A 72,089-nucleotide genomic window follows, 5' to 3' on the forward strand; every position below is an offset into this window, starting at 1 on the left:
GTAAAACCGTGGAGGTATGTGGTCGGGCTTCCGTGGCAAAGTTGTCTCAAATCAGCCCTAAAACCTCCGTATATATAGGTGGGAGAGGGGGGACCTTGCCTTGAGGCTCAAGGAGCCCCAAGGGGGTCGGCCGAGCCAAGGGGGGGAGTCCTCCCCTTCCAAACCGAATCCAAGAAGGTTTGGAAGGTGGAGTCCTTCCCCCTTTTTCCCACCTCCTCTTTTTTTTTTCTCTTTGATTTTCTTCCTATGGCGCATAGGGCCTTCTTGGGAAGTCCCACCAGCCCACCAAGGGCTGGTGCGCCACCCCCAAGTCCTATGGGCTTCCCCAGGGTGGGTTGCCCCCCCGGTGAACACCCGGAACCCATTCGTCATTCCCGGTAACTCCGAAAAATTTCCGGTAATCAAATGAGGTCATCCTATATATCAATCTTCATTTCCGTACCATTCCGGAAACCCTCGTGACGTCCGTGAGCTCATCCGGGACTCCGAACAACATTCGGTAACCAACCTTATAACTCAAATACGCATAAAACAACGTCGAACCTAAAGTGTCCAGACCCTGCGGGTTCGAGAACTATCTAGACATGACCCGAGGGACTCCTCGGTCAATATCCAATAGCGGGACGTGGATGCCCATATTGGATCCTACATATTCTACGAAGATCTTATCGTTTGAACCTCAGTGCCAAGGATTCATATAATACCGTATGTCATTCCCTTTGTCCTTCGGTTTGTTACTTGCCCGAGATTCGATCGTCAGTATCCGTATACCTATTTCAATATCGTTTACCGGCAAGTCTCTTTACTCGTTCCGTAATACAAGATCCCGCAACTTACACTAAGTCACTTTGCTTGCAAGGCTTGTGTGTGATGTTGTATTACCGAGTGGGCCCCAAGATACCTCTCCGTCACACGGAGTGACAAATCCCAGTCTTGATCCATACTAACTCAATGGACACCTTCGGAGATACCTGTAGAGCATCTTTATAGCCACCCAATTACGTTGTGACGTTTGATACACACAAGGTATTCCTCCGGTGCCAGTGAGTTGTATGATTTCATGGTCATAGGAACAAATACTTGACACGCAGAAAAACAGTAGCAACAAAATGACACGATCAACATGCTACGTTCATTAGTTTGGGTCTAGTCCATCACATGATTCTTCTAATGATGTGATCCCGTTATCAAGTGACAACACTTGCCTATGGTCAGGAAACCTTGACCATCTTTGATCAACGAGCTAGTCAACTAGAGGCTTACTAGGGACAGTGTTTTGTCTATGTATCCACACAAGTATTGTGTTTCCAATCAATAGAATTATAGCATGGATAATAAACGATTATCATGAACAAAGAAATATAATAATAACTAATCTATTATTGCCTCTAGGGCATATTTCAAACAGTCTCCCACTTGCACTAGAGTCAATAATCTAGTTCACATCACCTTGTGATTCTAACGAATCCAACACCCATATAGTTCTAGGGTCTGATCACGTCTTGCTCGTGAGAGAGGTTTTAGTCTGCGGTTTTGAAAACTTTCAGATCCGTGTGTTCTTTACAAATCTTTATGTCATCTTATAGATGCTGCTACTACGTGCTATTCGTAAATACTCCAAATATCTACTCTACTATACGAATCCGTTTCACTATTCATAGTTATTCGGATTAGTGTCAAAGCTTGCATCGACATAACCCTTTACGACGAACTCTTTTAACCACCTCCATAATCGAGAAAAATTCCTTAGTCCATTAGTTACTAAGTATAACTTTGACCGCTGTTTAGTGATTCAATCAAGGATCACTCTTTGTACCTCTTAACAGACTTGAGGCAAGGCACACATCAGGTGCGGTACTCAGCATGGCATACTTTAGAGTCTACGGCTAAGGCATAGAAGACGACCTTCGTCTATTCTCTTTATTCTGCCGTGGTCGGGTTTTGAGTCTTACTCAAATTCACACCTTACAACACAGTCAAGAACTCCTTCTTTGCTAATCTATTTTGAACTCCTTCAAATACTTGTCAAGGCATGCATCTTGTTGAAACTTCTATTAAGCGTTTCGATCTATCTCCATAGATCTTTATGCTCAACGTTCAAGTAGCGCAATCCAGGTATTCCTTTGAAAAACTCCTTTCAAACAACTTTTTATGCTTTACAGAAATTCTAAATTACTTCTGATCCACAATCTGTCAACCACATATACTTATCAGAAATTCTATAGTGCTCCCACTCACTTCTTTGGAAATACAAGTTTCTCATAAACCTTGTACACACCCAAAATCTTTGATCATCTCATCAAAGTATATATTCCAACTCCGAGATGCTTGCACCAGTCCATTGAAGGATCGCTGGAGCTTGCATACTTGCTAGTATCCTTAGGATCGCCAAAACCTTCTGATTGTATCACATACAATCTTTCCTCAAGGAAACCGTCGAGGAAACAATGTTTTGTCTTCCTATGTGCAATATTTCACAAATAATGCAGCAACTACTAACATAATTCCAACAGACTTTTAGCATCGCTACGAGTGAGAAAGTCTCATCATAGTGAACTTATTTGATCTTGTCGGAAACATCTTTGCGACAAGTCGAGCTTTTCTTAATAGTGACTTATCGCCATCATTGTCTGTCTTCCTTATAAAGATCCATCTTTACTTAATTGTCTTACAACCATCAAGTATGTTAGAGCATATATCTCCATATGTGGTTTTGGTAATTAATGACAATTCCTATGGACTAATGGTTGCCTTAAGTTACATTTATAGGATTTGTCCATAGGCACTTCTTGAAGTCCATCTGTTGGGTTCAAGGAGTTTATATGATGACCAAGATGGTATTCAAGGTATTATCCAAAGAATGGTCATAGAGACACATGGTTGATCAAGATCTCAGACAAAGAGTAAATCAAGATGATCAACACACAAAGCGTACAAGATGTACCGAGAGGGATCAAGTGATCCCATGGTATGGATTTGTCCATAGGCACTTCTTGAAGTCCATCTGTTGGGTTCAAGGAGTTTATATGATGACCAAGATGGTATTCAAGGTATTATCCAAAGAATGGTCATAGAGACACATGGTTGAGCAAGATCCCAGACAAAGAGTAAATCAAGATGATCAACACACAAAGCGTACAAGATGTACCGAGTGGGATCAAGTGATCCCATGGTTAAGCATTGTCCATTACGTGTTTGTGTACTAACCCATAGTCTTCGTGAGAGTGCTATGTGGGGGTTAGGTGTGTTTCCATGGGCTTGCGTCAAAGGGAATATCTCATACAACCCATGAAGTATGACGTCAAGTTGTGATCGTCATCAAGATTGCAATGTGCAAGTTCAAGTGGATCAGCACGAAGATATCATGCTTGAAACTTGCCGTCCATTGTGGTGGCAATGGACTTGTGAAGATATGCTGAAGAGTGGCTCACCCATAGTGAGTATGGGGGAGCAATCAACTAGTCTTCATCAAGCCAACGCAATCAATAAAGGTGGTCCATCTTGAGGAAGCCAAGATCATCATCATCTAGCTCAAGAGGACGAGGTGCAAGGTATAGGTTTGCCCTTGATAGGTTTTCTGTTTAGGATAGATTGTTGTACTATCAAGGGGGCTCTCAAGTGAATAGCTTGATCGTATCGTTCGTTGAGAGCTCAAACCATTTGCATCCTTGCATCATACTTCTTGGTTCTTGTTTGGTGTTTCTCTTTGTGAGTTTTAGAGCTTATGGTCATCTTCGTGACAAGCTCGAGTTCATCGAAAACGGAGTCCATATGCATCTACTATGATGTTTTCGATGTTCGAGTTATTGCCGGTTCTTCATTCATAGAGGACTCACATCTCTATATCATTGGCATTTTCATATCTGCATGGTCTTAAGTTTTCCAACAAGCTGTTTGGATAGCTCTTGTCGTCCTGAATCCAACAAGCTTGGGTTTGCTCGATTCGGAGCTCGTATGCGAAAGTTATGGCTGTTTCAGTGGCGAGCGTTAGTACCGTTGGACCTAGCGGTAGTACCGCTGGACCTAGCGGTAGTACCGCTAGAGTTGGCGGTAGTACTGCTGGCCCTAGCGGTAGTACCGCTGGCTGGCGGTAGTACCGCCCCTGGTCAGCGGTAGTACCGCTTGCCTAGAGGTTGTTCGTGGACGGACCTTTTTGCGAAGACTTTCTTGGCGGTGGTAATGCCTTTCCACTACCAGGGGCCCATCGGTAGTACCACTGGAGTGCCAGCGGTAGTACCGCTAGCTGGCGGTAGTACCGCTGCTGTCAGCGGTAGTACCGTTGGAGTACCAGCGGTAGTACCGCTGGAGCTCGGGCAGAGAGTGGGGGTAACGGTCTGATTCCTTCCCCCACTATATAAAGAGGGTCTTCTTCCCCCTTGGCTTTATCCATTCATTGAGCTCTTGTTCTACCTCCATTGTTGACATTCTTAGAGCTTGCTTACTCTCAATCCCTCCAATGATTCTTGCTTGTTCTTGAGGGAAAAGAGAGAGGAGATCTAGATCGACATCTCCACCAATCACTTTCTCCTCTATGTGAGGGGAACCCCTTGGATCTTGATCTTGGAGTTCTTTGTGAGCTCCTTGTTCTTCCTCTCATATTTCTCCGTAGCTTTCGTTTTTGTGGAGGGATTTGAGTGTGAGGGACTTGACCACTTCGTGTGTTCTTGCCATTGCATTGGTTGCATCGGTTTGAGTTCTCCACGGTGATACGTGGAAGTGAAGGTTGAGAAGCTTATTACCTTTGGTACTTAGTACCCTAGATATTGTTCTTCGTGGATGCTTTGGCGTCCTGGAAGCTTGGTGGTGTCTCGGAGCTCAATCATTGTGGTGTGAAGCTCCGGGAAAGCGTCGGGGTCTCCAATTAGGTTGTGGAGATTGCCCCGAGCAATTTGTACGGGTACCGGTAACCGCCCCCAAGGGTTGCCACGTGTATGGGTTCGGTAACCGCCCCCAAGGTTTGCCATTTGTACGGGTTCGGTGACCGCCCTCAAGGGTCCCTTAGTGGAATCACGGCATCTTGCATTGTGCGAGGGCGTGAGGAGATTACGGTGGCCTTAGTGGCATCTTGGGGAGCATTGTGCCTCCACACCGCTCCAACGGAGATTAGCATCCGCAAGGGTGTGAACTTCGGGATACATCATCGTCTCCGCGTACCTCGGTTATCTCTTACCCGAACCCTTTACTTATGCACTTTACTTTGTGATAGCCATATTGTCTCTTGTCATATATCTTGCTATCACTTAGTTGTTTATCTTTCTTAGCATAAGTTGTTGGTGCACATAGGTGAGCCTAGTTGTTTGAGGTTTTGTGCTTGACATATTAAACGTTAGTTTTATTCCGCATTTGTTCAAGCCTAAACCTTAATTATTTTAAAGCGCCTATTCACCCCCCCTCTAGGCGACATCCACGTCCTTTCAAAGTAGTTCCTCCAAAGTCTACACTTTGTTTTATACATGGATCCTCTCTCGGATTTCATGGCCTCAAGCCATTTGTTGGAATCCGGGCCCACCATTGCTTCTCCATAACTCGTAGGTTCATCGTTGTTCAACAACATGACCTCCAAGACAGGGTCACCGTACCACTCTGTAGTAGCACGCGACCTTTGTCGACCTACGAGGTTTGTAGTAACTTGATCCGAAGCTCTAATGATCACTATCATCAGCTTCCACTTCAATTGGTGTAGGCGCCACAGGAACAACTTCCTCCGCCCTGCTACACACTGGTTTAAGTGACGGTTCAATAACCTCATCAAGTTCCACCACTCTCCCACTCAATTCTTTCGAGAGAAACCTTTCCTCGAGAAAGGATCAGTTTCTAGAAACAAACACTTTGCTTCCGGATCTGAGATAGAAGATGTATCCAACTATTTTGGATATCCTCTGAAGATACTTTCATCCGCTTTGGGTTCGAGCTTATTAGACTGAAACCTTTTTCACATAAGCATCGCTGCCCCAAACTTTCAAGAAACGACGGCTTAGATTTCTCTAAACCTCAATCTATACTGTGTCATCTCAACGGAAATACGCGGTGCCCTATTTAAAGTGAATGTGGTTGTCTCTAATGCATAACCCATTAACGATAGTGTTAATTCGATAAGAGACATCATAGTATGCACCATATCAAATAGGGTGTGGCTATGACGTTTAGACACATCATGACACTACGGTGTTCCAGGTGGCATGAATGGCAAAACAATTTCCACATTGTCTTAACTGCGTACCAAAACTCGCAACTCAGATATTCATCTCTATGATCATATCATAGACAGTTTATCCTCTTGTCACGATGATCTTCACTCTGAAATTGCTTTGAACTTTTCAATATTTCAGACTTGTGATTATCAAGTAAATACTCCTGTATCTACTCCAATCGTGAGTGAAGTAAGAACATATTGATATTCACTGCGTGCCTTAGCACTCATTGGACTGCACACATAAAAAATGCATTACTCCCAACAAGTTACTCTTCTTGTTTCATGTGGCATGTTTTACATGTCTCAAGTGATTCAAAATCAAGCGAGTCCAAACGATCCATCTCTCATGGAGTTTCTTCATGCATTTACACCAACAGGTATGGTTTGCATGTCTCAAACGTTTCAAAAATGAGTGAGTACAAAGATCCATCAGCATGGAGCTTCTTCATGCATTTCACACCAACATGACTCAAGTGGCAGTGCCACAACTAAGTGGTACTATCATTATTACTTTGTATCTTTCGGCACTAATATTATGAACATGTGTAACACTACGACCGAGATTCAATAAACCATTGAGGGTAATTATTCAAGCAAATAGAACAACTATTATTCTCTTTAAATGAATAATCGTACTGCAATAAACACGATCCAATCATGTTCATGCTCAATGCAAACACCAAATAACAATTATTTAGGTTATACCACCAATCCCGATGATAGAGGGAGCGTGCGACGTTTGATGACATCGACCTTGGAAACACTTCCAACACTAATCGTCACCTCGTCTTTAGCTAGTCTCTGTTTATACCGTAGCTTTCATTTCGTGGTACTAATCACTTAGCAACCGAACCGGTATCCAATACCTTTGCGCTACTAGGAGTACTAGTAAAGTACACATCAACATCATTTATATCAAATATACTTCTTTCGACTTTGCCAGCCTTCTTATCTACCAAGCATCCAGGGCAGCTCCGCCTCAGTGACCGTTTCCCCTCATAACAGAAGCACTTAGTCTCGAGTTTGGGTTTAATCTTGGGTCTCTTCATTAGTGCAGCAACTGATTTGCCGTTTCACGAAGTATCCCTTTTAGCCCTTGCCTCTCTTGAAACTTAGTGGTTTTACCAACCATCAACTATTGATGCTCCTTCTTGATTTCTACTTTCGCAGTGTCAAACATTGCGAATCACTCAAGGATCATCATATCTATCCTTGATATGTTATAGTTCATCACGGAGCTCTCTCAGCTTGGTGGCAGTGACTTTGGAGAACCATCACTATCTCATCTCGAAGATCAACTCCCACTTCATTCAAGCGATTGTCGTACTCAGACAATCTGAGCACATGCTCAACTATTGAGCTTTTCTCCTTTACTTTGTGGACAATGAATCTTGTCGGAGGTCTCATACCTCTTAACAAGGGCACAAGCATGAAATCACAATTTCATCTCTTTAGAACATCTCTTATGTCCCGTGACGTTTCAAAAACGTCTTCGGCGCCTTGCTTCTAAGCCATCAAGTATTTTGCACTGAACTATTGCGTAGTTATCAGAAACGTGTATGTCGGATGTTCATAGCATCCACAGACGATGCTCGAGGTGCAACACACCGAGTGGTGCATTAAGGACATAAGCCTTCTGCGTAGCAACTAGGACAATCCTCAGTTTTACGGACTTAGTCCACAAAGTTTGCTACTATCATTTTTCAACTATATTTTCTCTAGGAACATATAAAAAACAGTAGAGCTATAGCGCAAGCTACATCGTAATTTGCAAAGACCATTAGACTATGTTCATGACAATTAGATCAATTAATAATATTACTTAACAACTCCCACTCAAAAGTACATCTCTCTAGTCATTTGAGTGGTACATGATCAAAATCCACTATCTCAAGTCCGATCATCACGTGAGTCGAGAATAGTTTCAGTGATAAGCATCTCTATGCTAATCATATCTCCTATATGACTCATGCTCGACCTTTCGGTCTCATGTGTTCCGAGGCCATGTCTGCACATGCTAGGCTCGTCAAGCTTAACCCGAGTGTTCCGCGTGTGCAACTGTCCGTTGTATGTGAACGTTGAGTCTATCACACCCGATCATCACGTGGTGTCTCGAAACGACGAACTGTCGCAACGGTGCACAGTCGGGGAGAACACAATTTCGTCTTGAAATTTTAGTGAGAGATCACCTCATAATGCTACCGTCGTTCTAAGCAAGATAAGGTGCATAAAGTATTAACATCACATGCAATTCATAAGTGACATGATATGGCCATCATCATGTGCTTCTTGATCTCCATCACCAAAGCACCGGCACGATCTTCTTGTCACTGGCGCCACACCATGATCTCCATCAACGTGTCTCCATCGGGGTTGTCGGGCTACTCATGCTATTACTACTAAAGCTACGTCCTAGCAATATAGTAAACGCATCTGCAAGCACAAACGTTAGTTTAAAGACAACCCTATGGCTCCTGCCGGTTGCCTTACCATCGACGTGCAAGTCGATATTAACTATTACAACATGATCATCTCATACATCCAATATATCTCATCACGTCGTTGGCCATATCATATCACAAGCATACCCTGCCATTACAAGTTAGACGTCCTCTAGTTGTTGTTGCATGTTTTACGTGGTGACCATGGGTATCTAGTAGGATCGCATCATACTTACGCAAACACCACAACAGAGATATATGAATTGCTATTTAACCTCATCCAAGGACCTCCTCGATCAAATCCGATTCAACTAAAGTTGGAGAAACCGACACTCGCCAGTCATCTTTGAGCAACGGGGTTGCTCATAGCGATGAAACCAGTCTCTCGTAAGCGTACGAGTAATGTCGGTCCGAGCCGCTTTGATCCAACAATACCGCGGAGTCAAGAAAATACTAAGGAGGGCAGAAAATCGCACATCACCGCCCACAAAAACTTTTGTGTTCTACTCGAGATAACATCTACGCATGAAGCTAGCTCATGATGCCACTGTTGGGGATCGTCGCATGGGAAACAAAAATTTTCCTACACGCACGAAGACCTATCATGGTGATGGGGGATTTCAGATCTACGTACCCATGTAGATTGCACAGTAGAAGCGTTAATAAACGTGGTTGATGTAGTGGAACGTCCTCACGTCCCTCGATCCGCCCCGCGAACCGTCCCACGAACCGTCTCGCGATCCATCCCACGATCTGCTCCGATCTAGTGCCAAACGGACGGCACCTCCGCGTTCAGCACACGTACAGCTCGACGATGATCTCGGCCTTCTTGATCCAGCAAGAGAGACCGAGAGGCAGATGAGTTCTCCGGCAGCGTGACGGCGCTCCGGAGGTTGGTGGTGATCTAATCTCAGCAGGGCTCCGCTCGAGCTCCGCAGAAACGCGATCTAGAGGAAAAACCGTGGAGGTATGTGGTCGGGCTGCCGTGGCAAAGTTGTCTCAAATCAGCCCTAAAACCTCCGTATATATAGGTGGGAGGGGAGGGGCCTTTCCTTGGGGCTCAAGGAGCCCCAAGGGGTTCGGCCGAAGCAAGGGGGAAGTCCTCCCCTTCCAATCCTAGTCCAACTAGGATAATAAGAACGTCAGTGATCCTTCCCATGGGTTTCTTGACAGTAGAATCAGCAAGATGCAAATTAAGAGAACACTCTTTAATCTCATTAAAACCCAGAACATCACATAAAGACTTTTGAATCGCAGAAACACTAGCACCCAAATCACACAAAGCATTGCATTCATAGTTTTTGATTTTGATTTTGATGGTAGGTTCCCACTCATCATGAAGCTTTCTAGGGATAGAGACTTCCAATTCAAGTTTCTCTTTAAGATATTTTATCACAGCTTCGACGATATGATCGGTAAAGGCCTTGTTTTGGCTATAAGCGTGTGGAGAGTTTAACATGGATTGCATCAAAGAACTGCATTCAATCAAGGAGCAACTATCATAATTGAATTCCTTGAAATCCACGGTAGTAATTTCATTACTACTCAAAGTTTTAACATCTTCAACTCCATTTTCAATGCTTTTAGCATCAAGATAGATGGACTCCGAATCATTGGGGCACTTTTCAACCAAAGTGGATTCATATCCAGCCCCATAATCATTAGGTTTGACACAAGAAAACGAAGATTCAATGGGAGTCACACCAAGCACTTTAAGATCTTCCTGATTCTCATCACGAGAACACGCCTTTTTAAGCCAGTCATGTCTAGCACGAATTTCGGCGGTTCTTTCTTGGCTCTCAATCATGGAAACATGCATAGCTTTCAAAGTTTCATCCATGTTGATCTTGGGAGGAGCACATCTAACTTTCAAAGCATCAACATCACTAGACATTCTATCAACGCTCTTAGCCAAATCGTCAATTTTGAGTAGTTTTTCCTCTATGGACGCATTGAAATTTTTTTGTGAGTTGATAAACTCTTTGATATTACTCTCTAGATCAGAGGGTAATCTCCATGAGTACTGTCGTAGGAGTTGCCAAAGTTATTAGAGGAGTTACTAGGAAAAGGCCTAGGAACATAGTTTCCTCTAAAAGCATTGTTGTTGCCAAAGTTATTCCTACCAACAAAATTAATGTCCAAGCTAGCATTGCTACTCTCAATCAAAGAAGACAAGGGCATATCATTAGGATCTAAAGGAGCACTACTACTAGCAACCAAATTCATTAACTCGTCCATCTTAGCACTCAACGAGTTAATTTCTTCTATAGCGTGTACCTTCTTACTAGTAGGTGACCTTTCAGTGTGCCACTGAGAGTAGTTCATCATGATACTGTCTAGGAGATTTGTGGCCTCCCCTAACGTGATTTCCATGAATGTTCCACCTGAGGCGGAGTCCAAGATATTTCTAGAAGTGAAATTCAAGCCGGCGTAAAAGATTTGTATAATCATCCAAAGACTCAAGCCATGAGCGGGACAATTTCTAATCATTAATTTCATTCTCTCCCAAGATTGTGCAACATGTTCATGATCAAGTTGCTTGAAATTCATGATATCATTACGGAGAGATATAATCTTAGCCGGCGGAAAATACTTGGATATATAAGCATCTTTGCACTTATCCCAAGAATCGATACTATTTTTGGGCAAAGAAGAAAACCAAGTTTTTGCGCGATCTCGCAATGAGAAAGGAAAAAAGCTTCAATTTAATCACGTCATTATCCACATCTTTCTTCTTTTGCATATCGCAAAGCTCAATGAAGGTATTGAGATGGGATGCGACATCTTCACTAGGAAGGCCGGAGAATTGCTCTTTCATAACAAGATTCAGCAAAGCGGCATTGATTTCTTATGACTCCGCACTAGTGGCGGGAGCAATCGGAGTACTAATAAAATCATTATTATTAGTATTCGAGAAGTCACAAAGTTTGGTGTTTTCATTCATGGTGACTTCGGCAAGCAAGCAAGCACACAAGCGAACAAAGAGCAAGCGAGAAAAAGGCGAACGAAAAGGCAAACGAAAAAGGCAAATTGGTGAAGTGGTGGAGAGGAAAATGAGAGGCAACTGGCAAACAAAGTAAATGCAAGAGATGAGTTTGCCACACTTACTTGGATGAGTTCTTGACTTTATCCTCCCCAGAAACGGCGCCAGAAATCCTTCCGCTACGTCAACAAAAGTCTTTCCCCGGCAGTGGTGCCAGAGATCCTTCTGTCGTCTCTTGAGCTTCCGTTGGTTTTTTGAAGAGGAAAGGGTGATGCAGCACAGGAGCAGTAAGTATTTCCCCCAGTTTGAGAACCAAGGTATCAATCCAGTAGGAGAATCTCGTCAAGTCCAGAGTACCTGCGCAAACACAAAAGAGCTTGCAGCCAACGCTACAAAGTGGTTGTTAATCCCTTCAAGATTGTTTGCAAAGTGAGATATGAAGGCGGAAAGTGCAACGAAGTATAAAGTGTAAGGCTGAAAATATGGTGTGGAGTAGACCCTGGGGGCTGATGACCCACAAGTATAGGGGATCAATCGTAGTCCTTTCAATGAGTAAGAGTGTCGAACCCAACGAGGGGCAGAAGGCTATGATAAACAGTTTTCAGCAAGGTAATAACTGCAAGTACTGAAAGTAGCGGTAACAAGTGATGGTGTAGTGAGGTGAAACTTAGCAGGTGAAAAGTAACAAGTAATAGCAACGGTGCAGAAAACTGGCCCAATCCCTTTTGTAGCAAGGGACAAGCCTGAACAAAGTCTTATAGGAAGTAAAGCGCTCCCGAGGACACACGGGAATTTCTGTCATGCTAGTTTTCATCATGTTCATATGATTCACGTTCGTTACTTTGATAATTTGATATGTGGGTGGACTGGCGCTTGGGTACTGCCCTTACTTGTACAAGCATCCCACTTATGATTAACCCCTCTCGCAAGCATCCAGAACTACGAAAGAAGAATTAAGACAAAGTCTAATCATAGCATTAAACTAGTGGATCCAAATCAGCCCCTTACGAAGCAACGCATAAACTAGGGTTTAAGCTTCTGTCACTCTAGCAACCCATCATCTACTTACTACTTCCCAATGCCTTATTCTAGGCCCAAATAATGGTGAAGTTTTATGTAGTCGACGTTCACATAACACCACTAGAGGAAAAACAACATACAACATATCAAAATACCGAACGAATACCAAATTCACATGACTATTATTAGCATGACATATCCCATGTCGTTAGGAACAAAAGTAACTACTCACAAAGCATAATCATAATCATGATCAGAGGTGTAATGAGTACCATCAAGGATCTGAACATAAACTCTTCCACCAAGTAATCCAACTAGCATCAACTACAAAGAGTAATCAACACAACTAGCAACCTTACAAGTACCAATCGGAGTCGCGAGACGGAGATTGGTTACAAGAGATGAACTAGGGTTTGGAGATGAGATGGTGCTAATGAAGATGTTGATGGTGACGAGTCCCCTCCGATGAGAGGAGTGTTGGTGATGACGATGGCGACGATTTCCCCCTCTGGGAGGGAAGTTTCCCCGGCAGGATCGTCGTGCTGGAGCTCTAAAGATTGGTTCTGCTCAAGTTCCGCCTCGTGGCGGCGGCGCCTCCTCGAAAAAGCTCCGCCTTGATTTATTTTTTCCGGACGAAACCTTTCATATAGCAGAAGAGGGGGGCCAGTGGGCCACCAGGGTGCCCACAAGCCCTGTAGCTGCGGCCAGGGGGCAGGCCGCGGCTACAAGGCTTGTGGGCCCGTGGCAGCTCCCCTCTGGCACTTCTTTCGCCCAGTATTTTTTATATATTCCCAAAAAATTCCACGTTGATTTTCAGGGCATTTGGAGTTGCGCAGAATATAGGACTCAGACTTGCTCCTTTTCTAGTGCAGAATCCCAGCTGCCGGTATTCTCCCTCTTCAAATAAACCTTGCAAAATAAGAGAGAAAAGGCCTAAGTATGGTACCACAAAGTATAATAACAGTCCATAAAGCGATAAATATCAACATGAAAGCATGATGCAAAATGGACGTATCAACTCCCCCAAGCTTAGACCTCGCTTGTCCTCAAGCGAAAACCAAGATCCATAAACATGTCCACATGTTTAGGGATGGAGGTGTCGATAAAACATAATACAGACATGAGGGCATCATGATCACACATAGAACAGCAATACATCATAAAGATTCTTATGGGAAAGTAACAATTCCTTCACAAAGCAAAGTATGAATCAAAAAACATTACCGAGAAGTAGCCAACAACAATCCATAGTCATTGAAGCAACTGCAATTTATCATAACATCAGAAAGAGTCAAATAAGAGCTTGTACATCAAATCCACATACTTAATCATCTCTTTTGTTTTCCACAATTGTTACGACTCACGTGGTACTCATGGTATCGAAGTTTCAGTTGGACACAGAGAAAGATAGGGGCTTATAATTTTTCCTCCCAACAATTTACCTCAAGGGTAAAGTAAACAATAATAAAGCATAAGTACTCATCTCCAAGTTGAAATATGAATATAGATCTTTCCCTAGCATATGACGTTCACCAAGATGAAGACGAAATAGGGAATTGGTGTTGATCACCATGACTTTCACAAGGACAAAAGTAAAGGTACAAGATAGGCCCTTCGCAGAGGGAAGCAGAGGTTGTCATGCGCTTTTAAGGTTTGGATATACGACCTCTTAGTATAAAGGAACGTCACTTTATATTGCCACCTGTGATAAAGAACTTTATTATGCAGTCTATCGCTTTTATGTCTTCCTCATCACAGGTTCGTACAAAGCTTATTTTCTACACTCTAATAAATCATACATACTTTATGTAGCAACTTTTTATTGCTTGCACCGATGACAACTTACTTGAAGGATCTTACTCAATCCATAGGTAGGTATGGTGGACTCTCATGGAAAACTGGGTTGAAGGTTTATGGATGCACAAGTAGTATTTCTACTTAGTACAGAAGTTTTGGCTAATATGAGGTGGAAGTAATCGTCACATGCTAAGGGATCTCTAGACATATAACATTGTTTGGAATCAAGCAAACACAATTCATTATGTTGTCTTCCTTGTCCAACATCTACTTCTAAGCATGTAATAGTTTGTTGAGTGCTCACAATTATAGAAAGTGTCTAAGATGATATATTTATATGTGAACCTCTCTTTCCTTATTAATTCTTAATAATTGCAACAATGACTGGGGTCTATGTTGGTCTATTCTCAACAAGTTTCAATCATCATACTTGTTATATGTAAAGCTATCACTTTCCATAAGATCATCTCATGATCTTTCATGCTATCGTTCTTTTCATACTTTTGATCACGGCACAAAACAAAGCCCTTGACTAAGATACTCTTTATTATATAGCTCGCAAGCTCGAATACATCGGGGAAGAAACAAGGCAAAAGACTCAAACTAAACACTAAAGACCTATCCCACTAAGAGAAGAAATAAAAACTGAAAAGGAAAGAACTAAAACAAAGGTAAAAGCAAAAGATATAAAGGTGATACGATACCAGGGCAACTCCCCCAAGCTTGGCACAAGCCAAGGGAGTTGCCCATACCAATGCTCAGTTGTATTCCTTTGGAGGAGATGGTGGAGGAGTTGCAACATGAGTTTGATCCTCCGTCTTCCAAGGCATAGGTGCTCCATCATGGCAGGATGAACGAGTCGTCGGAATCCTCAAATCTGCAGCCAACCATATTGATTTAAATCTATACTCATACTCACAGTTTTGGTTCTGCAGGTCATAGATCTGGCACTGGAGTTGATCAATCCTGTCATAGAGCCTGGAGAGGTGCTTCCCAATGTCATTGGCATCCATCTTGTTCTTGTTGGTGAACTCCGTGATCATCATGTGGTTGGCGTTGAGTCCGCGCTCCACCATCCCTTGGCACTTGAAGACTTGTTGCTCCATTGCTTCGAGCCTCGTCTCCACGCTTCCGGTCTTCTTAGGCCCCTCAACATCCTAGATGTGCAACATCCCCTCACGCATCTCAATAGATTGAGGGTGTTGCAGCACTTCCGTGAGGTAGGGATTGATGACCTTCTTGAAGATCTTGTCCTTAGGAGCTTTTGGGGAAGTCATGACGATCTAGATCTGCAACAGAAACAGGCTCGAAATGAAAAAGAGAGGAAAACTATGTGATATGGAGATCAAAACCCTCGGGAGTATATATAATGATTTTTTCTGGACCAGAAGGAGTGATCCGCAAGAAAACGGGGTCCGGGACGGAAAGCAATCTCCTTTTTACTATTGATCTAATGACAGTTGATTGAGACTTGCTCGTGTGCCCACAAAACTGTAGTCGCGGCCAGGGGGGAGGCCGCGGCTACCAAGCTTGTGGCCGCCTCGTGCGCTCTCCGGACTGCTTTTTATTTTTCTATTTTTCCATAAATTCCAAAACAGAGAAAATTTCCTACTCGAAAACTTTTGGAGTCCAATTACTTACCGAAACACATACCTCTTCATTTTCAGAGTTTGAAACAGGATGATAAACATCCCTTATGTACTCCTCTGGAGTTATGATATTGATGAAATTGGTCTCAACATTTATGGGAGTACCAGAGATATAATGCTTGATTCTTTGCCCATTTACCACTCTCGGTAAATTACCTTCCGTGTTGTTGATTTTGATGGCACCGGAACGATATACTTCCTCGACAATGTAGGGACCTTCCCATTTAGAGAGAAGCTTGCCTGCGAAGAATCTTAAGCGAGAATTGTATAGCAGGACATAATCACCTACATTGAACTCACGTTTTTGTATTCTTTTATCGTGCCATCTCTTAACCTTTTCCTTGAACAACTTGGCATTCTCATATGCCTGGGCCCTCCATTCATCTAATGAGCTGATATCAAACAAACGCTTCTCACCGGCAAGTTTGAAATCGAAGTTGAGCTCTTTGATTGCCCAATAAGCTTTGTGTTCTAGCTCAAGAGGTAAATGACAGGCCTTACCGTAAATCATTTTATACGGCGACATGCCCATGGGATTCTTATAAGCAGTCCTATAAGCCCATAGTGCATCATCAAGTTTGCTAGACCAATTCTTTCGAGATCTATTGACAGTCTTTTGTAGGATCAATTTGATCTCCCTATTACTCAACTCCACTTGACCACTAGACTGAGGATGATAAGGCAATGCAACTCTATGGTTGACATCATACTTAGTGAGCATCTTGCGGAAAACACCATGAATGAAGTGTGAACCGCCATCAGTCATCAGATATCTAGGCTCTCCAAATCTTGGGAAAATGACTTCTTTAAGCATCTTAATAGAGGTGTGGTGATCAGCATTTCTGGTGGGGATAGCTTCTACCCAATTAGTGACGTAATCAACAGCAACTAAGATGTGAGTATACCCATTGGAACTCGGGAAGGGTCCCATATAATCAAAGCCCCAGACATCAAATGGTTCAATGACAAGTGAATAGTTCACATGCATTTCCTGACGTTTACTGATGTTCCCTATTCTTTGGCATTCGTCACAAGACAAGACAAACTTACGGGCATCCTTGAAGAGAGTGGGCCAATAGAAACCTGATTGCAATACCTTATGAGCAGTTTTATCTCTAGCATGGTGTCCCCCGTAGGCTTCGGAATGACACTTCTGCAGGATCTGTCCCTATTCATGTTCAGGCACACAACGTCTAATAACACCATATACTCCTTCCTTATAAAGGTGAGGATCATCCCAAAAGTAGTGTCTCAAATCAAAGAAGAATTTCTTATTTTGCTGGTAGGTGAAACTGGGTGGTATGTATTTGGCTACGATATAGTTTGCGTAATCAGCATACCACGGTGCACTATGTGAAGTGCGGATGACATTCAATTGCTCATCCAGAAAGCTGTCATCAATAGGTCGTGGGTCATCAAGGACATTCTCTAGCCTGGACAAGTTATCTGCTATAGGGTTATCAACACCCTTTCGGTCAACAACGTGCAGATCAAATTCCTGTAGCAGGAGAACCCATCTGATTAGCCTAGGCTTAGCGTCCTTCTTCTCCATAAGGTACTTAATATCCGCATGATCAGAATGAATAATGACTTTTGAGTCAACTATATAAGATCTAAACTTTTCACATGCAAACACGACTGCTAAAAATTCCTTCTCCGTAGTGGCATAATTTCTTTGGGCACTGTCTAGAGTTTTACTAGCGTAGTGAATAACATTCAACTTCTTGTCAACTCTTTGTCCTAGAACAACACCAACAACATAATCACTAGCATTGCACATGATTTCAAAGGGCAAGTTCCAATACGGTGGTTGAACAATAGGTGCGGTTATCAAGGCCCTCTTAAGTATTTCGAAAGCTTCCTCACAATCCTCATCAAAAACAAAAGGAACATCCTTCTACAAGAGGTTGGTAAGAGGCCTAGAAATCTTAGAGAAGTCTTTAATGAACCTTCTATAGAAACCAGCATGACCTAGGAAACTTCGTATACCTGTGATATCTATGGGGCAAGGCATTTTCTCAATTGCATCAACCTTAGCCTTATCAACTTCAATGCCTTTCTCAGAGATTTTTTTTCCTTAGACGATGCCTTCATGAACCATGAAGTGGCACTTCTCCCAGTCAAGACGAGGTTGGTATCTTTGCATCTCTGTAAGACTCAATCAAGGTTGCTGAGGCAATTGTCAAAGGAAGAACCGTAAATGGAGAAATCATGCATGAAAACCTCAACAATCTTTTCACAAAAGTCAGAGAATATTGCCATCATACATCTTTGAAAGGTGGCTGGTGCATTGCATAAGCCAAAAGGCATACGTCTATAAGCAAAGGTATCGAAGGGGCAGGTGAAAGTGGTTTTCTCCTGATCAGATTGTGCAACAGGTATTTGCGAGAAACCTGAATAACCATCTAGAAAGCAGAAGTGTGTGTGTTTAGATAGCCTTTCTAGCATTTGGTCGATAAACGTCAAAGGATAATGGTCTTTCCTGGTTGCCTTGTTTAGTTTCCGGCAGTCTATCACCATCCTATAGCCAGTAATAATCCTCTGTGGGATTAGTTCATTCTTATCATTAGGAACGACATTGATACCTCCCTTCTTAGGTACGCAATGTACTGGACTTATCCAATCACTATGAGCAACATGATAAATGATTCCTGCTTCCAGAAGCTTTAATATTTATTTTCTCACGACCTCTTTCATCCTAGGATTTAACCTCCATTGATGATTAGCGACTCGCTTAGAATCAGGATCGGTTTCAATCTTGTGCTGACATAGAGTGGGACTAATACCCTTAAGATCATCAAGAGTATATCCAATAGCAGCACGATGCTTCCTCAAAGTTTTTAATAACTTCTTCTCTTCGTGATTCGAGAGGTGAACACTAATAATAACAGGATATATCTCCTTCTCATCAAGATAGGCATACTTAAGTGTATCTGGTAACTGTTTTAGCTCGAACACAGGATCACCCTTTGGTGGGGGAGGGTCCCCAAGCAGTTCAACGGGCAGATTATTCTTAAGAATAGGATATTGTTCTAAAACAATTTTATCTATCTCATCTCTTTCATCCATATGCATATCATTTTCATGCTCAAGCAGATATTGCTCTAAAGGATCCGTAAGAGGCACGGCAATAGAGGCAATAGCAATGATTTCATCCCTACCCGACGACTCTTTTTCATGGGGTTGTCTTCCAAACTTGGAAAAGTTAAATTCATGAGACACACCCTCGAAAATAACAGTGATAGTCTGTTTAATGCAATCAATAGTAGCAAGGACGAGGAAATCAGTAGGATACTTCGTCTTACCACACAGGACTTCTACGTCTCTCACAATTCCCATAGGGCAGATAATGTCTCTATTAGCTAGCGTAATAGTGACATCAATGGGTTCTAACTCAGCAGGTGCAATCTCATCTTTGATTTCATCATATAGGGACCGGGGTATTGCACTAACACTAGCACCCATATCACATAAACCATGATAATAGTGATCTCCTATCTTGACAGAAACAACGGTCAAGCCAACTACAGGTCCGTATTTGTCTTTCGCGTGAGGTTTAGCAATTCTAGCGGAGTCCTAATAGAATTTGATAACATGCCCGTCTATGTCTTCGGCTAAGAGATCTTTGATAATAGCAACACTAGGTTCAACTCTAATTTCCTCACGGGGTGCAAGTGGTTCAATGTAACCCCTACGTATCACAGTTGGAGCTTTAGAATAATCCTTTTTCCTAGCAGGGTAAGGTGGTTTCTCAGTGTAGGCACAAGGAACAATAGGATCATTATAGGCAATGATTTTCTCTTCAACTAGATTGGGTTTAACTATGTTGACTTCTACAGGAGGATGATACTTAAACCACTTCTCTTTGGGAAGATCAATATGAGCAGCAAAAGATTCACATAGAGAAGCTACTATCTCACAGTCAAGTCCATACTTAGCGCTAAAATCTCTAGAAGTGTTTGTTTCAACAAAAGATTTAACGCAATCAAACTGGAAATTCATACCTGACTCCTTACCTTCTTCAAGCTCCCAATCTTCAGAGTTACGTTTGATTCTTTCCAATAAATTCCACTTGTGGTCAATATCCTTCTTCATAAAAGAACCGGTACAAGAAGTGTCAAGCATGGTACGATCTTCATGAGAAAGCCGAGCACAAAAGTTTTGAGTGATAATTTCTCTCGAGAGCTCATGATTGGGGCATGAATATACCATTGATTTAAGCCTCCCCCAAGCTTGAGCTATGCTTTCCCTGTCACGAGGCCAAAAGTTATAAATATAATTCTGATCACGATGTACTAAATGCATAGGATAAAACTTTTGATGAAATTCCAATTTCAACCGATTGTAGTCCCATGATCCAGTATCATCACATAGCCTATACCATGTCAATGCCTTATCCTTCAAAGATAAAGGAAATACTTTCTTATTTACCTCATCCTCAGGCAAACCTGCAAGCTTAAATAAACCACAAACTTCATCTACATAGATTAGATGCAAGTTTGGATGTGATGATCCATCTCCTGTAAAAGGATTAGCCAGCAGTTTCTCAAGCATACCCGAAGGAATTTCATAAAACATATTTTCAGTAGGTACCTTAGGTTGAGGAGAAACTCCTCGTGCTTCCGTTCATGGTGAAGATACCCCAAAACATTCCTCAAAGGAACAGTTTCCATAGTGACAAGTGACAATAAATTTCAGCACAGTATATAAATGTTTCCTTACCAAATTCCACTTACCAAAGGCACTTCCCTCCCGGCAACGGCGCCAGAAAAGAGTCTTGATGACCCACAAGTATTGGGGATCAATCGTAGTCCTTTCGATAAGTAAGAGTGTCGAACCCAACGAGGAGCAGAAGGCTCTGATAAACGGTTTTCAGCAAGGTAATAACTGCAAGTACTCAAAGTAGCGGTAACAAGTGATGGTGTAGTGAGGTCAAACGTAGCAGGTGAAAAGTAACAAGTAACAAGTAACAAGTAATAGCAACGGTGGAGCAAACTGGCCCAATCCCTTTTGTAGCAAGGGACAAGCCTGAACAAAGTCTTATAGGTGGTAAAGCGTTCCCGAGGACACACGGGAATTTCTGTCATGCTAGTTTTCATCATGTTCATATGATTCGCGTTCGTTACTTTGATAGTTTGATATGTGGGTGGACCGGCGCTTGGGTACTGCCCTTACTTGGACAAGCATCCCACTTATGATTAACCCCTCTCGCAAGCATCCGCAACTACGAAAGAAGAATCAAGACAAAGTCTAACCGTAGCATTAAATTAGTGGATCCAAATCAGCCCCTTACGAAGCAACGCATAAACTAGGGTTTAAGCTTCTGTCACTCTAGCAACCCATCATCTACTTACTACTTCCCAATGCCTTCTTCTAGGCCCAAATAATGGTGAAGTGTTATGTAGTTGACGTTCACATAACACCACTAGAGGAAAAACAACATACAACATATCAAAATACCGAACGAATACCAAATTCACATGACTATTATTAGCATGACTTATCCCATGTCCTCAGGAACAAAAGTAACTACTCACAAAGCATAATCATAATCATGATCAGAGGTGTAATGAGTAGCATCAAGGATCTGAACATAAACTCTTCCACAAAGTAATCCAACTAGCATCAACTACAAAGAGTAATCAACACTACTAGCAACCTTACAAGTACCAATCGGAGTCGCGAGACAGAGATTGGTTACAAGAGATGAACTAGGGTTTGGAGAGGAGATGGTGCTGATGAAGATGTTGATGGTGACGAGTCCCCTCCGATGAGAGGAGTGTTGGTGATGACGATGGCGATGATTTCCCACTCCGGGAGGGAAGTTTCCCCGGCAGGATCGTCCTGCCAGAGCTCTAGATTGGTTCTGCTCAAGTTCCACCTTGTGGCGGCGGCGCCTCCTCGAAAAAGCTCCGCCTTGATTTTTTTCCGAACGAAACACTTCATATAGCAGAAGAGGGAGCCAGTGGGCCACCAGGGTGCCCACAAGCCCTGTAGCCGCGACCAGGGGGGCAGGCCGCGGCTACCAGGCTTGTGGGCCCCTGGCAGCTTCCCTCTGGCACTTCTTTCGCCCAATATTTTTTATGTATTCCCAAAAAAAATCCACGTTGATTTTCACGACATTTGGAGTTGCGCAGAATAGATGACTTAGACTTGCTCCTTTTCAAGTCCAGAATTCCAGCTGCCGGTATTCTCCCTCTTCAAATAAACCTTGCAAAATAAGAGAGAAAAGGGATAAGTATGGTACCACAAAGTATAATAATAGTCCATAAAGCGATAAATATCAACATGAAAGCATGATGCAAAATGGACGTATCAGGGGCCATAGTGTTCACTAGAGGCTTCTCTCAAAATAGCAAGTATTATGGTGGGTGAACAAATTACTGTCGAGCAATTGATAGAACCGCGCAAAGTCATGACGATATCTAAGGCAATGATCATACATATAGGCATCACGTCCGAGACAAGTAGACCGATACTTTCTGCATCTACTACTATTACTCCACACATCGACCGCTATCCAGCATGCATCTAGTGTATTGAGTTCATGACGAACAGAGTAACGCCTTAAGCAATATGACATGATGTAGAGGGATAATCTCAAACCAATGATGAAAACCCCATCTTTTCACCCTTGATGGCAACAACAAGATACGTGCCTCGCTACCACTTCTGTCACTGGGTGGGGTCACCGCACGGTATGAACCCAAAACCAAGCACTTCTCCCATTCCAAGAATCATAGATCTAGTTGGCGAGACAAAACCCACAACTCGAAGAGAATTACAAGGATATGAAATCATGCATAAGAGAGACCAGGAGAAACTCAAATAAGCTTCATAGATAATCTGATCATAAATCCACAATTCATCGGATCTCGACAAACACACCGCAAAAGAAGATTACATCGGATAGATCTCCATGAAGATCATGGAGAACTTTGTATTGAAGATCTAAGAGAGAGAAGAAGCCATCTAGCTACTAGCTATGGACCCGTAGGTCTATGGTGAACTACTCACGCATCATCGGACAGGTCATGGTGTTGATGAAGAAGCCCTCCGTGTCTGAATTCCCCCTCCGGCAGGGCACCAGAACGTGCCCCAGATGGGATCTTGCGGAGACAGAAGCTTGCGGCTGCGAAAAAGTACTTTCGATGATCTCTTGATTTTTTGTGGAATTTTTGGGGATATATAGGCGCAAAACCTAGGGCAAAAGAGGTCCAGGGGGCCCACAAGCCTGAGGTCCGCGGCCTCCCCCTGGCCGCGGGATGGGGGTTGTGGCGCCCCTGGGGACCCCCTGCCTTGGCTCTCAAGTCTCCTGATCTTCTTCCGTGACGGAAAAAATCTTTTCGGGGATTTTATTCCGTTGGACTCCGTTTCAAATTCTCTTGTGAAAGGGGTCAAAAACATGGATAAAACAGGAACTAGCACTTGGCACTAAGTTAATAAGTTAGTCCCAAAAAATATATAAAAGGCATGCAAAACATCCAAAGTTTGACAAGATAATAGAATGAAACCATCAAAAATTATAGATACATTGGAGACGTATCAGTCTCCATTGATCTCCTAAACATGTTGTGAATGACCCTGAACCTCTGGTCATGGGCAACAACATGGAGGAACATTGCCACTTGCTCTTCCACATAGGTGTTGATGTTATCTTGTAGAAGCCCCTGATCATGAAGGTCTCGACAAGCCTGGCAAATGGTGCTCTTTTCATTCGAAACATCTACAAAGCCTCGACGTCATTGCAGTTGTAGATGTAGTTCAGATTTTGGATCCTCTCCAAATCCCGGATAAACATTGGACCATAGCGGATCAAAGGTCTCCCAACACGACGAACAGCTCTCTGGTGCATGAACATGACCCATGCCTGAATCACACTTGTCAGTGTTGCTGCCTGAAATATCAGACTCATCCGTGTGTCCATAACCTAGTCGACATCGAATGTTCATTCAGTGAGAAATTGATCCTACACCTTGCCTAGCGGCCTTACCACTGACCTAACAAAGGGGGGAGGGGTGCTGCTTACCGGCATCGGAGACGAGGACGGCGGAGGGGGAGCCATGACCAACAGCAAGGGGAGCACCAGATCCGCCGCAAACGCCGCCGCCTTTTCCGCTGCCGCCACCTCTAGCACAGATCTGAAATCGCAGTTGCCGCCGGTGGTGAGGCTAATGAGGCGGAATGGAAGAAAGTTGCTATGGGTGAGCGAGTGGAAAGGGGGGTGAGGCTAATTTGGCGCCGGGACGTCGCGCAAGATTTCCCATCTCCCGACATCCCCCCTCGCCCTCGCGTCGCACCCGCCCATGCGACCTCACGCCGCACTCAGCCTTGCTCGCGAGAAACTGTCGATCTCAGCGTTTCCAGCGAGCCACGCTCTGGACTGCTTTGAGAAGCGTGTGATGCAGGCCCAACAGTGAAACTAGGCAACCAAACACGCCTCTTCCTTCCCGCGCAGGCCTGATTGGGCTCGATGCGGGTAACCAAACGCGCCCTATGTGCGCGGTGTCACATTTTAGAAAAACAAGCCACGTACACACAACTGTCAGTGAGACTTTTTTTAGCACCAGCCATACAATGTATGAGATTTAGCATCGATGCCAGCTCGAGCCCACACACATATAAACTAGTAATAAATGAGCCTAAATTAACCAATGACCAATATCTTCGACTGATTTGCATGAGAAAGGATGGTGATGTCTTTACTTTATCAGTTACTTTATTGGCTCAACAATTTTGGTACCAAAGCAAGTAGAAGCATTGGTTCGAGAAGTTTTTGTTTGACACCGGTTGGGGAATATAGGGCATCGGTGCCCAAATATCAAAAAGAAAATTTGGCACCCGTTTGGCCTATATAGTGGAGGGCCTGCGTGGCGTGCGTGGATTAGCTTGACGAGAGAGGCAATAGGGGGCACCGTGCGACCACTTGATGTAAGCAGACTAAGAGCATCTACCCCCATTCACTTAGTTCCCGGTCATTAAAAAGTGACCCAGACGGACGCCTTAAACGGGTCACAAACGTCCGGGCTACCGACACCCCTCATATCCAGCCCAAATATGAGACGGATATGCGGGAGCCCGGGCACGCCTTCCTCACATGCATGGTCCATCCACGATCCCATGACAGTCCCACAAAAAGTCACATTGGCTCATCTCTCTGAAAGCCTAGCTCACTCACTCTCCACTCTCGTTCCGTCCCCTCCTTTCCCCACATCGAATCTGATGAAATGCCGAGCTTCGGCAGCCACTCCGACGATGACTTGGATCCGGAGTATGAGCTTGCCCTCCACATCACCTTGGAGCGATCGAAGGTGGAGACCGGGGGCAGCTCCGAATCGGCAACCTCGCCGCTTCACCTCATGCGCAGCTCGAAAACCGACGCTAGGCTCTTCCCGCCCATGTGTATTTCTGACACGCGACTTGCACAATCCGCACCTCCCCTGCGTCGTCCTGTGGCCCCGTCGGCTGCTGCTCCCCCACATGGGTAGTGGTGGGTGCTTGTGCCCGCCGCGCCCACCCGGACATGCACGCCAGAATTAGAGGCACGCGCCACCCGCCGTAGGAGGCAGCAACAAAGGGAGAGGTCAGAGGCGGAGCAATCTGTGCGCCGCCACCATGGGATGGAGACGGAGCCCGACGAGGACTTGCGGCTCCTCGAATGGTCTACCGTTGGTCGCTTACAACCGCACAGACAGACGTGCGGCGGCTCCGGTGGAAGGACGCGAAGGTGCTATGGATTTCCATTGAGTAGTTCAAGCGCAAGGCGGTGGAGGCGGCTCCGCTCGCCAAGCTCAAGGAGGAGAAGGATAGGGAGGTCCGACGGCTAAAATGGCTCGTCATCCTCTCCGACGACGATGATGGCGACCATGGTTCCTCGTCCGACGACTCGGCCGATTCCCCACCAGTCGCCGATTCCTACAACTGCGCTCGCGACCGGAAGGGCAAAGCGCTAGCGAGGAAGTGGTGAATGTCCATGCCTCCCTTTATATTTTACTTATGTTTAGCCAGTTCGTAGTTAAGATTTGCCGATGAACTCCGATGAACTATGCTCCTTTTGTTCGGCCTTGCAATCCGATCCGATGAACTATGTGTTGATCTACTTTTACGTAGCGTTGCATGGGTTGTATGATTTTGAGGGTTCAGATATGACAGACGTGGATGTGGAAGGAAGCAAATAAGGCGCGCTCGGTTTGTGTTCACGGACGCGCCGGGACGCGTCGCCGGGCGTTTGAGGGGCCGGATTTGCAAGGTCCGGTTGTAGATGCTCTAATGGGCCAAAGCACGTAGTAGGACACGTCGACTAGGGGCGGCGCTCCGATAGAGTTTGTAGTGGATTAAGGGCCTCGAGCGACGACCATGTCGGCAGAGTTGCATGGCGGACGAACCTGCTCTAGATGTCATTGTTAGAAATAATTTGTGGTCTACTCCCTATCTCTATGTGCTTATTCGTTGTATCGCCCATAATTCATATATCTGAGTCTAGTGGGTAGGGACTTTTTTATATTGTCTTTTCAAAGAGTCCATTTTTATAGAGATATAAGATTCCTAGTATTTTCCACTTGTTTCCGGTATAGAGTCAGATCAAATTACCAGCCACGGTCATATTTTTTTGTTAACGGATTCTACCTTTTATGCCCCTAAGCACACGCTTGTGGGCAACATGCCATAATAGACTATAAATTCCTCTAGTTATGTAGATCAACATTAAGGCTCTAATTTAATTATATGATCTAGCTCCTTTCTATTATCATTGTACTCGCATAGTCTTTCCAATATAAATAGTATATTGTATTCCAGTGATAATCGATCAACTTCCTTAAGCATATAAATTAAGTACCTTCCAACAAGTGATACTTTCATGATAATCATGTAAAATAAATCCATACTTATATACATGTGTAATTCTATAATGAGGTATTCTGAAAATTAGTAATTCCTAGTAATTTGAATATAGTTGTAGGACACATAATTTCAACACTAACATCCCACCCACCCACCCCATCTCCACCCGCACTACCACCGTCGCAACGCCATGGATGTCGTCGTCACTGCCCACCAGCCAGATGCAGCTGCATGCCGGCCATAGAAGCCTCGCCACTTCCCACTGATGACCCACAAGTGTAGGGGATCTACCATAGTCCTTTCGATATGTATGAGTGTTGTACCCAACGAGGAGCAAAAGGAAATGACAAGCGGTTTTCAGTAAGGTATTGTTTGCAAGCACTGGAATTATCGGTGATAAATAGTTTTGTGATAAGGTAATTCATAACGGGTAGCAAGTAACAAATGTAAAAAAGGTGCAGAAAGGTGGCCCAATCCTTTTTATAGCAAAGAACAAGCTTGGACAAACTCTTATATAAAGCAAAGTGCTCCCGGGGACACATGGGAATTTCCGTCAAGCTAGTTTTCAGCATGCTCATATGATTCGTGTTCGTTACTTTGATAATTTGGTATGTGGGTGGACCGGTGCTAGGGTGATCCCTTACTTGGACAAACATCCCACTTATGATTAACCTCTCTCGCAAGCATCCACAACTACGATAGAAGAAGTAAGATAAATCTAACCATGGCATGAAACGTATGGATCCAAATCAGCCCCTTACTAAGCAAGACATAAACTAGACTTATGCTTCTGTCACTCTAGCAACCCATCATCTACTTATTACTTCCCAATGCCTTCCCCTAGGCCCAAATAATGGTGAAGTGTCATGTAGTCGACGTTCACATGAAACCACTAGAGGAGAGATAACATACATCTCCTCAAAATATCGAACGAATACCAAATTCACATGATTACTTATAACAAGACTTATCCCATGTCCTCAGGAACAAACATAATTACTAACAAAGCATATTCATGTTCATAATCATAGGAGTATTAATAACAATTAAGTGTGTGAACATATGATCTTTCACCAAGTAAACCAACTAGCATCAACTACAAGGAGTAATCAACACTACTAGCAACCCACAGGTACCAATCTGAGGTTTTGAGACAAAGATCGGATACAAGAGATGAACTAGGGTTTGGAGAGGAGATGGTGCTAATGAAGATGTTGATGGATATTGACCCCCTCTCGATGAGAGGATCGTGGGTGATGACGATGGCTTTGATTTCCCCCTCCGGGAGGGAAGTTTCCCCGGCAGAATAGCTCCGCCGGAGCTCTAGATTGGTTCTGTCGAAGTTCCGCCTCGAGACGACGGCGCTTCATCACGAAAGCTCTCTTATGATTTTTTTCAGGTCAAAACTCTTCATATAGCAGAAGATGGGAACCGAAGGCCTGCCAGGGGGCCACAAGCCTGCAGGGCGCGCCCGGGGGGTGGTAGGTCGCGCCCCCTGGCTTGTGGCTACCTCGTGGGTCCCCTGCTATATTTCTTTCGCCCATTAATTTTTATATATTCCAAAATAATTCTCCGTAAGTTTACAGGACTTTTGGAGCTGTGCATAATAGGTCTCTCATATTTGCTCGTTTTCTAGTCCAGAATTCCAGCTGTCGGCATTCTCCCTCTTCATGTAAACCTTGTAAAATAAGAGAGAAAAGGCATAAGTATTGTACCATAATGTGTATTAACAGCCCATAATGCAATAAATATCGATATAAAAGCATGATGCAAAATGGATGTATCACCCACCAACGGCCGTCGTGCCTCGTCGTTGTGCTCACTTGCAACACCAACAATAGGATATCACGCTCGATCTCGCAACAACAAGAACAACGACTAGTTGTAGCAGCTACACGCGAAAGAGCAATGAGGCGGGTGCGGCCGTGGCTGGGTGAGCGCGAGCGCTGGCGAGGACAGGCGAGAATGGGCAAGCCTGAGTGCGGGCGTGGCACGGGAAGGCACAAGCGCAAATGATACGAGCATGGGCGGCAGGGCGAGCGCGAGGCAGGCGGAGAGCATGCTCATCGATGACATAAGCCACGGCATCACGCTTGCCAGGTGTTCGATGAAATGACGGCGTGGACAACTCACGAGATGGGGAGTGTCGTTAGGTGCAGAGATCATGTTCGCCTATCTGTGTGTGTCCGTTTTTTTGAGCTCAACGGACAAAATCAGGGCAAAATGGACGTTCATTTGGGGTTACCCATTGGAGTTGGACTTATACTAGTCCACGGACAAGGATGCGAAAGGCCACCATCCAATGTTGCCCGCATATATTTCAAACACATTATGAACAAACTGGACGAAATTTGTGCAAATACGAGCGATTTCACATAAATCGGGCGACATTCATGCAAACACGGAGTATTTTCATCAGATTTCAAACATTTAGAACAAAAATCTATTCCGACACAACCCTAAACCTATCCTACGGTGACATCCGACAGCCAAGCCCTTGTTGTCCTCCATCCGTCATTTCTATGAGCATCGGCAATAAGACCGATGAAGTGAAGTTGCGGTGTGTGAGAAGGAAGAGTAGAACACGAAAGACGGACTCGCCCACATGGGACACAATGTCGTGCTGCCTCTTGTGTCCTACTCATCCTCAGAGGAGTCTACGCTTTATTTGTCGCAGGTGGACGCGAGGTCCACGATAAAGATAATGGTGTCAATGTTATCATCATCGAATCATCCCACCCGATTGTTCGTCAGCGGGGCGTAGGAGGTGCACGTGGCATTGTTCTCGTCCGCAGTCGCCCACAGCCGCGCCTCCATGGCGGCCGCTTCATGTAGAGCAATAGCTTAAGCGCAGAGGGTGTTGTAGAGCGCACACTGCTCCATGACCACGATGATGTTGGGGAACGTTGCATCTCCATACCTTATATGTTTCTTGCCCGAGATTCGATCGTCGGCATCTCCATACCTATTTCAATCTCGTTACCGACAAGTCTCTTTACTCGTTCCGGAACACAAGATCCCGTGACTAACTCTTTAGTCACATTGCTTGCAAGGCTTGTTTGTGATGTTGTATTAACGAGTGGGCCCCGAGATACCTCTCCGTCACACGGAGTGACAAATCCCAGCGTTGATCCATGCTAACTCAACGGACACCTTCGGAGATGCCCGTAGTGTACCTTTATAGTCATCCAGTAACGTTGCAACGTTTGATACACACAAGGCATTCCTCCGGTGTCAGTGAGTTACATGATCTCATGGTCATAGGAATAAATACTTGACATGCAGAAAACAATAGCAACAAAATAACACAATCATATGCTACATTTATAGTTTGGGTCTTGTCCATCACATCATTCTCCTAATGATGTGATCCCTTCATCAAGTGACAACACTTGTCTATGGCTAGGAAACCTTAACCATCCTTGACCAACAGGCTTGTCAACTAGAGACTCACTAGGGACATTGTTTTGTCTATATATCCACACATGCATTTATGTTTCCATTCAATACAATTATAGCATGGATAATAAATGATTATCTTGAAACAAGAAATATAATAATAACTATTTTATTATTGCCTCTAGGGCATATTTCCAACAGTCTCCCACTTGCACTAGAGTCAATAATCTAGCCTCACATATCTATGTGATTTACAATGTAATGAATCTAACACCCATACAGTTCTGGTGTTGTTTTGTTTGCTCGTGGAAGAGGTTTAGACAACGAATCTGCAACATTCGGATCCGTGTGCACTTTGCAAATATTTATGTCCTCCTCCTTGATGTAATCGTGGATGGCGTTGAAGCGTCGCTTTACGTGTCTAGTCCTTTTGTGAAACCTTGGTTCCTTGGCTAGAGCAATGGCACCAGTGTTCTAACAGAACAGATTAATTGGATCCAGTGCACTTGGTACTACTTCAAGATATGACATGAACTGCTTCATCCAGACACCCTCCTTAGCCGCCTCCGAGGCAGCTATGTACTCCGCTTCGCATGTAGAATCAGCTACGACGCTTTGCTTGGAACTGCACTAGATTACCGCACCCTCATTAAGAATAAATATGTATTCGGTTTGCGACTTAGAGTCATCCGGATCAGTTTCAAAGCTTGTATCAACGTAACCCTTTACGACGAGCTCTTGGTCACCTCCATAAACGAGAAACATTTCCTTAGTCCTTTTTAGGTACTTCAGAATATTCATGAACACCGCCCAGTGTTCCACTCCTGGCTCACTTTGAAACCTGCCTGCCATACTTATGGCCAGGCTCACATCTGGTCTTGTGCGCAGCAATGCATACATGATAGACCCTATGGCTGAAGCATAGGGGATGACACTCATCTTTTCTCTATCTTCTGCAGTTACTAGACATTGAGTCTTACTCAACTTTATACCTTGTAACACAGGGAAGAACCCCTTCTTGGATTGTTCCATTTTGAACTTCTTCAAAACTTTATCAAGGTATGTGCTTTGTGAAAGAGCTATTAGGCGTATCGACCTATCTCTATAGATCTTTATGCCCAATATGTAAGGAGCTTCTCCTAGGTTTTCACTGAAAAACTTTTATTCAAGTAATCCTTTATGCTTTCCAAAAACTCCACATTGTTTCCAATCAGAAATATGTCATCCACATATAATTTTAGAAACGCTATAGAGCTCCCACTCACTTTCTTGTAAATACAAGCTTCTCCAAAAACTTGTATAAACCCAAACAACTTGATCACCTCATCAAAGCGATGATTCCAACTCCGAGATGCTTGCACCAGTCCATAAATGGATCGCTGGAGCTTGCAGACTTTGTCAGCATTCTCTAGATCGACAAAACCTTCGAGTTGCATTATATACAACTCTTCCTTAAGAAACCCATTAAGGAACGCCATTTTGACATCCAACTGCCAGATTTGATAATAAAAAATGCAGCTATTGCTATCATGATTCGGACGGACTTAAGCATCGCTACGGGTGAGAATATCTCATCATAGTCAACCCCTTGAACTTGTGAAAAACCCTTTGACACAAGTCGAGCTTTATAAATGGTCACTTTATCGTTTGTGTCTGTCTTCTTCTTAAAGATCCATTTGTTCTGAATAGCCTTGCGACCTTCAGGTAATACTTCCAAAGTCCATACTTTGTTTTCATACATAGATCCTATCTAGGATTTCATGGCTTCTAACCATCTGTTGGAATCTGGGCCCACCATTGCTTCTCCATAATTCGCAGGCTCATTGTTTTCCAACAACATGATTGACAAGACAGGATTCCCATACCACTTAGGAGCAGTACGTGCTCTTGTCGACCTGTGAGGCCCGACAGTAACTTGATCTGAAGCTTCATGATCATCATCATTAACTTCATCTTCAACTCATGTTGCCTCGACAGAAATTTCTTTCTACCCTGCGCCACCATCTTGTTGAAGCAGAGGTTCCGCAACCTCATCAAGTTCTATCTTCCTCCCAGTCAATTCTTTCGAGAGAAACTGTTTCTCAAGAAAAGCTCTGTTCTTAGTGACAAACACTTTTCCCTCAGATGTGAGATAGAAGGTAAACCCAACTATCTCTTTTGGGTAACCTATGAAGACGCACTTTTCCGCTTGGGGTTTCAGCTTTTCAGGCTGAAGCTTTTTGACATAAGCATCACATCCCCAAACTTTAAGAGACGACAACTTTGGCTTCCTGCCATACCATATCTCATATGGTGTCGTCTCAATGGATTTTGATAGTGCCCTATTTAAAGTGAATGCAGCTGTCTCCAATGCATAGCCCCAAAATGATAATGGAAAATCGGCAAGAGACATCATAGATCGCACCATATCTAATAAAGTACGATTACGACGTTCGGACACACCATTACACTGAGGTGTTCCATGCGGTGTAAACTGTGAAACAATTTCACATTGTCTTAAGTGAGCACCAAACTCGTAACTCAGATATTCACCTCCTCGATCAGATCGTAGGAACTTGATCTTCTTGCTACGATGATTTTCAAGTTCACTCTGAAATTGTTTGAACTTTTCAAACGTTTCAGACTTGTGCTTCATCAAGTAGATATAGCCATACCTACTCAAATCGTGAGTGAAGGTGAGAAAATAACGATATCCGCTGCGCGCCTCTATGCTCATTTGTCCGCACACATCAGTATGTATGATCTCCAATAAGTCACTTGCACGCTCCATTGTTCTAGAGAATAGAGTCTTAGTCATCTTGCCCATGAGGCATGGTTCACATGTTTCATGTGATTCAAAATCAGGTGACTCCAAAAGTCCATCAGCATGGAGTTTTTTCATGTGCTTAACACCAATATGACCTAAGCGACAGTGCCACAAGAAAGTGGCGCTATCATTGTTAACTCTACATCTTTTGGTCTCAATGTTATGGATATGATTTTCATCACAATCGAGATTCAATATGAACAAACCCCTCACACTGGGTGCATGACCATAAAAGATATTACTCATGTAAATAGAACAACCATTATCCTCTCACTTAAATGAGTAATTGTCTCACAATAAACAAGATCTAGATATAATGTTCATGCTCAACACAGGCACTAAATAACAATTATTTAAGTTCATAACTAATCATGATGGGTAACTGAAATGAGACCATGCCGACGGCGATCACATCGACCTTGGAACCATTTCCCACGCGCATCGTCACTTCATCCTTTGCCAGCCTTCGTTTATTTCGCAGTTCCTATTTCGAGTTGCAAATGTGAGCAACAGAACCGGTATCAAATACCCAGGCACTACTACGAGAGCTGGCGAGGTACAGATCAATAACATGTATATATATATATATATATATATATATACCTTGTTTAGCATTGGCCGCCTTCTTATCGGCCAGATACTTGGGGAAGTTGCGCTTCAAGTGACCAGTCCCCTTGCAATAATAGCACTCAATTTTTGGCTTAGGGCCAGCCTTGGGTTTATTCGTCGGAGGGGCAATAGCTTTTCCACTCTTCTTGGAGTTACCCTTCTTGCCTTTGCCGTATTTATTGAAACTAGTTTTCTTATTGACCATCAACACTTGATGTTCTTTCTGGATTTCTGACTCAGCGTCAGCATCACAAATAACTCGCCGGCTGACTTATTCATCCCTTGCATGTTATAGTTCAACATGAAGCCCTTATAGCTAGGTGGCAATGACTGAAGAATTATGTCAGTGATAGATTCTTGTGGGAGTTCAATCCCCAGCTGAGCTAGACAGTTAGAGTACACAGACATTCTGAGCACGTGTTCACTGACAGACGAATTCTCCTCCATTTTGCAAGCATAGAACTTATCGGAGGTCTCATACCTCTCGATCCGGTCATTCTTCTCAAAGATAAACTTCAATTCCTGGAACATCTCATATGCTCCACGACGTTCAAAACATCTTTGAAGTCCCGGTTCTAAGCCATACAAAACTGCACATTGAACTAGTGAGTAGTCATCCTTACGTGTCTGCCAAGCGTTCAAAACATCGTGGTATGCCGTAGTGAGTGGTGCATCACCTAGAGCAGCATCAAGCACATATTGCTTTTGGCTATCTTGGAGGATAAGCCTCAGATTTCGAGCCCAGTCAACAAAGTTGCTACCATCATCTTTCAACTTAGCTTTCTCTAGGAACGTATTAAAATTCAGGGTGACACTTGCGTGAGCCATTGATCTACAACACAAATATTGCAAAGTGTACTTAGACTATGTTTAAGATAATTAGAGTTTAATTAGTCAAATTACTAATATACTCCCACTCAAAAAGTACATCTCTCTAGTCATTTGAGTGGTACATGATCCAAATTCACTAACTCAAGTCCGATCATCACGTGAGTTGAGAATAGTTTCAGTGGTAAGCATCTCTATGCTAATCATATCAACTATACGATTCATGCTCGACCTTTCGGTCTCATCTGTTCCGAGGCCATGTCTGCACATGCTAGGAACTTATTGAAATTCAGGGTTGCTACTGCGTGAGCCATTGATCTACAACATAAAAATTTGCAAAGATTACTTAGACTATGTTCAAGACAATTGAGTTTATCTAATCATATTACTAAAAAACTCCCACTCAAATAGACATCCCTCTAGTCATTTGAGTGTCGCATGATCCAAATTCACTAACTCAAGTCTGATCATCACGTGAGTTGACTACAGTTTCAGTGGTGAACATCTCCATGTTGATCATATCAACTATATGATTCATGCTCGACCTCTTGTGTTCCGAGGCCATGTATGTACATGCTAGGCTCGTCAAGTTTAACCCGAGTGTTCCGCGTGTGCAACTGTTTTGCACCCGTTGTATGTGAACATTGAGTCTATCACACCCAATCATCACGTGGTGTCTCGAAACGACGAACTGTCGCAACGGTGCACAGTCGGGGAGAACACAATGTTATCTTGAAATTTTAGTGAGGGGTCACTTTATAATGCTACAGTCTTTCTAAGAAAAATAAGGTGCACAAAAGGATTAACATCACATGCAAATCATAAGTGACAGGATGAGGCCTTGATCTTGTGCTTCTTGATCTCCATCACCAAAGCACTGGCATGATATTCATCGTCACCGGCGCCACACCATAATCTCCATCATTGTGCCGCCATCGAGGTTGTCGTGCTACATATGCTATTACTACTAAAGCTACTACCTAGCAATATAGTAAACGCATCTGCAAGCACAAATGTTAGTTTAAAGACAACCCTATGGCTCCTGCCGGTTGCCGTAGCATCGACATGCAAGTCGATATTTAACAATTGCAACATGATCATGCCATACATCCAATATATCATATCATGTCTTTGGCCATATCACATCACATGCATACCCTGCAAAAACAAGTTAGACGTCCTATAATTTGTTGTTGCACGTTTTATGTGGCTGTTATGGGTATCTAGTATGATCGCATCTTACTTACGCAAAGCCACGACGGTGATATGCAAATTGCTATTTAACCTTCTCCAAGGACCACCTCGGTCAAATCCGGTTCAACTAAAGTTGAAGAAACAAACACCCGCCAGTCATCTTTATGCAACAAGTTGCATGTATGTCGATGAAACCGGTCTCTCGTAAGCGTACGAGTAAGGTTGGTCCGGGCCGCTTCAATCCAACAATATCGCTGAATCAAGAAAAGACTAAGAAGGGCAACAAATTGAACATCAACGCCCATAAACGCTTTTGTGCTCTACTCGCGATATCATAATCTAGCTCTGATACCAGTGTTGGGGAATGTTGCATGGGAAACAAAAATTTCCTACGCACATGAAGACCTATCATGGTGATGATCATCTATGAGAGGGAGATGGATCTACATACCCTTGTAGATCGCTAAGCGGGAAGCGTTAAGAAACGCAGTTGATGTAGTGGAATGTCTTCGCGATTCAAATCGCCGCCGTCCCACGATCCGTCCCGATCTAGCACCGAACGGACAGCACCTCCGCGTTCAGCACATGTACAGCTCGATTACGATCTCCGCCTTCTTAATCGAGCAAGAGAGACGAAGAGGTAGTTGAATTCTTCAGCAGCACGACGGCGTGGCGGTGATGATGGTGGAGCTACACCGGCAGGGCTTCGCCGTGCCGTACCGATCTAGCTAGGATGTGTCACGAAGTAGTGGAGGGAGAGAGGTTTGCACAAGGGCTTGAGGTGCAAAACCCTCTCAAACCTCCACTATATATAGGAGGAACCTAGGAGTGGCTGCCTTGCCTCCTACTCCAAGTAGGAGGGATCGGTCGAGCCAAGGAGGAAGGTCTCCTCCTCCAATTCGGTTTGCTGGAGCAGTCCTCTTTTTTTCCTTTCCTTTATTTTTGCTTCAACCGAAATAGCCCTATTGGGCTGGCCTCACCATCCCACTAAGGGTTGGTGCGCCACCCATGGGCCTATTAGGTTCTCTCCCGGGTGGGTGGCCCCTCCCGGTAAAACCCTGGAACCCATTCATCACTCCCGGTAATTTGCCGGTAATGCCCGAAATCTTTCTAGAAGCCAAATGCAACAATCCTATATTCAATCTTAGTTTCCGGACCATTCCGGAGACACTCGTGACGTCCGGGATCTCATCCGGGACTCCAAACAACATTCGTTTACCAACATCAATAATTCAACTATACCGAAAACGTCACAGAACCTTAAGTATGCAGACCCTGCGGGTTCAGAACTATGTAGACATGACACAGACACTCTCTGGCCAATATCCAATAGCGGGACCTGGACCTCCATATTGGATCCTACATATTCTACAAAGATCTTATCGGTTGAACCTCTATGTCAAGGATTCACACTATCCCGTATATCATTCCTTTGTCCTTCGGTATGTTACTTGCCAGAGAATCGATCGTCGGCATCTGCATACCTATTTCAATCTCGTTACCAGCAAGTCTCTTTACTCGTTCCGTAACACAAGATCCCGTGACTAACTCTTTAGTCACATTCCTTGGAAGGCTTGTTTGTGATGTTGTATTACCGAGTGGGTCCCGAGATACCTCTCCGTAACACTGAGTGACAAATCCCAGTCTTGATCCATGCTAACTCAATGGACACCTTCGGAGATGCCTGTAGAGCACCTTTATAGTCATCCAGTAACATTGCAACGTTTGATACACACAAGGCATTCCTCCGGTGTCAGTGAGTTACATGATCTCATGGTCATAGGAATGAATACTTGACATGCACAAAACAATAGCAACAAAATGACACGATCATATGCTACGTGTATAGTTTGGGTGTAGTGGCCCAGATGTAAACCTTGCCATATTTGGAACCTATTGCATGTGGGTCCACCTTGTCAGTGATTTGATGTATCCAATTGTGCCATGGCTTCATGTGATGTCCTTTGTATTCTTATTATTTCCTTGCATGCATGCATGCATGTCATATCATCTCTTCCATGCATCTTTATGTCTTAGTGATTGCATGATGGTAGTGGTGATGTGGGTTCTTGTGAGTTCTTGTGATGTGCTTGCATTTGTGTTGTGGCGAGAGTGGAAGTGGTATTGTGGTGTTGGAACTTGGCAAAACCCTTTGACTACAAACCCCTCTCTTTATTTATTTCCCTAGTAAAATATTTACTTGTCCCAACCTTGATCCAAAAATGCCCATGATTTAGTGTATTTTGTGGAGGATGCCAAGATGTGTTTTTGCTGATTGTATCTTAGTTTTTAAGGGTGCAAATAAATCCAAAACAGTAAATAAATTGCTGTTTTGCATTTATTGAAATTGCTCCAAATATTTCTTTTCTATTTTATTCAAATAGGTCATAATTCCTTATGATCAGGGGCATTTTTGTTTTGTTTTTAACCCCAACATATTTGTGTGTGAAATACTTCATTTTCCCTGGTTGTTCAAATTAGAAAAACCCTCTGGTTTTTCTCCTCTCCTTTCTCGCGCCAACTAGTGGGCCTCCTCCCACTAGCAGGCCCAGCAACCCCCTCTCGTGCCGCCTCCTTCCTGACGTCGTTCTCCCAGCGCGCTGCTTTCCGTTAGGCTCCACAGAGAGCACGCGCGCCGCCGTGAGCTCGGACGTCGTGGTCCCCCCTTATAACTTTGGCGTCCGTCCCCTCCTCCTCTCGCTAGGGTTCCCTCTCTCCCTCTCCTGCCGCCGCCACCTCTCTTCTCCCCCATCTCCATCTCTCTTCTTCTTCTTTATCTGGTAAGAATCTGTAGAGTAGCAGAGAGAACAGAGAGGTCCTCGCCGCGTCTACCCCGCCATCGCCGACGATCCACGCCATCCGCCATGTCCAGGAGCTCGCTCCTCGACCCCGCGCTCCATTCCCATCATCGATAGGGTCGGGAAGCGACCACACCGACGAGCTCGTCCTCGTCAACGGCGCCCCCGCGGTGCTCCTTCCCCTACCTCGGTTCTGCAGATCAAGGTGTCCTCGTCGCCTCCGGCCGGGCCCTCTTCTCCGATCGGCTCTCCCTCCTTCCTCAAGGTGAGGTTCAACCTCCCCTTCCTCCTAGATCGGCCGGATCTGCCGGGTGTTTGCCGTGTCTTCCGTCTGGTGCAGTTCCGTCAGGACCAATAGGTTGTCGCCGGCTAGCTAGGCTTAGCGCGCTAGATGCAGTAGCAGCAGGGCTTCTCCCCCTCGTAGTAGCAGCGCCGAGGCTGTGTGGTTCCCCCTCGCCGTCGGTGAGCCGTGGTAGAGCAGCACCACGTAATTCTCTGTCGCTGTGATCCTCTCCCGTAACGTAGCGGCAGCTCGCTGTAGCTTTGGGTGTTCCTCTCTGTCTCTGTGCGTGTGCATCTTGTTAACAGGGCGACGTGTAGGCATGCAGTAGTAGCAGGAGATCTTCCCATAGTGTGTCTCGTCGTGATGTAGGGTTCCTCGGCAGCGCGCAGCAGCAGCCACGGCGTGGTCAGCCCGACGACCTCCCTGTCGTAGGTGTTGTTCTATAGGCAGAGCAGAGTTCTATGGTAGCTTACCTTGTTCCGGTTCCCCTCTCTGTCAGACTCTCGATCCGTAGCCTAGTGGTAGCATTGTGTTGTGCCAGATGAGAGGGCGTGAGTTCGATCCCCCTCCTCGGCACCTTTTGCTTATTTGATTTTTTCGGCACAATATACTGCAGGGTAGCCTTACCTTGCCTGACCCCTCTGTTCTGTCGATAAGATGACAGTAGCAGAGTGGTATGGGCAGGTTTGTTGCACCAGTTGGTTCTGGGTTCGAATCCCAGGGAGCCCTCCTTTTGTTTTCCTTTTTGCTGTAATTTTACTCCCTTCTTTGTTGTTGCTGTTCTTGTGACAAAAGCACAGGTGGCAATAGCATGTTATTATTTTTTCCCTTGATGTTATATTTGTGCTAGGTGAGGTGGTGTGTGTAGGTGTGCTGGTGAGAAGTGCATGTGTGTGTGTGGACACACACATGGGTTTTTTTTTGAAATTGACACACACATGGGGTTAGTTGCACTAGATTGTGTTATGGTGGTGCTGCTTATAAGTTGATCCTAGGAATATAATAACATGTGTAGGTTCTTCATTGTTGTAGGTACTAACACTTCATGGTTGCACTAGGTTGTGTGTGTATAAATATAGTTGATCTTGTTCTAGTGATGTTTGCTTTGATAACATGTGTAAGTGTGTGGTGTTGATCTTGAGCATGATGTGCTTGTGGGTGAAGTGGAGTAGTTGTGTGTGTGAGAAGCATTCCACCTTTGCAAGCAAGCTTTGCACCTCCACATGACCATATGTGAGACGACATGGTATGTTGTTTGTGTGGGAAGCTTAGTAGTAGGGGTTGTGAAGTTGATGTGCATGACACAAACATGGGGTTCAAACCCCCATGTCACTTTGTCATTGTGCACAGGAGCTCAACCTTTGTAGTTGTTGTTATAGTGGAACTACATGAAATGATGTCCTATTCACTAGGCATGATTTGAAGTAGTTTCCTCTTTCTTAATTTGTGGTCACTTGTTCCAAGTAAGTGCCCACATACTATATATGATTTTGGGGTAGAATCTCCCAAGGAATCCAGTGGTGAAGTTAGTTTTGCCGTTGGGATACTTTATGGAGTTGACATATTCAGATTTGTTCCAAGTTTGCTCTTTGTTTCCATGGGATAGGTGGAGCCCAAGGGCATGAGCTTTTGTGTGATAGTAGTAGGGGTTTTGCTCTACACCATAGTGGTGTCATTTATCACTTGGTGTTATTTGTGTGCAAACTATGCCTAGACAAAGTGGGCATGTGGCTAAAAATTCCAGCTTAGTGAAATCTGGAATTTCACTAAGTCTGAGAATCTGGAACCATTTTCTTCTCGTATAGATGAGGTTGTGCTGGTCATTGTGTTGTGAACTAGCCTTAGTTCAGTGCTAGGATTTTGGACCTGATATGTTTGTGAAGCTCCCTGTCAAATTTCATCTCCTTTGGATTCCTGTAGGTTTTTGTTTGGTTGCTGTCAAAAAGCTTCACGACTAAGACAGAAAGTCAGGTGCAGGAATTTTCACTAAGTCCCTGAGATCTGATGGTTTTGGGAAAGTTTATGGCCTTGTATCTTCTAGAGTTTAATTCCTTTTGGTGTGATTCTTGTGGGTGCTTGTAGTGTTCTTGGTTGGCTACAGCCAAATATATTATTTGTCATATTTTGAGGGTTGTAGCTATGTTGCATGCAGCTCACAAAGAGCTAAGATGGAGATTATGGCAGATTGTGTAGTATAGTCATTTTTATGATTGTGGGTGATTAGTTGATGTTGTGGTGTTCTTCCTTGATCCAATCCATTCATGTCGGGTTGTTATATCTCTTTGCAACCTGGGAATACCAGATTTGTGCCATTGGGGTGTGTGGTCTTGATTCTTACACGTAGGGCTTCATATCTTGTTTCGTTGATTCCCGTTGATCCGTAGCTCCGATTGTAATGTTCTTCATATGGTTTTGCATCGTTCTCACGAGACGCATCTGTTCATGCCATTCTCATGCTTGTCAAAATAGCTTAGTGTACAGTTCTGTCCAGAAACTTATATTAGTTTCTTTTGCTTGTGCTAGTGATAGAAATAGTGATGCATGCTCATTCTTCATCTCATGCATCATGTGCTTGTTGCATCTTGTGGTGCTGCTGTTCATTGGTTGTTATTCTTATGTTCGGTAGCACCGGGATCGGAGAACGAATACGTGGAGTCAGGAGAGTCCGTGCACGATGAACCAGAACCATTCCAAGCTGAGGATATCACAGGCAAGATGATATGACCTTGATTCCATCTCTAGACTTGTTATGCTAGTTTGCGTTGCCATGTCATATCGCTCGCTCCCTACCACTGAATTATGTTGCCTCTTGATATGCCATGAACCCAAACGCTGATCCCTTCCTAGCAAAACTTGAATGGCTAAGTAGGCTTTGCTCAGCTACTAATGTTAGCGTTGCTAGATGCACGTGCTTTGACTCATGTGATAACATGAGCTTGATATAATTATCTTAAATTATGTTATTTATTTAATGCACCTATACACTTGGTAAATGACGGAAGGCCTAGCCTTTTGCCGGGTTCTTTGTTCCGTTATTGCCGCCTTAGTTACCGATTACCGGTGTTTGATTCTATAATGATCGGTCCTAACACGTTCGGGGTTGTTATGGGGACCCCCTCGATAAATCGCGTAGTCTTAAGGCTCGTCCGGAAGGACCCAACATTGGTGTTAATTTGCTAATCACTTAATAATAAACTGCATAGGGAATAGCTACCCCGAGGATTTTAATCAACAACCCGGGCCAGTGCTCCGCATGAGTGTTGGTCCAACATGGACAGACTGCGGGGGCCACCACAGGGAAACTTGAGGTTTTGCTCCTCTAGGCTTTTCCATCCGTCGTGTCCTGAGACTGAGATACACGACTCTTATCGGGGTCGTCGACACGTCGGGAGGTCCTGCTAGCCTTGCCTTACCTTAGCGGTATATCTTGCGTATAGGAATCCCAGTGAAGCTTTGGTTTCCCCCAGAGTTGAGGTTTTCCTCTAAGGAATCCGACGAGATCACGAGATTCGTGATAGAGGATGATTTGCGGCCTGTGTACGTTTGTGATGGACTAGTTGGAGCACCCCTGCAGGGTTTAATCTTTCGGAAAACCGTGCCCGCGGTTATGTGGCAACTTGGAATATTTTGTTAACATACGGTATTAGAGAACTTAAACGTAAGCTAATAAAATTGCCAACTGTGTGCGTAACCGTGACTGTCCCCCTCGAAGATCTCTCTTCGATCGGGAACACGGTGGGGTTATGAATGCCGTAGGTAGGTGTTCAGGATCACTTAGTGATCAAGTAATCACGACCGCTAGTGTAGACCACCTTCATAATTGCTTTACGTAAGATAGCCACTAAATCAAGCTTAGGATGCTGCAGCCTTATACACTTCACCTTTTCCCTACCGAATAACATGACTAGTTCTGGCACCAAGGTCTTAGATTGCTGAGTCCCCGTGGCTCACGAATTCCTCCGAAACTCCCAACAGGTACAGGTACCCCAAAGACAGATGATCCCGACAGCACTCAGCTGGCGTGGCAGTACGACGAGGAGACACACCGCCTCTACGTGAACTATCCACAGGACTGAGGTGTGGTCGTGATCGTGGGCCTGCACGCAGGGTAGCATAGCATTTCTATGTTTTGTAGTCCGTAGCGGAACTACCTTGATTGTATCTGTGATGTACTCTGAGTTATTATTGAGAAGACAATTGAATCCCGGATAGTCTACTTTTATTATTATTTGTGCTGTGTTACTTGCTTGCAAAATGCTTAGATGCGCTTCTTTCCTATTCGGGGCTTCGATCCCCAGATCGGAAAGGACCGCATCGTGGTCGTTACAAGTTGGTAATCAGAGCCATACGACCATAGGAGCCTTTGTGTGATCGTACTTGGCCGAGTCGAGTCTAGAAAATGTTTTGAGTCTTAGTTATATCGGAGAGTAGGATTCTTTTTTCTCCTCTTCTATGCTGTGGTGAGGTTCCCGTCTTAGGAAATCCTTAATTCTACTCCTTTTCTCGCTCAAATTTTTTTTAGGATCACGCGGGTATTTGTGAAATCCATATGATTTTGATGTGACGGAATCCTGTCTTGGTGCCTTCTATCTGCTCTAAGTATCAGGGGAGTTGAGCTCCAGGGGATTCTTGCGCACATCACCATCATTCAGATTTCTGAGTATCTAAGAACGGAGGGTGTTCGTTATTGCTTCAATACTGGTAGTGGTGAGATAACCCCGATGTCCCCAGTACTGGTGTAGATTGTTCGAGGGTATTACCACACTTGGTATCGCTGTGATGACGAGGATCTGTTGTAGATGAAGGTCCGAGATGCTGGTTGTGTGTTGAAGGATGTGATACAGGTGACGGGTTAGTTTAGGAGTTGTGTGAAATACTCCTTGTATCCGTGTACCAGATTGCATGACCAGTTATTTCGGGAATTCATAGGTGGGATATCTAGTAGTATCTTATATGACTATCTTCCTACAGACGCTTGATTGAGGTTTGGGAAATCTCTGTCATATGTTTGTTCCGAGCAGTTCTAGCTCACACTTGTTTGCAGTGGTCCTTATCGGAATTTTGTCGTCTGTTACTTTGAGGATGCACTCTTGCTATGTTGTTTGAGTGCAATGCTAAATTCTGTTCAGATATTCTGTCTTTTGATTCAGCAATATCTTCAATTATTCTGTGGACTAATATGTTGTCCGTCTTTAGGATGGCTCCACCGACTCGTTAGACCCCAGGGCGTGAGGATATGCCACCTCCACCACCTCCTCCTCCTCCGCCGCCGCCGCCTCCTCCTGCAGAGGCCTGGCAGGCGATGATGGCAGCTACTAATGCAAACACTCAGATGATGTTGCAGTTGATCCAGGAGAGAGCCAATCATCAGCAGGGCAATTTCCAGCAGGGTGGCAATCACTTCGCCAATCTGAGTCAGTTCCTGTCAAACCAGCCTAAGACGTTCAGTTCTTGCGACCAGCCTTTTGATGCAGAAGATTGGATCCGTGATATGAACAAGCATTTCAAGTGTAGCAATGTGCGTCCGGAGGACTATGTCAAGTTTGCAATGTTTCAGTTGAAGGGACAAGCTTCTATATGGTGGCAGCAGCTCAAGGACTCCAGAGGTGACAGGGTGATGTCTTGGGACGAGTTTTGTCGTGACTTCAGCTCCCACTACATCCCTTCCAGTTTTGTAGAGGAGATGCGTGAGAAGTTCAGGCGTTTGAAGCATGGCAGCGATTCTATGTACAAGTACAATGTCGAGTTCCACGAGATGGTCCGTTACGCGCTGCAGGATGTCCCGGATCAGAAGAGCAAGATCTACCAGTTCAGGGGTGGCTTGAAGGAAGACTTGCAGTTAGCTCTTGCTTTGCACGATCCTGAGGAGTTTGACAAGTTCTACAACCTAGCTCTCAGAGCAGAGGCAGCCTTGCTCAGGGTGGAAAACTCCAAGAAGCGCTTCAGAGATTCCAGCTCTTCCTCGACTCACGTGGTTCAGAAGCAACAGAAGTTTTGGGTTTCTCCTCCTCCTCCTCGACACTCACAACATTTGAAGCACTCAGGTGGACGTGGTTCTTCCCACCCACCCAACCCTGGATTCCAGCAGAGATACCAGCATCACAAGCAAGGGCCTCCTCAGACTCAGTTCCGGTAGCCAGCAGATGTCACTTGTCACAAATGTGGGCAGAAGGGTCACTATGCCAACAAATGTACTTCTCAGCTCCGTCTGCCGCCTCTTCCTCCAGGCAAACCTCCAAGCAACGCTCTTGTCAAATTCAACCCCAGATCAGCTCGAGTCAACATGGTGAATGTAGCTGAAGCAGACAACTCCTCTGATGTGATCATGGGTAACCTCCTCATCAATGATATTCCTGCTAAATTGTTATTTGATTCTGGTGCTTCGCATTGCTTTGTGTCATATCCTTTTGCATCCAAGCATAACCTGCGTCACGAGAAGTTGCCTAAGCCATTGGCAGTCATTTCTCTTGCAAAGCATTTGAGTTCTAGTTTGTTCATTCCGGAGCTTTCTGTTAAGATGGGTGCTTATGCTTTTCTGGCATCTCCTATTGTCTTGGGCAATTCCGACATCGACTTGATTCTTGGTATGGACTGGTTGGCCATGAACAAGGCGTCAATTTATTGTGAAGCCAAAGAAGTGAAGCTTACCCACTCTTCGGAGGATGTGATTATATTCGAGGCGCGCGATGATACAATCCGTCTGTTCTCCTTGAATGAAAAGGGTGAGATCAATCCTATTGAGCAAGTCCCAGTAGTCTACGAATATCAAGATGTGTTTCCTGAAGAGCTGCCAGGCATGCCTCCGCACCGTGAAGTTGAGTTTGTCAGTGAGCTTGAGCCAGGCACAGAGCCAGTGTGCAAACGGCCGTACAAGCTGGGTCCAGAAGAATTGAAGGAACTTAAGAGGCAACTCGATGAGCAGGAGCGTTTGGGTTTGATCAGACCAAGCTCGTCTCCGTGGGGATGTGGTGTTCTGTTTGTCAAGAAGAAGGATGGATCGTACCGACTGTGTGTCGATTACCGCCCATTGAACAAGAAGACAATCAAGAACAAATATCCACTTCCGAACATAACTGAGTTGTTCGAACAGTTGAAAGGTGCTAAACTATTCTCCAAGCTTGATCTCAGAATGGGCTATCATCAGATTCGCATTCGCGAGGAAGACATTCCGAAGACGGCAATAAGGACTAGTTTTGGCTCGTATGAGTATACAGTCATGTGTTTTGGTCTAGCTAATGCTCCTCCGACATTTTGTCGATTGATGAACTATATTTTCTCCCCATACAAGAATGAATTTGTCTTGCTCTATCTCGACGACATTCTGGTCTTTTCTGAGACTGAGGAAGAACATGAGAAGCATCTCAGATTGGTGCTTGATAAACTGAGAGAGTACAAGTTGTATGCCAAGTTTTCCAAGTGCGAGTTCTGGCTGAAAGAAGTGGTTTATCTTGGGCATATTATCTCTGCCGAGGGCATTAAGGTTAACCTGTCCAAGGTTCAAGCCATTGTTGAATGGGAGCCTCCGCAGAATGTGAAGCAACTTCGAAGCTTTCTCGGGCTTGCTGGATATTGCAGAAGGTTCGTTGAGAACTTCTCCAAAATCGCCAAGCCGCTCTCTTGTCTTCTTCAACAGGGTGTTAAGTATGCTTGGTCTCCAGAGTGTCAACTGGCTTTCGATACACTCAAAGAGAAGCTTATCTCCACTCCGGTCTTGGCCCCTCCGGATGATTCCAAGCCGTACCAGGTCTTTTGCGACGCTTCTCTAGAGGGTCTTGGTGCAGTCTTGATGCAAGATAGGAAGGTGGTTGCTTATACCTCCAGGCAGCTGAAGCCTGCGGAGAAGAACTATCGTGTGCACGATCTCGAGCTAGCAGCTGTTGTGCACGCCTTGATAACTTGGAGACATCTCTTGTCAGAACGTAAGGTTGAAGTTTTCACCAATCACAAGAGTCTCAAGTACATCTTCACTCAGCCTAACTTGAATCTTCGGCAAACACGTTGGGTGGAAATGCTCCAGGATTTTAATCCGAGTGTTGAGTACACGCCAGGCAAGGCAAATGTTGTGGCAGATGCATTGAGCAGGAAGGCATATTGCAACAGTCTGATTCTGCAACCTCTCCAGCCGGATCTTTCTGAGTCTTTCAGGAAGCTCAATCTTCAGTTAGTACCTCAGGGTTTTCTTGCGAAGCTTCAAATCTCTCCTACCTTGGAAGATCAGGTCAGAGCAGCTCAGCTTGTTGACGCTATGGTGAAGAAGGTCAAGATTGGCGTGGGAAAGAGTCTCCCCAAGTATAAGTGCTTCACTGTTGATGCCAGGGATACGTTGTTTTTCGAGGATCGCCTTGTCATCCCGAAAGGTGATCTCAGGAAGGTGATCATGGAAGAAGCTCATAACTCTCTGCTATCTATTCATCCTGGAAGCTCCAAAATGTACCATGACTTGGAGCAGACGTTCTGGTGGACTCGTATGAAACGTGAAACTGCTCAGTTCGTAAACGAGTGTGATGTATGTCGAAGGGTGAAAGCAGAACATCAACGACCAGCAGGCCTCTTGCAGCCTTTGTCGATTCCCGAGTGAAATTTTGATCACATTGAGATGGATTTCGTCACCGGGTTTCCGAAGTCCAAGAAGGGCAATGATGCTATCTTTGTCGTCATCGACAAATTGAGTAAAGTGGCTCATTTCCTTCCAGTCAAGGAGTCCATTTCAGCAGCTCAGCTGGCAGAGTTGTACACCTCCAGGATTGTCTCTTTGCACGGCGTACCTATGATGATCTCGTCAGATCGTGGAAGTATCTTCACTTCTATGTTCTGGGACTCCTTCCAGTCTGCTATGGGCACGAAGATCCGCTTCAGCACAGCGTTCCATCCTCAAACTAGTGGTCAAGTGGAGAGAGTGAATAAAGTTCTTGAGGATATGCTGAGAGCCTGTGTTATCTCTTTTGGCATGAAGTGGGAATATTGTCTGCCTTTCGTGGAGTTCTTGTGTAACAACAGTAATCAAGCTAGTTCTGGCAAGGCTCCGTTTGAAATTCTCTATGGCAGGAAATGCCGTACTCCGCTCAACTGGTCCGAGACCGGCGAGCGTCAGATCCTTGGCAATGATATGATAGAAGAAGCTGAGGAGATGTGTCGGATCATTCGCGACAACCTCAGGGCAGCTCAGTCCCGTCAGAAGAGCTATTACGACAGCAAGCACCGTGACATGTCTTATGAGCTTGATGACTTTGTCTATCTCAAGGTGTCGCCTATGAATGGTATGCAGCACTTTGGCATCAAAGGCAAGCTTGCGCCTCGTTTCGTTGGTCCGTTCAGAGTGGTTGGCAAGAGGGGCAACCATGCGTACCAGCTTGAGCTTCCGTCAACCTTTGCAAATGTCCATCATGTGTTCCATGTTTCTCAGCTTCGGAGGTGTTTCAAGACCCCCGAGCGCACTGTGCATCTTCAAGATATCGACCTTCAGCCTGACCTTTCTTATCGTGAGCATCCAATTGCGGTTCTCGAGGCGACTAAGCGCAAGACCCGTAACAAGACTGTCAAATTTCTCAAAGTGCAGTGGTCTCACCATTCCGATAAAGAGGCTACGTGGGATCGCGAGGATCACCTCTGTTCGAATTTCCCGATTTCTTTCAGTCTTAGATCTCGAGGGCGAGATCTTCTTTGTAGTGTGGGAGAGTTTGTAGTGCCCCAGATGTAAACCTTGCCATATTTGGAACCTATTGCATGTGGGTCCACCTTGTCAGTGATTTGATGTATCCAATTGTGCCATGGCTTCATGTGATGTCCTTTTTATTCTTATTCCTTCCTTGCATGCATGCATGTCATATCATCTCTTCCATGCATCTTTATGTCTTAGTGATTGCATGATGGTAGTGGTAATGTGGGTTCTTGTGAGTTCTTGTGATGTGCTTGCATTTGTGTTGTGGTGAGAGTGGAAGTGTTGTTGTGGTGTTGGAACTTGGCAAAACCCTTTGACTACAAACCCCTCTTTATTTATTTCCCTAGTAAAATATTTACTTGTCCCAACCGTGATCCAAAAATGCCCATGATTTAGTGTATTTTGTGGAGGATGCCAAGATGTGTTTTTGCTGATTGTATCTTAGTTTTTAAGGGTGCAAATAAATCCAAAACAGTAAATAAATTGCTGTTTTACATTTATTCAAATTGCTCCAAATATTTCTTTTCTATTTTATTCAAATAGGTCATAATTCCTTATCACCATGGGCATTTTTGTTTTGTTTTTAACCCCAACATATTTGTCTGTGAATTACTTCCTTTTCCCTGGTTGTTCTAATTAGAAAAACCCTCTCGTTTTTCTCCTCTCCTTTCTGGCGCCAACTAGTGGGCCTCCTCCCACTAGCAGGCCCAGCAACCCCCTCTCGCGCCGCCTCCTTCCTCACGCCGTTCTCCCACCGCGCTGCTTTCCGTCAGGCTCCAGAGAGAGCACGCGCGACGTCGTGAGCTCGAACGTCGAGGTCCCCCCTTATAACTTTGGCGTCCGTGCCCTCCTCCTCTCGCTAGGGTCCCCTCTCTCCCTCTCTTGCCGCCGCCACCTCTCTTCTCCCCCATCTCCATCTCTCTTCTTCTTCTTTTCCTGGTAAGAATCTGTAGAGTAGCAGAGAGAACAAAGAGGTCCTCGCCGCGTCTACCACGCCATCGCCGACGACCCGCGCCATCCGCCATGTCCAGGAGCTCGCTCCTCGACCCCGCGCTCCATTCCCATCATCGGTAGGGTCGGGAAGCGACCACACCGACGAGCTCATCCTCGTCAACGGCGCGCCCGTGATGCTCCTTCCCCTACCTCGGTTCTGCAGATCAGGGCGTCCTCGTCGCCTCTAGCCGGGCCCTCTTCTCTGATCGGCTCTCCCTCCTTCCTCAAGGTGAGTTTCAACCTCCCCTTCCTCCTAGATCAGCCGGATCCGCCAGGTGTTCGCCATGTCTTCCGTCTGGTGCAGTTCCGTTAGGACCAGTAGGTTGTCGCCGGCTAGCTAGGCTTAGCGCGCTAGATGCAGTAGCAGCAGGGCTTCTCCCGCTCGTAGTAGCAGCGTCGAGGCTGTGTGGTTCCCCCTCGCCGTCGGTGAGCCGTGGTAGAGAAGCACCACGTAATTCTCTCGCCATGATCCTCTCCCGTAACGTAGCGGCACCTCGCTGTAGCTTTGGGTGTTCCTCTCTGTCTCTGTGCGTGTGCATCTTGTTAACAGGGCGACGTGTAGGCATGCAGTAGTAGCAGGAGATCTTCCCATCATGTGTCTCGTCGTGATGTAGGGTTCCTCGGCAGCGCGCAACAACAGCCACGGCGTGGTCAGCCCGACGACCTCCCTGTCGTAGGAGCTGTTCTCTAGGCAGAGCAGAGTTCCATGGTAGCTTATCTTGTTCTAGTTCCCCTCTCTGTCAGACTCTCGATCCGTAGCCGAGTGGTAGCATTGTGTTGTGCCTGATGAGAGGGCGTGAGTTCGATCCCCCCCTCGGCACCTTTTGCTTATTTGATTTTTTCGGCACAATATACTGCACGGTAGCCTTACCTTGTCTGACCCCTATGTTCTGTCGATAAGATGACAGTAGCAGAGTGGTATGGGCAGGTGTGTTGCACCAGTGGGTTATGGGTTTGAATCCCAGGGAGCCCTCCTTTTGTTTTCCTTTTTGCTGTAATTTTACTCCCTTCTTTGTTGTTGTTGTTCTTGTGAAAAAACATGGGGTTGTTTGTGTGGGAAGCTTAGTAGTAGGGGTTGTGAAGTTGATGTGCATGACACAAACATGGGGTTCAAACCCCCATGTCACTTTGTCATTGTGCACATGAGCTCAACCTTTGTAGTTGTTGTTATAGTGGAACTACACGAAATGATGTCATATTCACTCGGCATGATTTGAGGTAGTTTCCTCTTCCTTAATTTGTGGTCACTTGTTCCAAGTAAGTGCCCACATACTATATATGATTTTGGGGTAGAATCTCCCAAGGAATCCAGTGGTGAAGTTAGTTTTGCCATTGGGATACTTTATGGAGTTGGCATATTCAGATTTGTTGCAAGTTTGCTCTTTGTTTCCATGGAATAGGTGGAGCCCAAGGGCATGAGCTTTTGTGTGATAGTAGTAGGGGTTTTGCTCTACACCATAGTGGTGTCATTTATCACTTGGTGTTATTTGTGTGCAAACTATGCCTAGACAAAGTGGGCATGTGGCTAAAAATTCCAGCTTAGTGAAATCTGGAATTTTACTAAGTCTGAGAATCTGGAAACATTTTCTTCTCCTATAGATGAGGTTGTGCTGGTCATTGTGTTGTGAACTAGCCTTAGTTCACTGCTAGGATTTTGGACCTGATATGTTTGTGAAGCTCCCTGTCAAATTTCATCTCCTTTGGAGTACTGTAGGTTTTGTTTTGCTTGCTGTCAAAATGCTTCAGGACTAAGACAGAAAGTCAGGTGCAGGAATTTTCACTAAGTCCCTGAGATCTGATGGTTTTGGGAAAGTTTATGGCCTTGTATCTTCTAGATTTTAATTCCTTTTGGTGTGATTCTTGCTGGTGCTTGTATTGTTCTTGGTTGGCTACAGCCACATATATTATTTGTCATATTTTGAGGGTTGTAGCTATGTTGCATGCAGCTCACAAAGAGCTAGGATGCAGGTTATGGCAGATTGTGTAGTATAGTCATTTTGATGATTGTGGGTGATTAGTTGATGTTGTGGTGTTCTTCCTTGCTCCAATCCATTAATGTTGGGTTTTTATATGTCTTGGCAACCTGGGAATACCAGATTTGTGCCATTGGGGTGTGTGGTGTTGATTCTTACACGTAGGGCTTCATATCTTGTTTCGTTGATTCCCGTTGATCCGTAGCTCCGATGGTAATGTTCTTCATATGGTTTTGCATCATTCTCACGAGACGCATCTGTTCATGCCATTCTCATGCTTGTCAAAATAGCTTAGTGTACAGTTCTGTCCAGAAACTTATAGTAGTTTCTTTTGCTTGTGCTAGTGATAGAAATAGTGATGCATGCTCATTCTTCATCTCATGCATCATGTGCTTGTTGCATCTTGTGGTGCTGCTGTTCATTGGTTGTTATTCTTATGTTGGATAGAACCGGGATCGGAGAACGAATACATGGAGTCAGGAGAGTGCGTGCAGGACGAACCAGAACCATTCCAAGCTGAGGATATCACACGCAAGATGATATGACCTTGATTCCATCTCTAGACTTGTTATGCTAGTTTGCGTTGCCATGTCATATTGCTCGCTGCCTACCATTGAATTATGTTGCCTCTTGATATGCCATGAACCCAAACAATGATCCCTTCCTAGCAAAACTTGAATGGCTAAGTAGGCTTTGCTCAGCTACTAATGTTAGCGTTGCTAGATGCAGGTGCTTTGACTCATGTGATAACATGAGCTTGATATCATTATCTTAAATTATGTTATTTATTTAATGCACCTATACACTTGGTAAATGATGGAAGGCCTAGCCTTTTGCCGGGTGCTTTGTTCCGTTATTGCCGCCTTAGTTACCGGTTACCGGTGCTTGATTCCATAATGATAGCTCCTAACACGTTCGGGGTTGTTATGGGGACCCTCTCGATAAATCGCGTAGTGCTAAGGCTCGTCCGGCAGGACCCAACATTGGTGTTAATTTTCTAATCACTTAATAATAAACTGCATAGGGAATAGCTACCCCGAGGATTTTAATCAACAACCCGGGCCAGTGCTCCGCATGAGTGTTGGTCCAACATGGACAGACTGCGGGGGCCACCACAGGGAAACTTGAGGTTTTGCTCCTCTAGGCTTTTCCAACCGTCGTGTCCTGAGACTGAGATACGCGGCTCTTATCGGGGTCGTCGACACGTCGGGAGGTCCTGCTAGCTTTGCCTTACCTTAGCGGTATATCTTGCGTATAGGAATCCCAGTGAAGCTTTGGTTTCCCCCAGAGTTGATGTTTTCCTCTAAGGAATCAGACGACATCACGAGATTTGTGATAGAGGATGCCTTTGCGGCCTGTGTACGTTTGTGATGGACTAGTTGGAGCACCCCTACAGAGTTTAATCTTTCGGAAAGCCGTGCCCGCGGTTATGTGGCAACTTGGAATATTTTGTTAACATACGGTATTAGAGAACTTAAACATAAGCTAATAAAATTGCCAACTGTGTGCGTAATCGTGATTGTCCCCCTCGAAGATCTCTCTTCGATCGGGAACATGGTGGGGTTATGAATGCCGTAGGTAGGTGTTCAGGATCACTTAGTGATCAAGTAATCACGACCGCTAGTGTAGACCGCTTTACGTAAGATAGCCACTAAATCAAGCTTAGGATGCTGCAGCCTTATACACTTCACATTTTCCCTACCGAATAACATGACTAGTTCTGGCACCAAGGTCTTAGATTGCTGAGTCCCCGTGGCTCACGGATTCCTCCGAAACTCCCAACAAGTACAGGTACCCCAGAGACAGATGATCCCGAGAGCACTCAGCTGGCGTGGCAGTACGACGAGGAGACAGACCGCCTCTACGTGAACTATCCAAAGGACTGGGGCGTGGTCGTGATCGTGGGCCTGCAGGAAGGGTAGCATAGGATTTCTATGTTTTGTAGTCCGTAGCGGAACTACCTTGATTGTATCTATGATGTACTCTGAGTTATTATTGAGAAGACAATTGAATCCCGGATTTTCTACTTTTATTATTATTTGTGTTGTGTTACTTGCTTACGAAATGCTTAGATGCGCTTCTTTCCTATTCGGGGCTTCGATCCCCAGATCGGAAAGGACCGCATCATGGTCGTTACATCGGGTCTTGTCCATCACATCATTCTCCTAATGATGTGATCCCGTCATCAACTGACAACACTTGTCTATGGCTAGGAAACCTTAATCATCCTTGACCAACAGGCTAGTCAACTAGAGATTCACTAGGGACATTGTTTTGTCGATTTATCCACACATGCATTTATGTTTCCATTCAATACAATTATAGCATGGATAATAAACGATTATCTCGAAATAAGAAATATAATAATTATTATTTTATTATTGCCTCTATGGCATATTTCCAACATATGATATTCGGGTTCGCCTCGACCATGGCACCACGGACTCCTCGTTCACACTCTCACCATCGTCTATCTCGTCCTTCGATAGCCTCTGCTGCCGGAGGAGGAATAGACTCTACCGTTGTTGTTCCTTCTACGCCTATAGGAACATCGCCATAGGCATGATACATTCATTTTGCATCATATTTTTCTGTTGTTATCTATAATATTCTTAATAAATATTTCACTTTATGATGCAATTCTCATGTCTTTTCTCTTTTAATCTGTAAGGTACACTTGAAGAGGAAAATTGTCAGTGGCTGGAATTCTATACGTGAAACAGGTACAACAAATATAGCTATTTTTCAGAGCTCCAAATGACCTGAAATTTCACCATGATTTATTTTGGAATGTATAAAAATACTAGAATAAAGAAGTATCACACTGCGATGGCTTCAATGTGGAGTAGTGATGAGTGTATTTTATGCATACTTTTTGGAGTACATTCTAGTGCGAGAATCACTCATATCATATCAATCTACGACATATTCATGTCTCCAATGCATAGTTTTCGGTATTTTAATTGTTTTACAAAATTGATTGCACACTTCTTCATTCTTATTTAGTTTTTATTATTTTTCTTTGTTTTGTGGTCTTTATAGGTGTGTTGACATGTTCATGGACTTCGGACATCAATAGAATCAAGATAGTGGTCAAATCAGAGAAGATATAGGCACCCGATCAAGGCTCTTTGAATATTTTGATGATTTTAAATTTATAAAGTGGCCAAAATGAATATCCAAGTCCACAGACGCATCATGATTTTTTTTCTCTAGCAGTCCAATGAGCCCAAGAACATCAAAATCGGAGTTCGTATCAAGAAACAAATATGAAACAACTCTCGAAGTCCAAAGAGAAAGACGGCCTTCCATACGAATGCAATCTCTCGTTCGGGTAGTCATTTGAGCTCTGATCTCTACTACACAACTTTATTCTTGTATACGTTGTTAGGCCTCCAAATGCAGACTTTTGTAGGACAACAAGAATTTTCCATCAAGTGGATGACCAAAGGTTTACCATTCCATGGGAGGTGTAGGATGAAGATGGTTTCTCTCAAAACACCCGTGCAATCAAATACAACTAAGAAGGATACAAGTGTAGTATGGACAAGAGATATAGGTTTTTGTAATATTAAAATATAAAATCAGCAAGGTGGCATGTAGCAAAAAACGAGCAAAAATTTATATCGATGCTTGGAAACAAGGCCTAGGGTTCATATTTTTACTAGTGTAATCTCTCAACAAAATAACATAATTGAATCATATAGCCATCCCTCAATGTGCAACAAAGAATCACTCCAAAGTTCCTATCTAGCGGAGAACATAAGATATAATTATTGTAGGTAGTAATACCACATCAAAGTTATTATTTCCGATCAGTATACTGAGCCATCCCTATAACTATCACAAACAACCCTAGAGTTTGTACTAGAATAACACATATGATACACATCAATGAACTCTAATGTCACATAAATACTCCAATATCACCACAAGTACATGTGAGTTAATTATTCAACATACATCAAACAATTTCAGACTCATCATATTCAATCCAACACAAAGAACTTCAAAGAGTACCCCCAAAGTTTCTAACAAAGAAGGTAGGACGGAAACTTGCATCATAATCGATCATGTCCCTTTGAATATTTTGATGATTTTAAATTTATAAAAGTGTCCAAAATGAATACCCAAGGCCACAAACGCATCAGGATTTTGTTTCTAGCAATCCAACGAGCCCAAGAACATCAAAATCGGAGTTCGTATGAAGAAACAAATATGAAACTCTCGAAGTCCAGATTGAAACACAACCTTTCATACGAATGCAGTCACTCGTTCGGGCAGTCATTTGAGCTCTGATGTCTACTACACAACTTTATTCTTGTAGATGTTGTTAGGCCTCCAGATGCAGACTTTTGTAGGACAACAAGAATTTTCCATCAAGTGGATGACCTAAGGTTTATCAATCCATGGGAGGCGTAGGATGAAGATGGTTTCCCTCAAACAACCGTGCAATCAAATACAACTAAGAAAGATACAAGTGTAGTATGGATAACAGATAAAGGTTTTTGTAATATGAAAATATAAAATCAGCAAGGTGGTACGTAGCAAACAACGAGCAAAAATTTATATCGATGCTTGGAAACAAGGCCTAGGTTCATATTTTTACTAGTGTAATCTCTCAACAATGCTAACATAACTGAATCATATAACCATCCCTCAATGTGCGACAAAGAATCACTCCAAAGTTCCTATCTAGCGGAGAACATAAGATGAAATTATTGTAGGTAGTAATACCACCTTAAAGTTATTATTTTTCAATCAATCTATTGAGCCATCCCTATAAGTATCACAAACAGCCCTAGAGTTTGTACTAGAATAAAACATATGATACACATTAATCAACTCTAATGTCACATAGATACTCCAATATCACCACAAGTATCTGTGAGTTAATTATTCAACATACATCAAACAATTTCAGACTCACCATATACAATCCAACACAAAGAACTTCAAAAGGTAGCCCCAAAGTTTCTATCGAAGAAGGTAGGACGAAAACTTGCATCAACCTATATGCCTAGATTATCTCCAGTGTCACCATGTGAATCCGCAAGTTGATTACCAAAACATACATCAAGTGACTCAATAGAATACCCCATTGTCACCACGGGTATCTGCATGCAAAACATATACCAAGTGTTCTCAAATGCAATGTAGTAAATCCAACATAACGAAACCTCAAAGGGAAAGACTCGATTCATCACGAGATAGATAGGGAAGAACACCATATGATACAACTATATTAATAAAGCTCGTTGTACATCAAGAGGGAGGGAGGGAGGCTGAGAGAGAGAGAGGGAGGCAGAGAGGGAGAGGGAGGGAGAGAGAGGGAGAGAGAGAGAGATCAAACACATAGCTACTAGTAGATACCCTCAGCCACAAGGGTGAATTACTCCCTCCTTGACATGGAGACCACCGGGATGATGAAGATCGCATCCGGTGATGATTTCCCCTCATGCACGATGCCAGAAAAGGGTTCGGGATGAGATCACTTCAGAATAGAGACTTGCGACGATGCAGCAGAAGTTCTAGGTTTAGTTCTGGGTTTTTGGAATATATAGGATTTTTGGGCGTCAGTTTTATGCCAGGACGGTGCTCAAGGGCCCCACAAGCTCGGGGGCGCCCCAGGCTTGTGGCCTCATCGTCCACCCTCGGGCACTTCTACGGTGCTCCGTGGGCCTCTTTTGTTCCATAAAAAACACCAAATAATTCAGCTAATTCCGAGAACTTTTATTTTCTGCACAAAAACAACACCACATTTATTCTTCTGAAAACATCGTGGACGAAGGAACGCATCGGTGTTGCCAGCACCGGACATGCATAGACGGATGAAGTTGATGTTGACGAGGCGTCACACCAGGCTTGCGAGGTTGAAGGACGGGTCGTGGATGAAGGCACATGTCGATGTTGACAGCACCAGGCATGTGTAGATGAGGACAAGCACGAGTTGTACGCCATATCGAGGGGGCTAGCGGAGGAGGACTCGACGACGGTTGTGGCGCCAATCGGTGTGGGACCAATGTTGCACGTGGTTATCGGAGTAGATGAAGTGATCGGGGGAGATGACAACTACGCTGGTGCTAGACGAAGACGAAGAAGTGAACGACGGTGGTGGCTACCGGGGTAGCAACGACGGTGATGGAAGAAGGGTGACAACCGCGGCCTTGAGGAGACGGCAGCTACTAGGTTAGAAGTGCGGCGGCGATAATCAAAGTAGACGAAAAATCCGATAACGTAACAAAGATCGTGCATAAAAGATGACGTTTCCATGCCTAGCTAGGTAGGCGGCACGACGCATACCGCATAGAAATCGACAAACGGAGATGATGGAGTGGGCCGTATGCCGCGGTGCTGCGGCCCAAAGGACGACGCAACGACAACTTGGGAGTGGGGGCGACCACAAGAAAGACCTGAGGACAACGACAGAGACGGCGTGCCGCGACACTATGGTCTGAAGGGGTGATGCAGACGCAACGCGTGAGTCGTTGCACCGCGGAGACGATCTCGAACTGGCGGAACCAGGTGTCGCGGTGCTACCGTCTGAATGGACAACTCAGCGACGGCAACCGAGTCATGCAGCCGCGAAAGAATCACGGACGATGGACGATGGACGCTATCACAATTTTCACATGACCCGGCAGACACGCGCACGCGCGATTGATCAGACCGAAGACGCAATGAGTGAGATCATGCAGACGGGCGACGGTGTACCCACGACGTGCGTCGTGCGGCCGGACGGGGAGACGCAGGGCCGCGTGCAGGCATGCAAGCGGCAACACTCGCAAAGGATGCGCGTGAGTAGCCAAGGCACGCGGGCCACGCTGCGTGGTGTCAGCACAAAACAAACGAAGCGACGCCTGATGCAGATGGGATCCACCTCTTGGTGTCCAAATCGTACTCGTCCAAGACGTTGCATTGGTGCATGCAACTAGATGATGAACGTGATTGCACACAAGCTAGCCTCAATGCAGATCGTGGATGGAGCACCTTGGCCAGGGGCGTTGTGGTCGCTGATGAGCCTGCGGAGACGCCGGGGAGAAGGAGATGGAGACCGGTGTACTAGTCGTCGATGTTGGAGTAGTCTTCGGTCTGATCAATCGCGCGTAGTCGACGAGCGGTGGCGGACAACATAAACAGATTTTAGATCGGAAAAAAAATGTCAATCAAACATCCGACAAGAGAGAAACATCCGGATAAAAAATCAAGAAAAAGACACGGCCCCGTGACCATTTGAAAATCGACCGCGTACGGACGAAGCGGTGCCGAAGCAGCGACGGCGGCTAGGGTTTTGGATCAGGGTTAGTCGCATACCATGTAGAACAAATAGAGAGCGATTGGCGTAATGCGGTAGATGTATTATTTAAAGTACATATTGAGTACAAGAATTATAGGACAAGACACCTTCTAAAGATAAGATGAAAATAATTATATTCAATCTTGAAGAATCTATAACTATAAAATACTCCCTCCGTTCTTAAATATAAGTCTTTTAAGAGATTTCACTAAGGGTCTATATACAGAGCAAAATGAATGAATCTACACTCTAAAGTATGTCTATATACATCCGTATGTAGTTTACTAGTGAAACCGGTAAAAAGGACTTATATCGAGGAAATGGGGAGCATATTTCTAACACATAGAATGCATGGTTCGAATGATTACGAACGGTTTAGAGTATCTCTAACCGCACCGCAACAGGCCCCCTAAGACGCCTTTATTTCTGCCGACGCAAAAAAAATCACGTCCTCACGACCTTTGAATTTCGTCGATTAGGGCCATTTTTTGGTCCGGCAATCCCAGGCCGAACCGAGCGCGCTGGGAGGCACATGGGGGCTCTGGTGGAAGGAACAGTGGCCCCTCGACCACCACTGGCAGGTGATAAATGCCTTTTCCCGCCCAAATTTGACCCATGCGCGGCAGAACACCACTTCTCACGTCGCCCGCCATGCCGATACCGGTGCCACCCCCTGCCATAGTCGTTGCTCCACTGCTAGAAAGGCATTCCCACGCCAGAAAGAGAGGGTTTCATCGCGACGACCTCCATCCCCACTATTGGCCGAGCTTTCCAGGGCTCCGACCAAGCAGGCGAGGATACCGACGGTTACCCGCTTGCCACACCTGCCACGTGTTCGGTGATGGACTCCGACGATGAGGAGGCGTTCACAGTTCTGATGAAGGAGGAAGCCGAGGTCGACACCCACGAGGAAGAGCACCTCATGATCCTCGCCGCTCTGGTCGGCCTGTTCGTGAAGATGCAAAACCGTGGCGAGGTGGCTCGGCGTCGGGCCGCCACAAGAGCAAGGAGAGGCATCGAATAGAGGTCTATTGCTTGCTCTACGCCATCTACTTCGCCAACACTCCACTACATGGTGAGAAAGTATTTCGACGCCGTTATCGGATGAGCGGGAAGCTCTTCCTCAAGATTGTGAATGCCATCCAGGAGTTCGACAACTATTTCATTTGCAAGAAGGATTGCACCGGCACAGTGGGATTCTTCTCGCTCCAAAAGTGCATGAGAGCTATGCGGATGCTTGCATACGAAGCTCCTAGTGATATACATGAAGACTATGGACGCATGGCCGAGTCCATCACCATCGAGTGTTTATACAACTTGTACAAGGCAGTGGTGGAAGTGTTTGGACCACAATACTTGCGATCAACAATGCTAAAGACACTACTCGGATCCTAGCACACAGTGACGCAAGATGATTTCCTAGGATGCTTGGAAGCATCGACTACATCCATTGAGAATGGAAAAATTGTCCATTTGCTTGACAGAGGATGTACAAAGGCACGAAAGGAGCTTGCAGTGTGGTACTTGAGGCAGTGGCTACACATGACCTCTGGATTTGGCACTCCTTCTTTGGTATGCCACAAACTCACAACGACATCAACGTCCTCCAATGCTCGAATGTCTTTGCCAAGCTTGTTGAATATCATGCTCCCGTAGTGAACTTCGAGGTCAATGGGCGCCACTACAATAAAGGATACTACTTAGCAGATGTCATGTGACAGCCCGAGGCCGACGTTCCAGAAGATTCCCCTTTCCTTTCCGTTTTCGTCGTGTGTCTATTTTCTTTTGTCGCATCATCATCGCATCATGCGCATCATCTGCATTGCAACGGCATCTCCGTTGCCTCCAGTTTTCAAACTTGCATCCGTTGTTAGTTGCCGGTTCTCTTCGTTGTCCGTTCTGAGCCCGACCGCACTCGCACGCGCCCGCGGCATCGTTCAAAACCCTGTTTTAAAAGTGTGCGTAAAACTTCCTCTGATCGGGTTGAGATTTGACGCGCGGTCTTTATTAGTTGTAGTTAGGCCGCCTGTCAAGTTTCGTCGCGATCGGAGTTCGTCTGGTACCCGAACGGTCGATCGTAGCGGCATCGTCTCCGGTTATGCATCGGACGTTCGTCGGTGTTTTAAAACTCGTTGCCGCGCCGCCCGTTCTCCCTCTCGTCTCCGGTAAACCACCCTACACGGCCACGTACCCATTCCCGCGTGCGGAATCGTCCGAATCCGACCGCACGGTTGGATCCGGAACGCGATTCCGGTTAACCGAGCCCCTCTTTTCACTATAAATACCCCCCCTCCATCATATGTTTTAGACAGCCCCCTCTCCCCCTATCTCGTTTCCCATGCCAAACCTAACCCTAGCGCAGCCAACCCTCCTCCTCTCTCCTCCCTGGCGCCCCCAGCCGAGCCCATCTGCCGCCGCAGTGCCCGAGCTCCCTGCTCCCGAGCTCCTTCTCCCGAGTCCCGCCGGCGCCCAAGCTCGCCTCGCCGCGCCGCCCTGCTGCCGCCGGCCAAGTGCCACCTCTGGCCGGAGCCCGAGCCAGCAACCGCCAACCCTCCTCAGCCGGCACCAGCCCCTCGTCAGAGCCCCCGCCGCCGTCAACTCGGCCAGCCCCGCGCAGCTTCCCCGCTGCCGCCAGATCCGGTGAAGCTGTGTCGCCGCCTTCAAGGAGTCGTTGCCCCGTGCCCGCTTCGCGCCTTCGTCGCATGGATCCGGTGCGGGTAGGCCGGAGCTGCCCGTTCCCGCAGTCCCGCCGGCCGGAGCTCGCCGGTTCGAGCCAGAGCTTCGTCGCGCCGCCTCTGGTTCCCGCTCGGGAGGATCCCGACGGGGAACCGCCTCGCCTCCCGCTCGCCAGCGCTAGCAGGCCGCGCCAGCCGGTGCGCTGCGGCCCAGAGCGCCCCCGCAGCCAGGCCGGCCCCCTCCCCGGTTCGGCCCAGCTCCACCTCCAAGGCCCATGCCTCGCCCCAAGCCTCCTCCTCCAAACCGCGCTGGGCCGAGCCCACTAAGGTGAGGATCTCCCCCAGCCCCTCTAAACTACGCCTAGGCGCACCTTAGTTTTATTGTGCCCACCAATTTGGCCCGGTTAGATTAATTAGGATTTTCGGAATTATTTTAATTCCAGAAAATTGATAAATATTAAAACGCTCGTAGATTCTTAACCGTAATTCGGATCGCGATGAGTTGTATATGGTTTTCATGTAGTTTCTCGCATAGAATACGTTGATGCAACTTGCATATTTGTTTGACGCCGTTTAGCGTGCCGAATGCATCGTTTGGCGTGCTGTCCCAATAGGTTTAGTCGCGTATTTAATTTTCCACGCGAGTTCGAATTGCTCGAATGCCGTATTAGAAATGCCCATGTTTTAGGAACCTATTTTCCATGTATTTTAGAGCGGTCATTTGTATTTTTGCGTGTAGGGAATTGCCTCTAGTTTATTTTACCGTATATAGGTTATTTTCCCGCATTTATGTGTGGCTTTATTTTTGTTGCGCAACCCCACATATTTTATATGTTTTCGGGGTAGAAAAATCCATGAGATTTTTCTGTGCAATTAGTTTTAGCTTCCAAGTAAGTTAGTTCGCGCGATATTTTACCGTGATGCCCTTTTGTTTAATTCGTAGGATTTAATCCGTGCTTCGTTTGAAGGAGTTGTCAACTAGAGAGTTGATCTTTGATGTTTTGTCTAGCCCCCGGTATTTTTGGTTGCAATAGAAATGCATGTTTAGGTGTGGTTTGATTGCTTTCAAGTTGCTAGAAATAGTGCTGATTTGGAGGAGCTGAAATATTTCTAAGTCTGGAATCTATTATATTTTGTTGCTGTCTAGTCTTGCTTCTATCTTGTGATCTGTAGCTCTGTTGAGGTTGGTCCAATGGAGTTAGTTGTAGTCCTTGTGTTTCTCTAGCATGCTGTAAATTTTCATGCCGTTTAGAATCCTGTAGCTATAGGTTTTGCTGCTATCAATATAGCTTCAGATCGAAAACTGCACTTTCATGAGGTGTAATTTTCACTAAGTCTGAAATAGTGTGTGAGATGCCATTTTGTGTCTTCTTTCCCTAGTGATCTATGATGTCATGCTAGTTGTTGTTAGTTTTTTGTAGTAGTGATGCTTGCCCTCTTTCGTGTCATGCCTTGCTTGAGTTTATCGGAGTAGTGTAGCCGTACTTGTGGGGCGTAGAAGATGCTATGTGGCTGATTTTGGCAGATTGTAGTGATTTCTTATTTTGTTCGTAGTTGTTGAACCGTAGCTCCGATTTGATCGTGTCCTACATGAAACTTGCTTAGAATCTCGTGTAGTTTCATTTTCTCTTGCTGTTTGTATGTTTTGAAGTGCTTGTGACCGTCTTTGCACACATATTGCATTCATGCCATCATATCTTGCGGTGCTTGTATCTTTTGATCCGTAGCTCCGTTGGAGATGTCTTTTATGTCTAGATTGCTTGAAATGACGCGTAGAATCACGTGAATGTATTTGTTTTGCTGTTTAACAACCAATTAAATGTGTTAACTCAGTTCTGAACAGAATTGTAAATTAACATGTGAGGTCGTCTCGGAGATGCTATATGTCATTTCCGACCTCATTTAAAATGTCTAGATAGGTAGTTTTATTTCTGCTTCACCTCTTGCATGTTTGACAACATTAATATTGTCGTGTAAATAACCGCGAGTGAACTAAATAATTAAACATGGAGTTTCGTCAATATGCAACTTGTTGCATATTGAACTTCACTTAATGTGTAGTGTTTGGGTGTGTGAATTGTCATGCCGTGACTTGCATGTATTCAGCTGCTCATGCATCATTTGTGTTGTGCATCGTGTGGTGAATTCCGTGTGTTGATTTGTGTTTCCAGTTTGCTTCATCTCGATAGAGTTCCGCAGCGTGCCGGATTGTGAGGACCCGTTCGACTACGTCGGTTCGTATGCTTCACGGAGGCATTCTTCTTCCAAGCGGGATCTCAGGCAAGATGACCATTTCCCCAGATACCATTACTATCATTGCCATGCTAGTTTATCGTTTCTATCGATTATGTCTCGTTGCCTACCCCATGTTAAACATCAGCCTCTCAACAATGCCATGAAACCTTCAACCTGTTCGACCTAGCAAACCACCGATTGGCTATGTTACTGCTTGCTTAACCCTGTGTAGCGTTGCTAGTTGCAGGTGCAGATTCTTCCATGTGAAAGCATGGGTTCCTTGTTATATCACCATATTAAATGTTGTTTAACTTAATGCACCTATATACTTGGTAAAAGGTGGAATGCTCGGCCTTTCTAGCCTGGTGTTTTGTTCAACCTTTGCCCCCTTAGTTTCGGCTACCGGTGTTATGTTCCATAAACGAGCGCTCCTAACACGATCGGGGTTGTTATGGGGACCCCGTTGATAATTCGTTTTAGATTAAAGCTGGTCTGGCAGGGCCCAACTTTGGTACTACATTTGCCTAATAACTAATGAACTGCATAGGGAGTAATTAACCCGAGGAAATTTAATCAACCCCCGGGCCAGTGCTCCTCATGACTGTTGGTCCACCCACCTAGCAGTCGGCGGTGCCACCACGGGGCAACTCGAGGTTTGGTTCCCGTCCACTTTGCATAGACGGTGTGTCCTGAGAACGAGATACGCGGCTCCTATCGGGTTCGTCGACACACCGGGTGGCCTTGCTGGATTAGTTTTACCTTTGACGAGATATCTTGTGCATCGGGATTCCGGTGATGCTTTGGGTAATCTCAGAGTTGAGGTTGTCCACTAGGGAATCCGACGAGATTGCGAGCTTCGTGATTGAGGATTTCTATGCGGCTTGTGGTAATTTGTGATGGACTAGTTGGAGCACCCCTGCAGGGTTAAATCTTTTCGGAAAGCCGTGCCCGCGGTTATGTGGCAACATGGAAGCTTTGTTTAACACTGGTTCTAGATAACGTGAAGCTAATTAATTAAAATATGCCAACTGAGTGCGTAACCGTGACTGTCTCTTCCGTGAGTTCTTTCTCCGATCGAGGACACGGCGGGGTTATGTCTGATGTAGGTAGGTGTTCAAGATCATTCATTTGATCATCAGTAGTTCACGTCCATTATGCGTAGATCTTCCCCCTCTTATTTTCTTGTCCTCGTAAGTTTAGCCACCAAATATATGCTTAGCCGCTGCTGCAATCTCACCACTTAACCTTGCCTCACCCATTAAGCCTTGCTAGTCTTGATACCTTTGGAAATGAGATTGCTGAGTCCCATGTGGCTCACAGATTACTACAACACCAGTTGCAGGTACAGATAAAGGTTACTCAACGCGAGCGCGTTGATTGTTCATTTCGAGTTGCTTCTTCTTCTTCTTCTTCTTCATCAATCTAGGATGGGTTCCAGGCCGGCAGCCTGGGATAGCAAGGATGGACATCGTTCTTCTTTTGTCGTTTGTTTTCATCCGTAGTCGGACCCTGCTCTTCTTCATGATGTTTATGTAATGTACTGTGGTGACTCTGATGTAGCTTGTGGCGAGTGTAAGCCAACTCTCTTTATATATCTCTTTTTTCAGTACATGTACTTGTAACGATATCCATTCTTGCGACACGACGAGATGCGCTTCTATCCCTGATGAGGCCCTCGTGCCAAATTGAGGATAGGGTTGCATCTTGGGCGTGACATGTCATCTATCCAATTTGTGAAGACTATCTCAAACCTTGTGCGAGGAGGCAAAAAGTCCCACTTTGTGAAGTGTTAGGAGGCTTGCTGGAAGGATGTCGAGCGGACATTTGGTGTGCTCCAATATCAATTTGTTGTTGTCCGGTACCCCGCTCTGACCTGGTCGAAATCTCACATGTGGGAGGTGATGAATTGTTGTGTCATCTTGTAGAACATGATCATTGAGAGCGAGCAGGAGGAGCCAGTGTTTTTGATACTGAACAATATTTTAGGCAGGGTTCTTTTGTAGCTGTTGATCACCACATACAGGCAGCATGAGTTGCCTTCCTCAATATGCATCAGGAGATCCAAGACCCACAGGTGCATCAGTAACTGCAACATGATCTTGTGGAGCACCTATGGAGGTTCAAGGGCAACGCCTAGTTCGATTGGTTTTAATTTGTGTTCAAATTATGAGCTTGCTTCATTGAACTATTTGATTTGTATTAATTTCTGTTGTGAACTCTGTGATAAAAATTATTTTTTTTGCTGATTTTATGTCGAAGTAACAAATTTGTGCCAAATTTGTACCAAACTTGAGTTGGAACTCGGCGGCTAGGGAGGGGCAAACTTGGGAGAACGACTAGGAGCCAGAGCCCCCCATGTCGAAAATAGCGTCGACGAGACCCCAAGAGGCGATAATTTTTGCCTAAAACGCTCTTGAGGGGCGAACAGCTGGAGATGCTCTTAAGGATGAGCGTTAGAGATGCAATAAATATTTGCAAGCACGTCGCACTCAAGCACTGTTGACCCATTTCTTCTACACGTGATGACATCCTTTCTCCATACCCTTTGCTTGTTGGCAGTTGGTCGGCGCTCCTTGGTCCAGAATGAGAGGACCGGGGTCCTTTCCAGCGGCAACTTGGTGGTGATTGTGCAACAAAATCTGGTGACTAGGTGGCGCATGGTCACAGATCGTCGGTGGTCTTCGGTGTGTCAAGCATCTACGGGTAGAGATGACAAATCTGACCCCATATACGTCCATGGACACGTTGGGGCACGTCTGCGAGCACGTTCAGATGGCCCCTCATATCTCGTGTTCGACATTCATATATTTTTAATTAAGACTCTCAAATTCATGCAAATCAATGTGCGTCCATCATACACTATAATGTTGCACGTAAATAACAAATGTTTGGTAGCAAAAATACATAGTTCATACATAAAATGTATTGGAAGTGCATAACTCAATAATTAGCTCTTTGGTTTCCATTGTGGATCCACATATACTCCACAAAAATCATTGAGTAGGTGTGCATGCACTTGATGATCTTGAAGATTTTGATGCATGTGCGGAAAGTGCATAAGTGGGTTTGCATCTTGATCTTTTTGGATTTGAACTTGTTCTCCGGGCGCTTCAAAATCATTGGTTTGGGCAACATCATCACCCTCGTCCTCGACAATCATGTTGTGCAAAATAACACAACATGTCACCAACTTTCATAAAGTTTATGATTCTCACATCATTGCAGCTCCATGAATAATTCTCTAACGATCTTAAAGCACTCTGAATGCCCTCTCCACATCCTTCCTAACGGCTTCCTGCATTGTTGTGAAGTTCTTTTGTTTGTTGCCGTGTGGTTAGAGTATGGTCTTCACAAACGTCGTCCACTGGATAGATGACATTGACAAGATAGTATCACATGTTGTAGTCACATTCGTTGACAGTGTAGTTGCATGACGGTGATTCCCCATTACAAAGCCTCCTAGACACTGGAGACTATTGGAGCACGTTGATGTCGTTGTGAAAACCCGACATTCCAAAGAAAGCATGCCAAATCCATAAGCCATGTGATGCTACTTCTTCTAGTATGATGGTGGCCTTTCGATGTGACCTTGATACATTCCTTGCAAACCTTTGGGACAATTCTTACATTGCCAATGCATACAATCAATTGCTCTGAACATTAATGGAAACCCTCTGGTCTCTCCAATAGCCAACAACTTTTATGTGTCCTGCACATTTGGTTCTCTCAGATACTCTATTCCAAATACCTGCACGACGGTGCGGACAAACTTGATAGTTGTCTTCATACATCTGCTCTCTCCCATCCAGACCATCTCACCAATGGCACTCTGGCAGTACCAAGTGCAATCATTCTCAGAGCAGCTGTGCATTTCTACTTAGCAGAGAAACAAAGTTGGTCGCAGCAATCCCTTGTGAATTTGAAGTAGTCATCGCAAGCCTCCACTCCCTCCACAATTTGTAAAAACAATGGTTTCTACCCACGAAAGAGGTGACAAAACCATGGATCATCCGAAAAAGTTGGATCCGGAGCAAAGTAGTCCTTGTGCAGTAGTCGTGCTCCGGAGACCCTATCCCGATTGATCACTCTTCTTCCTTTGACTGAGCCCTTGAAGTTCGGAATATGATCGATCTGCTAGTCCATTTATTGCATGCTCATGAGCATGATCATGTGCACTTCTCCATCCGAATATGACGAATCGAAGAACTCATCTTGAATCATTTGCAAAAGCTCCGTTGGTCTAGACTCCTCGTCCGATGGAGCATCAGAATTCATTGTTTTCCTTGAAAAAATGCAATAAAGTGGGTCGGACAATGTGTCAAACACTTGGAATGAAAGGGGCAGCCTGAGAGTTGCCACACATACCGCGGTGGCGTCCGGTCCAGTGACGACATCCCCGGCTGTGAGGACGGGAGAGAGGAGTGTTGTGCCCGTTGAGTATCGTTATTAGTTAGGAAACATAAGATAGACTAGGAATTATTCTGGCTTCTCTTATACTCCAAGTTAATCATGTACTCCTATTTATATGCTCACGAGGCTCAAGCAATAAACACCGATCCAGCAATCCCTCTCTATGCCTTCTAACATGGTATCAGCCTAACAGATCAAAACCCTAGCCGTCACCCATTGATTTCGCCCCGTGTACCGCCACCCGGGCGGTTGGCCTCCATGACTGTTGTCGGGGGACGTACCGCCTGTACCTAGGGTACGTCCGCCGGTCATACTGACCGACTATGCTAGAGAGTCTTTTTCCCGATCCTTCCATCCGGGTTTTCTCTCTTCCGCCAATCTCTTTGATTGGTGTTTTATTTTTGGTTTGCGTCACTTGCTACCCTCATCGACCCAGCGCATCTACTTTGACACCGGCGTTGAATCTACATCAGCCACTTCATCATCAACTGTATGGCAAGGCTGGATGCATCGTCAAAGGCATGAATTCGTGCATCATTGTCGGCCGCTTGCGTGCGTGGTTTCCATTATTGGTCTGTCTTCATCGTCATCACCCGGGATATCACTGACAACATCGTCATCAACTCTCATCTGCGCCTCGTCCCTGCCATGGCGCATACAACCTAGCCAGATCAACCAGTCACGCGCCTATCTTCACCAAGCACGCGCCTACAGCCGATCGAGCCACAGGATGTTGTCGCGTCGTACCTTTGGACGGCTGCGTCGCTGCCCCGGGGTCCTTCCGCTGGCTGCCCCGACTCGCATGCTCCTGCCATCGACACCCCTTTAGGTCGTCGCACAGCGGCACAAGGTCCATGATGTCGCCCCGAGATCCTCCCGACGGCTACCCCCTTAGCTATCGCCACCTTAGAGTTGCCCATTCGGGTTATCGCGCCGCGACATGCGGCCCACGACACTGATACGTCTCAAACATATCGACTTTTCCAAACACTTTTGCTAATGTTTTGACCTCATTCTTGCATGATTTGAATGAAACTAACTCCGACTGACGCTATTTTCAGCAGAGTTGTTTGTATGGTTTCCTTGTGCGCAGGAAAATGGATATTTAGACGTCCCAGAAAATTCCCATAAAAATAGAGAAAATCCACGCACCTAGAGGAACCATGGGCCAGAGGGGAGCCACACGGCCCCGAGGCGACCTACTAGCACGGCCTGCCCCCTGGCCGTGCCAGGAGGCCGCCTGGTGGGTCCCACCCCCTCTGGTGCCCTATTTTGGCTCCTATTTTTACCTCTGACGAGGAAATTCCAGATCGGAAGTCATTTTGCAATTTCTCGACGCGGAGCCGCCACCACCCTCGGTTCTTCTTCGGGAGAGCTAATCTGGAGGCTGTTTTGGCCTCCGGAGAGGGGAAATCGTCGCCTTCGTCATCACCATCACCACTCCATCATCCTTACATGGCTTCTCCCATCATGTGTGAGTAATTCCCTGTTGTAGGTGAAGGGGACGGGAGAGATTGGATGAGTTACATCATGTAATAGTTCGTCAGATTGTTGGGGGCATGTTGCCTATTATCTACTATGGTGTTTATCATCTTTGCTACTGCTTGTTACTCTTAATGCTTGTCACTTTGCGCCTGAGTGCCATGATTTCAGATCTGAATACATTATGTTTTCATGAATACATTTGTGTTCTAGATCCTATCTATGAGTTGTATGCACCTATTATAGTCCGGAACCGGCAATCCCAATGGTGACAACTTGGGACACCAAAGGGGATAGGCTATAGTTTGAGGATTCGATGTATCCATTGATTGTTAATGCTTTGTTCCGGTGCTCTTTGACAGGAGCACCTTAATCTCCATAAGTTCCTTTTGGCCCCGTTGATAGCGGGATGGTAGGACAAAATATGTTGTGCAAGTTCTTATCGCAAGCACGCACGACTACCTCGGAATACATGCCTAATGTTTGATATATGCCTAGATGATCATTACTTTTCTATGTGCCTTGCCCCAAGTGAAATACATGATGTCTCTCATCCATGACCAACCATCCATCTCCTTAGCCTACAGTGTTTTAATCCTGATGGTCACAAGTTGCTTTACTTTCATTGTTTTACTTTCGTTGCTCTGCCACTATTATTTCCTTTGCCATCATCACTTCCATATCATTGTTGCTACTAATATTTTGTTGCCAAGCAAGTATCTTTCAGGTGCGGTTGAATTGACAACTCAACTGTTAAATCTTATAAATATTCTTTGGCTCCCCTTGTGTCGAATCAATAAATTGGGTTAACTTACCCGCGAAGACTGTTGCGATCCCCTACACTTGTGGGTTATCAAGACCTTTTTCTGGCACCATTGCCGAGGAGCATAGCTTTATTTACAAGTCTACTTGGAGTTATTTTGCTTGCTGCGATTTATTCACTATGGGTAAGCAAGGAGACCCCAAGGTTCCAATTTTACCATCCACTACGAGCAAAGGTACGGTTCTTAGCACTAGTGCTACGCTTGATTCACCTTCCGTTATGAGTAAGTTTGCTTCACCACCATCACATGCTGCTTCTACCGAGTTTGTTGTTATGCCTGATACTTTTGATGATGCTTCCACTACTACTGATGAGCCTGGTTTACTTGGTTATTTTATTGAGTCTCAGATTGCTAAGGCTGCTAAGCAGTCTGGAATTGAACTTCCTGTTACACGCTACCCCATTGGTAGATCTCTTGGTTACCCACACTTGAGTGGTCTCAAGGAAAGAATTCTTGATGATGATTATATTGAACTTGATGATGATTTATGCAGGGAACTTACAGAGTGTGCTGACTCTGACCCTGCTTCTATTAAGAAGCTGCTTGAAAAGCATTCTATGAAGAACAAGTTTACTCCTGATCCTAAGTTTGCTTCATATCCTATTTGCATTGAGGATGTTGATTTTGATTTCTCTGTTGATCTTTCACTTATATCCACTGTTGAAGCTGACCCTTTTTATGGCAGAGAAGATGACGATGCTATTGCTCACCTTACCAAACTCACTGAGTTGGGTGGCTTATTCACTACATAGGACAAGAAGAGAAATTATTATGTTACTAAGCTACTTCCTTTCTCTTTGAAGGAAGATGCTAAGGCATGGTATGATGCACTACCATGTGGTTCCATTAAGAGTCCTCAAGATTTATCTCAATCTTTTTTTTCTAAATATTTTCCTGCTCATAAGCAACATGCTAGTTTACAAAGAATTTATAACTTTAAACAGTTGCAGGATGAGCACCTCCCTAAAGCTTGGGGGAGGTATTGCACTTTGCTTAAGGCTAGACCGGTGCATGGAATCCCTAATACTGAATTGCTTGATATATTTTATGCTGGTCTAACCGATGAATCTAGAAACTATCTAGATAGTTGTGCTGGTTGTGTTTTCAGGGAAAGAACGTCGGACGATGCCGAAGAATTAATGGGCAAGATAGCTAAGAATCATGATGATTGGTCCATTCCTGAACCACCTCCATCACCCAAGAATAGAGGTATGCTTTTCTTGAGCCCAGAAGTTATGCAATAAGCCAAGAAGTCTATGAAAGAGAGAGGTATTAAAACTAAAGATGTAAAGAATCTACCCCCTATTGAGGAATTATGTGAGCCTACCACTCACCCACCTATGGTAAAGGTACACTCACTTTTAGAATTCAATGCAAGTGACGTCCCTCATGGTAAGCCTCCTGATCAATGTTTAGATGAGCTTGATAATTTCATTGTCAAGAAAAATCACTTTAATGAGAGGATTCAAAGCCAATTGCATGATAATTCCCTTGCTATCAAAAGTTTGCTTGATGTTTTAAGTAGGAATGTTAATGATGTTAAAGGTCTTGTTAAGCATTTTCATATGGTTCAAACTCAGCTTAAAAAAAATTCTAATGTGCAAAAATATTTGCTTGCTAACAATGCCAAACAAGTTGATACGCAGGCATGTGGTATAAAGACCTGAGGTGGTACACATACCTAGGACCCCCTTTATCTG

This window comes from Hordeum vulgare, chromosome 2H (genome assembly GCF_904849725.1).
Source record: "Hordeum vulgare subsp. vulgare chromosome 2H, MorexV3_pseudomolecules_assembly, whole genome shotgun sequence".
In the NCBI taxonomy this organism is placed as follows: Eukaryota; Viridiplantae; Streptophyta; class Magnoliopsida; order Poales; family Poaceae; genus Hordeum; species Hordeum vulgare.